At 38.9% G+C, this 72089-nt stretch overlaps 1 protein-coding gene across 1 annotated transcript; it reads right to left on the bottom strand.

Annotated features, from left to right (window-relative positions):
- Positions 1-45552: 45552 nt before the first annotated feature.
- Positions 45553-46482, bottom strand: LOC127087526 (uncharacterized). Its single transcript, XM_051028420.1, has 2 exons — positions 46258-46482; positions 45553-46215 (listed from the first exon to the last, which is right to left on the bottom strand). Exons 1-2 carry the CDS (start codon positions 46480-46482, stop codon positions 45553-45555), a joined length of 888 nt encoding a protein of 295 aa, XP_050884377.1.
- Between the last annotated feature and the right edge of the window lie 25607 nt (positions 46483-72089).

The following is a 72089-nucleotide window of genomic DNA, read 5'->3' as shown; positions in this document are numbered from 1 at the left end:
GGTCCAAACTAGTCAATGTGCAAAAGTTATAATGGTCTGGAGGTTAAAACAACATTTTTATATTTGAAAGAAGTTTTAGAAAACTTGCCTTTATGACATGATTCACAAAGAGCATCTGAAGCAAACTTTAAATTTGGCAGGCCTCTTACTAAATTAAGCTTGTTTAACTAAGAAATCCTCCTCATACTAACATGGCCCAATCGTCTATGCCACATCCATTTCTCTTCATTTATAGACATAAGACATTTTACATTTTTATTTTTCAAATCATAATTTTTTTATAAATGTTGTTCTTCCTCTTTCCATTGAAAAGAACTGAGCCATCCTTTTGACTGGCAGCTTTACAGTACTTTTGATTGAAAATAATGTCATAACCATTGTAACTTAATTGACTTATGGACAAAAGGTTATGCGTTAATCCTTCAACTAAAAGAACATTAATAATGGAAGGGAGAGAACTGTTACCTACTATTTCGGAGCCAATGATCTTCCCTTTTTGATCACTTTTGAAACAGACAACTCCTATAAGCTTAAGTTCCAGGATTTAGGACATATACCTTCTTCCCTTCATGTTCCGCAAGCATTCAGAGTCCAGGTACCATGACTGTTGTCTCAACTCCTCTTCTAAGGATATCGACAACATATATTATCTTATCCTTAGGTACCCACAACTTTCTAAGTCCTTTTGGGTTAGTCTTCCTAGAGTTTTAAACAAACTTGGGTTTCTGTGCAAGATATTTGTACATGAATACATGGTTGGAACGAGAATGAGTTTTTGCTTTAGCCTTAGGTTTTGTATAAGTTCTACCTTTAGGCAAAACACCATTTTGTTTACCAGAAGGGACAAAATAGGACTGAAGAGTATTTGGTTTATCATCTTTTTCAGAATCAGATTCTTCATCAGAATCATAACCAATACCCCTTATTCCATTTCTGCTTACGCCATAAATCATTGAAGTCATTAAGCTTCTATTCAGGCTTCTAGAAAGAAATTTCTGTAAAGACTTATCATATTTCTTTATGATATCACCAGAACATATAGACGCTTTTGAAATAATTTTCTTCTCAGGTTTGAGACTCTTGCTTTGAGGTACAAAGTTGTTGTTTTTCAAAATAAAATTTTCTTCACTCAAACTTGAGAAATCTTTATGAAGCTTACAGTATGCTTCTGATTCAGATACATGAATCTTCTTCAGATCTTTGTATTTGTCCATAAGCTACTGATACTTGTCTAGAACTTTTGATAAACTAGATTCAAGTTCATAACAAGAGAGTTCAACAAATACCTCTTCAGAATCTGACTCAGATTTTGTATCTGATTGAATCGTGTCAGCAGGACCTTCAGTGTATTCCATCAATGCCACATTAGCTTTCTCTTCCTCAGAGTCATCTTCTAAGGAATCTGAATCATCTCATGTAGCCATCAGACCCTTCTTCTTTCCTCTGAAGTTCTTCTTAGGTATGTATTTCTTTAACTTGGGACATTCATTCTTAAAATGGCTTGGCTCCTTTCACTCAAAGCACGTGAGTTCTTTGCCAGATCCAACTATTGATGAATCCAGAAGTAGACTCAGAACGACCACCTGTCTTTCTTTGTCCTCTGAATTTGCCTTGTCTTTTCTTCAAGAGTTGATTGACACGTCTTGACAGAAGAGACAATTCATCTTCTTCTTCTGATTCCTCTTCAGTATCTTAATCAGTTTCTGCATGGAGAGCTTTTGTCTTCTCAGATCTTCCTAAAGACTTCAGAGCAATAAATTTTCTCTTTCTCTTGGGATCATCCTCCTAAAGCTTTATTTCATGACTTCTTAAAGAACTAACCAATTCTTCCAGAGAAGTGTTGTTCAGATCCTTTGATAACTTCAGAGTAGTTACCATAGGTCTCCAACGCTTAGGTAGACTTATGATGATCTTCTTAATATGATCAACAGTAGAATACCCTTTGTCAAGAACCTTAAGTCCTCAACAAGAGTTTGAAACCTTGAGAACATGTTCTCAACTGTTTCCTTGTCCTTCATCTTGAACGCTTCATATTTTTGAATTAAGGCAAGAGCCTTAGTTTCTTTGACTTGTGTGTTCCTTTCATGAGTCATCCTCAGAGAATCAATATTGACTTTGCAGTATCTCTTTTAGTGATCTTTTCATACCCAATGTATGAAATGTCGTTCAACAAGATAGTTCTTGCTTTGTGATGATTCTTATAATCTTTCTTCTATTTTTCTGCCATCTCTCTTCTTTCAACTTTATTACCACTTGTATCTACCGAGTGTATGTAGTCATCAACTACCATATCCCATAGATCAACACCGTGACCTAGGAAAATCTATTTATTTATCATTCCAATAATCAAATCTATCTCCATCAAAAACAAGAGATTTATCATTATAGTGATCTCTATCATTTGTATGAGTAATTGGTGCTGGAAGGGTAGCCATTGTGTTTCACACTAGATCTTTATCTGACACTATTAAGTGTTTGATAATCTTATCAAGACCAGAACCAGAGCTCTGATACCAATTGAAGGTGCCAAGAAACAAAAGAAAAGGGGGTTTAAATTGGGTTTCTAAAAATGATTTTTTTTTTAAAACCAACACAATTAAACAATAACACGAACAAGAAAAATAACATGGTTATTTTTATCCTGGTTCGCTGTTAACAAAGTTACCTCCAACCCACAAGCCAAGGTGATTTTGCATTCTCAATAAGGACTTAATCCACTATAACTGAAATTGATTACAGACACCATAAAGATAACCCGCCTTTGTCTTCTTGAGTCTATATGACTAAAACCTAGTCACTCAAGGAATACACTCAAACAAATGAGATTTACAAGAATATGTTTACAAGATTGCTTCTAAGAAAACAAATTAACACAAGTTTAATAAGATGAAGTTCTCACACAATAACGAACAAAAGCTCTATCTGTATTTACAAAAACTATACACAAATAATATCCACTTCAGGAATAGCATAGTGTATGTTCACGTGAATTAGCGACTCGTCCAATCTTCTAAGTATGCTTTATATATGTAGTTAAAAGATCCTTTGGAGGGTGGAATTGGAATAGAAAAATGCAGTTCTATCTTCGTATAATGGTTTGCATATTGGGAGATAAAATGGTACAATAGTACTATCCTTAGCCCACAAAATCAGCGTAGTGGAGGGAATGGTGATCTTTGTACTGTGTACTATTTTCCTGACGTAAAACATTTTGATCTTATCTTCCAATCTTCAGAGGCTTCTAAATAAATGATGTTGAAGCATGTTTAGAAGTATCAAGAGACTAGTTGAGAGAATATCCAGAACCTCGGTCTTCAGAGTCTTGACACAGTTCCTTAAAACCCGGTCTTCAGAGTCTTCATATCATGTTCTTCAGATTGTTCAGAACTTGAGAGCGCAGAATCTTGAAGGCTTGACAATCCTTTAGAGGCTCTTCAATTAGAGTCACAGTCAGCCACTTTAGCACAAACATTCATCAGAATCATTGTCTAAGAGCATTTTAGAACTTGGCAACATCTTGTAAAGCACTTTGTATCTCTTCAGAGTCAGAGTGTGTTAAGTCTAGAATCTGAGGACGTCACACGTCAATTCTTCAGAGTCAAAATTTGTTAGCAAAAGCTACACACTAGACAAAAACCACTAGGATACAAAATTATTCTCTAAGAAATAATGCATTGTTATCATCAAAACTAAAAGTCAGATGTAGAGCCAAATCTTGTTCTTACATTGTCTGGCTTCATGAGAAAAAGAGATCATATGCCCCACGTCCCAACTCTCCCTTTCTTCTCTTGCTTATTTCATTCTCTTTTTTTAGAGAGGAACGAACTGGTTAGGTGATATGCAAGTAACTTGCTTGGATAGAGAGTATGAATTAACTTATATCGAGTCTCTACCGTGAAAAAGAATGGAGAAGACTATCATGTGAAGGATTTGGTTGAAAATGAAGGGCGTTGTTTGACTGCTCTTGGTTTGCTGAGTTTCTCCTCTTTTTTTCATGTTGGCCAATAGATGACTATATGGTATAAAGCTAGGGTTTTTCTCTTTAAATACCAAAACACCCTCTAGATATTTTTTGTGATCAAATTGAATTTAAAATGAATGAAATAAAGAAAAAACACCAATATTTTAAAAAAGACAAATAAAATCAAAATGAATATTTTCTTAATTCTATTTATTTTTTTGTTTATATATTGATAAACAAAAATAAAAATCAAATGCAAAGATGCGCGAATAAATAAAATGAACACATTAAAATGATCTACGCGAAATAAAGTTCCGAAAAACAGACAATTACAAATCAAATTTTGCAATAAAAAGTACTCGGTTGAAAAAGCCCAGGTTGATCAAAATATGATCGTAAATGGAATCGAAAAAAATAAACAAGCACGCCGGATTAAACCATGTGAACCGTAGATCAATAAAACAAACAACTGTGATCTCGAAATTTTTCGCCCATTAATTTTACGCGCAATTCAGAACCTATTCAACCGATCTATCTATAAAATCAAAAATAATTATGGTCGAATTTTTAGGCGTTATGCTAAAAGAAATGCATGTTATGATATGCAAATGATGCAAAATATCTTGATGAATGTATTAATTTTATTGATTAAGGGACAAAATTGGGGTATGACACGCATTCGTATGTATTACTCCGCCTATCAAACTTCGCCAGAGAGTGAGGTTTAAACATTTTAGAGACATGTGCTTCCTATATTTTGTCCAAAAGTGGTTGGGGATAAAGCATCTATGTATCCTCTAGGGGATTGGTCTCTTCTTGCCGCTGTCGGATGTTGAGAACATTGTCCCCCGTGACACAAAAGTCCCGCCTGGGGCGATGCCTCGTCGGGCGAGGACCTAGAGGTCACCCTTATATGAGGCTCTCACAAATATATCACTGCACAAAACTTCATATTTTTTAAAAAAAAAAATTTCGGAAAAAATCACTTATGGCTTCTAATTAATCGATTAGAAAGCATCATAACCAATTAGGAAAGCGATATCTCGCTCTCTAATGGATTAGAACTTGTAAAACCTCAAAGTTATTAGTGGAAATATCAAGAGAAAATTCTCGGAATATGGATTAGGCTGTGTGGATTAAAGTCAACACATTATAAATCTTGATGTATTCTATCTATCTATTGTCTTTTATATTTGTGCAATTTATCTTCTGCTCGTAATTCTCTAATTCATCTTATTTCCTAAACTAACAAACCTTAAAATCACTCTTTTTGCCAAAAATTATCTACTTTTAGAAGAAAAAAAACTCCTTCCCACTTAAAGTCTTCCCCTGTACAATTTTTCGAGAGATTTATTGGTATCAAGCTCTTTCAATTTCTCCCTTCTTGTAACATACAATTGATCAAGCTCTAACATATTTCATATCACAAAACTTTGTCCTCAGAAATGGTTGTTGAGTGATCATCCAATGAATTTTTTTTAGTGTGGACTTTGCTTTTAGAAATAAAAACATATTGAAGGAACCCCATTGAAAACAAGTAAGGGTTCCAATCCAACAAAATAAAAATAAACATAGAGATCAAATCAATAGAGAGTAGCAATAGAGTACAAAGTAGTCCAACAACAAATCATCATCTAGTCGAGAATGATACAAAAGAAACCAATAATTTCTCTTGGAGTTCCATAAAACATAGAGAATAAATCAAAGACATATATATTCTCTTACAAATTGATATATCTTTGCCAAACAAATATACAAATTCTCCGAAAATAACAAGATGAAACAAATGGAATGAAAATCACACCTAAAAATAACAATTGAAAAATAGCCAAATATATGTTGAATCAATAAGCAACAAATTGTACATAGACGAAATAATTAACATTGTCGCTCTTCTGAATACTAGGATCACAATGAGAATAGATAACCCTAATAGACTTCTTGTACAATGGAGTAAAATCCAGCACACCTAATGTCATAATATTATGTTAGTTTGATAATTTCCAAAATAATATTTTATCTATAGTAGCTGAGATCTACAATTATTATTGAGATGTATTATGTTCTCTTGTTAGCAATGTGATTCATCTTTGTTTTTTTTTTTTTGGTGTTGGATTATGATATGTCGTAAAAGAAGATGAAATGGTTTTTTTTAGTTTTCTTTTTCAATGTTAAACTAATTTATAAATTCATATTATTTATTATTGAAAAAAATAGATGAAATGATATGTATCATAGAAAAAAATATTACTACTAATAAAATTGATTGATTGCTTTAATATATGTAAAAAGATTTTTAAAAAATGATAACTAAAAAAAATGATGGAGTATATTTTTCCAAAAAAAAGAAAATAGAAAAAGAAGCTTCCATCTTAATAATTATTTACTATCTTTAAATTATGAGATATTTTTTAGTTTGACTCTAGAATAATATATTCGAACCATTCAAACAAGAACATTTTCAGTCAAGATTCAAAGTACAAGAAAATCAAAGTTATGAAACTTTTTTCATGATTAAATAAATGAATCAGCCTCAGACTATTAAAATATGAAAAGGAATTTATTACAATTAAAAGAAAAATATAGATTTTTAATTAATGTAATTGGAATTCTAATGAATGGCAAGTGGCAACAGTGTGAATTAGTTACGACATGCTGACGACGTAGCGCGTGCAGAAACAGGCATGACATGCGCGTGGAATAAATAGTGGGACCAAGGTATAGGTGCGAGGTAGTTGTCAGTAGTTTCGTAATGCCGTACGTCCGTACAAAAGGACAAGCCACCGACCCACTTGCTTGTTTTAATGAGTCACGGCAAAAACAGCATCCACACTTTCTGACAAGGATTTCCATGAATTTTTTCATGACCCCACTCATTATCTTTTCTCAATGTTTCTCTCAACATGTTACTGTTACTATTAGGGATTTATTTATACCAGTACGTACATCGATCAAGTTGCATATGGGAGTAGGGACTTTCTATATGAGATTTTTAAAAAAATTAATTCGACTAGTATTATTATAAAAGAAAATTTATTTTTTAAGTTAATGAATTATTAATATATTTAGTATATTATAAAAACTAAATATATAAATTATTTAATGAATATAAAAATAATTTTTTTTTATATATAAATAAAATTGAAAGGAATATATTATTAAATTTTACTATATATAATATTTGTGTAATTGTTTCAAAATTAATCTAATAAAGTTAATATTATAATCAATTACACTTTTAACACATCATCACTCATGTTTATTACTAGTGGAAATCGGTCCGGGCGACTAAACATACTGGAGGTGGCTTGTTCCACATGTCTAACATTGATGTCAAGCATGAGACCTTAAAAATGATGGAGTGATTTAATCCAGACATAAAGGTGGTATATTTATAGGCGAGACTTAAATAGTTGAGTTCCTTAATCTAGACTCAGATTTTAGATCATTCTCTCAGATTTCATATCCTTCTTTCAACATGATTCAAGATCAAGCTAGTCGGAGCAAACTTATCCAAGAGATTAAGGCTTCAAAGGAGGTTATTGATATGCTGGACTTATGGTTGAACAAAGTCAAAGAAGATGAAGTTGTTAAGGACACTACGCCAAAAACTGGAATAGACAGCGCACCTTAGAGGCGCTTTATTACAAAAGCGCTCTCTAAAGTGAAGCAAAAAATAAGGAGCAATAGACAGCGCACTTTAGAGGGCGCTTTTGTAATAAAGCGCCCTCTAAGGTGAAGCGAAAAAATAAGGAGGAGATAAAGGGACAACAATACATGGCGCTTTTTATAAAGCGCCCTCTAAGGTTATCCTTAGAGGGCGCTTTTACTAAAGCGCTGTTATAAGTCCATGTGCATTTCCAGCTTATAAAGCGCTTCTGGAAAGCCTTAGAGAGCGCTTCCATAAGCGCCCTCTTAGGCCCCCTTAACGAAAAAATAAGGAGGAGATAGAGGGACAACAATACATGGCGCTTTTTAGAAAGCGCCCTCTAAGGTTACCCTTAGAGGGCGCTTTTAATAAAGCGCTGTTATAAGTCCATGTGCATTTCCAGCTTATAAAGCGCTTCTGGAAAGCCTTAGAGAGCGCTTCCATAAGCGCCCTCTTAGGCCCCCTTTAGAGGGCGCTTTTTTTCCACAAGCGCCCTCTAATGTCCATTTTAGTAAACATTAAAATTATAACATACTGCGCATTTTGTTATTTCACTATCTGTTATTTTCGTTCTTTTTCACGTTAGGGTTCTAAGGCGTTTTCCTTCCACCTCTGTTAGATCTACATTATTATTGCGCGTTTCCTCCTTCTACCAATCAAAGGTACACGCTTTGCCCAATTTTTGTTTTATGTTATTGCTTTGTTTTAGCTTTGCCCAATTTCTGTTTTATGTTATTGTTGTCTATGCTACGTTTGTTTCGACCTGTAAAGTTTCAATATTCATAGTCATTTAAATAGTTTGGGTTTATTAGGAAATTGACGGTTGGTTTTTAGTGACCATGATAGCGCATGCAATGGGACTACATTACCCAGTAGTTAGGGTTATACGACCTATGAACATATGATTTTGTGTCAACACCAGTATCATTAGAAACCTGGGTCCGAATGTGTTTGAACTCTTCTGAAATTGTTTTTTGTTTATTCTAATTAGTAATGGATAATACATGGATGTCTTCCAATCGATTGTCGAGAGAGTACGAGAATGGGGTATCAGAATTCGTTAAGTTTGTCGTTGCGCACGCCGAAGACCCCAGTAGAATGATATGTCCTTGCTTGGGTTGTTGTTATGGGAAACGGGTTGACGCAGTTCAGTTGACATCGCATCTAATGAGGCATGGAATTGATCGAAGTTATACATGTTGGAATTTGCATGGTGAGAAAAGTAACGAGAATGTTGAACCGGGGGATAGTACGACCTATGCCTCAAACTATAGTGGCGAAGATACATACGATTGTGATCGAGTTGAAGAGATTGCAGAAGCACTTGAAGGAGATCTTAAGGATTATCCCGAAATGTTTGAGAGGTTGGTAAGTGATGCAGAGAAACCTTTGTATGATGGTTGCACTAAATTCACAAGATTGTCTGCGGTATTAAAGTTGTACAACTTAAAGGCGGGCAATGGATGGTCGGATAAAAGTTTCATAGAGTTATTAGCCCTTTTGAAAGATATGCTTCCTGAGGATAATGTTCTTCCCAATCGAACATATGAGACCAAAAAGATGTTGTGCTCTATTGGCATGAGCTATGATAAGATACATGCATGTCCAAACGATTGCGTTTTGTTTCGAAATGAGTATGCATCGTTAAATGAGTGTCCTAAATGCGGTGTCTCGCGATATAAGAACAAGTTGTCTCCAGCAAAAGTCTTGTGGTATTTTCCTGTTATTCCGAGATTTAGACGCATGTTTCGTAGTGAAACCGATTCAAGACACTTGACCTGGCATGCAGATGAAAGAATTATAGATGGAAAGTATCGACATCCGGCAGATTCACCACAGTGGTTGAAAATTGATAATGATTATCCTGAATTTGGAGAAGAATCAAGAAACCTTCGCTTGGCATTATCTACTGATGGAATGAACCCACACGGTATCCAAAGTATCTCACACAGTACATGGCCTGTGATTATTATGATTTATAACCTACCTCCATGGCTATGTATGAAGCGTAAGTACATGATGTTGTCTATGTTGATTTCTGGACCTAAATAACCAGGGAATGACATAGACGTGTACTTGAAGCCCTTAATCGAAGATTTAAAGATTTTGTGGGAGACCGGTGTGGAGGTTTATGATGGATATAGGAAAGAAAGTTTCAACTTGAGGGCGATGTTGTTTGGCACAATTAATGATTTTCCAGCATACGGAAATCTATCAGGGTATAGCATAAAAGGTCAATGTGCGTGTCCTATTTGTGAAGATAAAACAAATTGGAAGCGCTTGGAGTTTGGTCAGAAGAATGTCTTTCTCGGTCATCGGAGATTCTTAAATTCAAATCATCACTACCGTGGATGGAGAAAGGCGTTCAATGGAGAGACAGAACAAGGCAGAGCTCCACCTATATTGACGGGTGATCAAATTTTTGAAAAGGTGAAAGATTTGGATACTCAGTTTGGCAAGCCTTTTGCCCACACACTTGTCAAAAGTGGGTGGAAGAAGAGGTCAGTTTTTTTTGAATTGTCGTATTGGAAGTCCTTGTATGTGAGACATTTTCTTGATGTTATGCATATTGAAAAAAATGTATTTGAAAGTGTTATTGGCACGTTACTCAATATACAAGGAAAGTCTAAGGATGGCCTTAAGGCAAGAAAGGACTTGATAGCGATGGGAATAAGAACTGAATTAGGACCGAAGAAAGGAAAACGAACATATCTACCTCCTGCTGCTTATACTCTATCTAGAAAGGAGAAAAAAACATTGTGTAAGTTTCTAAGTGAAGTTAAAGTTCCAGAAGGGTACTCTTCAGATATTAGAAGACTTGTGTCTATGAAAGACCTCAAGTTAAAGAGTTTAAAGACCCATGATTGTCATGTTATAATGGAACATTTTCTCCTAATAGGTATACGTTCTATTCTTCCAGAAAAAGTAAGAAGCTCTATAACTAAGTTGTGTTCTTTCTTCAAGTCAATTTGCAGTAAGGTGATCAATCCTGCGATCTTACCAATGTTGCAAAAAGAAATCGTTATTACTTTGTGTGAGCTTGAAATGTTTTTTCCTCCATCATTTTTTGACATAATGGTACATCTAGTTGTTCATCTTGTGAAAGAGACACAATTGTGTGGACCAGCTTATATGAGATGGATGTACCCTGTTGAACGTTATATGAAAATATTAAAAGGGTACGTGAAGAACCGAAGTCGACCAGAAGGTTGTATGGTTGAAAGATACGTTGTTGAAGAAGCGATTGAGTTTTGTACTGAATATTTGTCTAATGTTCAGTCAATCGGACTCCCCAAGTCTCAGCTTGTCGAAAAGAAAGAAGGAAAAGATCTAATTGGAAATAAAATCGTGGCAGTATCAAGGGTCGAACGGGATCAAGTGCATTTGTATGTTCTGCACAATGAGAATGAGGTTGAGCCGTATGTTGAAATTCACAAGGATGTTCTCCGAGGTTTAAATCCCAATAGAAATGAAAATTGGATAGTACGAGAGCACAATCGATGTTTTATACCTTGGTTTAAGGATCATATTTATTCAAAGTATTATTCAGATCCCGCTTCAATAACAGAAAGGTTGAGATGCTTAGCATATGGTCCAAGTTTCCATGTTTTTTCTTATAGCGCATACGCGATTAATGGATACACATTTTATACCAAAGAACAAGATGATAAAAGTACTATGCAGAATAGTGGTGTCACCGTGGTAGCTGAAGCAATGCACATATCAAGTGTGAAGGACTTAAACCCCAAATTTGCAAATCTGTCGTATTTTGGTGTTATCGAGCGCATTTGGGTGTTTGATTATGAGAAGTTTCAGATTCCTATATTTGGTTGCAAGTGGGTTGAAAATAATAACGGCATTCGAATGGATAAGTCAGGATTTTTGCAAGTGGATCTTAATAGGGTGGGATACAAAGATGAGTCTTTTATTCTAGCCTCTCAAGCTAGACAAGTGTTCTATGTCAATGATCCGAAAAGTACGAAATGGTCTATAGTTCTTTTTTCCAACAAAGTAATTGATGAAAACACTGGAGATCAAGGTGATATTGATGTTGAGATTGAATCGTTTACCAGAAATGATCAAGATGAGAATATTATATCAAATGATTCATATATTAGAAATGATCATAATGAGGGTATTTGGATCAATCCAACCGTCCGTGTTGTTAAGAGACATGTAGAACATATTCCAACCAAGAAAAGAAAGAGAACTTAGTGAAAAAGGTACAGGTCAAATGATTTTAATTGTTTTCTTTATTACAGGTAAAATGACTTTTATGATTTTAATTGTTTTTACATTTGTCATCTGATTTTAATTGTTTTCTTTATTACAGGTAAAATGGCTATTATGAAGTCAATCATTCGTGCAAGGGGCAAGGGATACTCGAAAGTATCAATTGATATTTGTTTAGATGGAGATGTTCCATTGTCGTCAAGCCTCATTCGAGTAGATGATGATGCTGGATATTTGAAAGTATCCCTCTACGACAATGGAACATGTCCATCTAAACAAATTTCAATTCTATCTTCAAAAGATAAGAGACCAAAAATATAAGGGGATTACGCAGCAAATCGAGTCAGTTGCATAAAAAAAAAAAGGTATAAACACAATTATATGATATTTATGCATAGAAAATGTTAATTCTTGATCTTATACATCACCTAACTAATTTTATGATATTTTAGGTTCATGCTATTGATATTGAACAAAAAGAGGTTGTTGCTAAGAAGACTGCTGCTAGCAAAAAAAACATACATCTCAGAGATGCTTTTGCTACTTAGTTTTATTTCTTTTTAAGTTATGAATTGGTTGTATATTTAGAATCTTTAGAAGTTAAACAATTATATATCAGTGGATTGTTGTATATGTATGGATTGTTGTATATAAGGCTTGTTGAATGCAATGTGTGAAAAAGGGCTTCAAATTATACAGTTTTGGGTGTACTGCTTCAATATACAGGTTGTCTAAAATAAATAAAAAAATATAGCGCTTTTTAAAAAAAAAAAATTTAAATAACCACCCACTTTAGAGGGCGCTTCCCAAAATAAGCGCCCTCTAAACCCTTTAAATTTCCACTTTAGAGGGCGCTTTCCAGTAAAAGCGCTCTCTAAACCCTTAAAAGTTTCCACTTTAGAGGGCGCTTTCCAGTAAAAGCGCCCTCTAAACCCTTAAATGTTTCCACTTTAGAGGGCGCTTTCTTTAAAAAGCGCCCTCTAAAGTGGCCCTTAAAGGGCTTAAAGAGCCACTTTAGACAGCGCTTTCACCAGGAAAAAAAGCGTTGTCTTTACCTATGCCAGCGCCAGATTAGAGGGCGCTTTAAAGCGCTGTTATAGGCCAAAAAAACGCCCTCTTTTCCCTCTTTTGGCGTAGTGGGATCACATTACTGTTGTTGAACCGTCTAGTGGAATAGGCTATAAGAAGATTCTTATCAAGAATCTTAACCCTGAAAAGATAAGGAAGGTAGAGACTATTGTGAAAGACCTAATGAATCTCGATGCAACTGATTATGAATCATATGAAGATCTTGAGAACTGCATGAATTCAACTAGGCATCAAGATTGAAGACCGCCCTTCATGTATCCAATATATTGTAATGTGTCAAACTATAATTAAAGGTCATTGTGTTTAGTTAGCTAGATGATATGATGTATATGTTAATCATGAATTAATCATTGCCTTTAATGTAATACAATTTTTGGTATGATATGATTCGCAAATGCGAGTTGATGCTTCTAGTCTGATATGATTCACAAAAGTACAAGTTAAAAAATGAAAAAATGTATAAAAGCATAAATATATATAAAAAAGCAAGTGATTTTCACTACGGTTGTTTAATATAATATTTGTGATAGGTAGCATGCTACCTAGCTTATAACCACGGTCGCACGCCCGTTGCAAAAACCAACATACATACAGTCACAGGCTACCTAACGACGGACATGCAATGGTCATCATATGTGTTTTGCAATCGTTATTATGTGTGTTTTTTGTAGTAGTGTGAACAAACTAATGAATTGTATTGAATTTGTATCAAAACTACACAATATGTATATTTGTACAATATTAATACGATGTGGATTATGTGATCACATTTTTCAGTTTTACTCAACCACAAGTCGATTCTAACAAAACTATACTTAATCAATAAATCTCTACCAAGGCAAAACCTAACTTCATACAATTCTATGAAAGCAATAAAACAACCAAATATGCAATTTCTACGAAATTGAAATAAAGAAAGAGAGAACAGAGTAGGTCAGATGTTTAATGGTTTTGTTATCGTCCTTGTTAACCCTATTCCATTCTCCAATGGTTTCCCATATAAAGTTGTTTGGTCTTCCACTGTGGTTTGTGACAAATTCAGACAAGTTTTAGTATAAACATAATATCCAAATAACGCTGAAACTATAAAAATTGTCTATTTGGATCTCTTAACTTGTACAAAATATCTGAATTGAATTCTTGCAAAATCTTTATGCAAAATTATCTTGAATCTTCCATCATTAACAATAATGCTCCAAAGTCTTAGTTATGCATCAATCTTTCCTCAATCCTACCAGTATCTTGAGCGTTGGTTTGTTTGAAGATTGAGAAGAACTTTCACCTTATCCATATGCTTCCACACAATACTGCCAAAGTGAATATGAAGAGAAGAACCTCTTTCTTTTCCTGTTGGACTTGTCAAAATTAGGCACAACACCACACACCTTTGAAACATCTAAAATCTTAAGAAAAATCTTCAAAGAAACGTTAAACACAATAATCGAATCTCCCCAACAATCACAAATTTCTAAAGATGAGATTTATATCCATACAAAGATGGAACTAGAATAAAGTAGAAGATGAAAGAAATTATTTGCAAGCACTCAAGAAAAATTCAAAAATCCTTTTGAAAATGAGAGAACCTGTGAGTTGTGAATTTTCAAATAACTTGTGAAAGGTTTTGAGAGAAAATTGTATTTATATGTGTTGGAGATCTACCACAAAAATGAGTAAAAAATTGTGTATGATTCGATTCATAAACAAAAGGTATGATTTTAGTTAGAGAACCAAGTATTTTGAATTAAGAAGTAAGAAAATATGAGAGTCATTTGTATGATTTTAGTCACACACTATGTGATTCGAGTCATGCATATTTGTGATTCGAATCAGAGTTCCAAAAGCAAAATAGAAATCTTTCAATTTTTTATCATTCGAGTCAAGTAGTCTTGTGATTCGAGTCACATAGTCAGTGATACAAGTCATGAAGTATGTGACCCGAGTCATGAAAACATGAAATGAATCCTTAGCTCCCTAGAGGTTTGAGTCAAGTCAGATAAATAGTGTGATTCGAGTCACACTAGAAGAACCTCAAATTTTCATGTTTCAAAAGATTTGTGAGATTTTACTATAGTCATGATTTGAACCATTTTCACACATAGTTCTTCATCCCCAAAACTCAATAGATTTGACTCAAAGCATATTACTTAAACTTAGACCATACACTTTGATTTATACATGCTTAAACACGAATTTAAAAATCCCAGAAATGTGAAATAACGAGGAGACTCAATAACAAAAATAAACAAAACCAAAAGCTTAAACGACAAGTAATCAAAATAGTGACCATTGAGGTATAAGAGACATGTAATAAATCTTTACTCTCCCTCTTTTAGATGCTTGGAAAGCTTGCAATTGGAATTGAGTCGACTTTAAGCAGAAGCAAAGTGTTATAAATGCTTTCCTCCATTTTCTTGTGCCCCCCCTGAAACATTACACCAACGCATGAACAACATAAAACACATAAGTCAAATATAGACTCACATTATAACCTCCCTCATTTGACAAGATCAAAAATAGAAAGATGCTAATGAGCCTAAACATAAAATAATCAGCAACACGAATGATAATCCATAGAAACAAGCGAGCTAAGAAAAATTTACAAAATCTGAGGATATATAATAGATATACGAAGATAGACATGCCAAATATAACAATATTAGAAAATAGACACGGGATTACACAACAACACAACTACATGATCAAAACATATATAATTGGAAGATTAAATAATACATGAGCAAACAAAATAATGCTCAAATGACATAATTAACTAGATGCTTTTAAAAAGGTTTTAAATGCATAAATGAACAGTCATACAACAACTTGAGAATAAATGAATGAAATAAAGAATGTAAGATGTAAAAAATAGACATATAGAACAAACTATAAAAAGTTATATTACAAGAGATAAAAGTTGTAGAATCATACCAATATGGTTGGTTAAAGTATAACTTGATACAAGGAAAAGGTTGTTTACGATATAGTACAAACAGAAAATGAAATTATGTAAGAGTCTAAATCTATTTAAAACACAAAGAATCCAAGATCCCAAATTCCCTACATATCTCGTGAAAAAGTTTCGTGGATAACAATTTCGTAAAAATGTCAGTCAATTGATTTTTCGTATCCACATATTCAAAAACAAAACCATACATTTTAACATGACCCCTAAGGAAATAGTGTTAGGTTGATATATGTTCAGTACGTGAATAAAGTACACGATTCTTAGTAATGATTATTGTGATAGTTTTATCACACTTGATTGATTACAATCGAGTTTTAAATTGTAATCTAATAATTTTTGTTTTAGCCATATGACTTGTGCACAATAATTACTGGAATATATATATGCAACCTCAGCGGTAGAATAAGAAACACTATGATGCTTCTTATTGTGCCAAAAAACTAAAAAATTTCCAAACAAAGGATAATTACCACTAGTGTTTTTCCTATCCGACTTATAACAAAAAAAAAAAATAGAATCGGAAAAACCTACTAAGATAAATTTTCTACCTTTGGGAAACCAAAGACCGTGACGTGAGGTTCTGTTAAGATACCAAAAAATTCTTTTTACGGTCTTAAAATGGGATTCCATATGAGACACCTGAAATCTAGCACACAGATACACACACTAAACATAATATACGGCCTTCTCGCAGTTAAATATAGTAAAGATCCTATTATACCTTTATATTTGGTAATTTGGTCTCTACACCATTTTCAACTTTATCTATCAACACATTTGAAGCCATGAGGGTTGAGATGCTTCTCGAATTTTACATATCAAACTTCTTTTAAACCTCCAAGCAATAATTTGTCTAGATCATGAAATTGCAAGCTTCAGTTTGCTTTATTTGCAATCCTAAGAAATCGGTAAGATCTCCCATAAGAGACATTTCAAAGTCCCCCCACATAAAAATCGCAAAATTCTTGCAAAGGGATCCATTAGAAGAACCAAATATAATATCAACAATTTAAACTTGAACTAAATGAATATGCTTTAATTTACGTCTAATTAACAAAGCAGTGTCTACTTTACCACGATTAAATCCTTATTTGATTAAAAATCCACTAAGGTGCTCATACAAAGCTCTAGGAGCTTGTTTGAGACCATAGATTGCTTGTTTAAGTTTAAAAGTATAGTCAGGATTTTCATGATCCTCAAAACCAGGAGGTTGAAACCCATAAATTTCTTCGTTTTCAAAGTTGTTAAGAAAAGCCAATTTAACATCCATCAGATACAACTTAAAATCCAGGCAACAAGAAAATACCAAAAGGACTCGTATTATATTAAGATGTGTTATAGGAGTATAAGTTTCATCATAATCAATTCCTTCAGCTTGATTGTACCCTTTTTCCACTAACCTAGATTTATTTCTTGTAATTATGCCATTCTCATCCAATTTTTTTACTAAACACCCATCTAGTTCCAATGACAGTTTTGTCTTTTGGACGTGGAACAATGTCTTAAACATCATTTCATTTAAATTGAATGAACTCTTCTTGCATATCAAGGAGTCATTACTTGTCAAGTAATGCATCAGATATAATTTTAGATTCAATTTGAGAGATGAAAGCAGAATACTTACAAAAATTGTTAACCTGATATCTCGTGCTTATACATTTCCTAATATCTCCAAGTATCTGATCCAACAGATGGTCTTTTGTAACAATTCAATGTGAAGGTAGATGAGACGAGGTCTATTTTTTATCTTCCTCTTGTTTTCTTTCCTTTTTTCTTTAATAATGTCATTTGGGTTGTTTTTGGAGGAAGATCCTCATTCAGAATGTTATTGTTGATCAAGTTTTCCGTTATCACACCTGAAACATCAACATAACTATTTTTCTCCATCTTTTGGGGTGAGGACTCATCAAAAGCTACATGAACATACTCTTCTATATATGATGTTATATTATTGTAAACTCTATATGATTTACTTCAATATGAGTACCTTAGAAATATACCATCTTCATACTTTGCATCAAATTTACCAAGATCATCCTTTACGTTATTTAAAATAAAGCATTTTCATCAGAAAATGCGAAAATAGGAAATATTAGGTTTCCTTCCTTTAACTAACTCATAGGGTGTCTTCTCTAGGATGGGTCGAATGACCATCATATTTAAGACATGGCATGCGTTATTAACCGCATCACCTCAAAAGTACTTAGGAAAACTCATTTTTCTTATCATTGTCCAAACCAATTCTTCTAAAACACAGTTTTTGCACTCAACAACACCATTTTGTTGTAAAGTTCTCGGATATGAGAATTTACGAGTAATCCCAATTTCATTACAAAAGTGTTCATATTGATGGTTCACAAACTCACCACAGTGATCACTACAAAGTGTGATAAATTTTAAATTATAAAGATTTTGGACAAGCTTAGAAAACTTAACAAAAGCTTTAAATTTCTTCCTTGTGGGATAAGAAAAGAGTCCAATTGAACCTAGAATAGTCGTCCATAATCACAAACCCATAATAGCTACTGCCTAAACTTCTTATCCCCAAAAGGTCAAATAAGTCTAGTGGAGAAGCTCAGAAGGTTTTGAAGTTGAAACAATATTTTGCAATTTAAAAGACACTCTCATTTGCTTTCCCATTTGGCAAACATCACAAAGTTTATCTTTAGAAAACTTCATTTAACTACTAGATTTTTAGAAGTTATGTTATTTATTATGTCAAAATATACATGTCACAAATGTCTATGCCATAGTAAATAATCTTAATTATTAGCGACTAAACATTTAGTAACATACATTGACACATCATCCAAGTCAAGAAAATAGATGTTATCAACCATAGAAATATTAAACACAAGAGTTCTACTTTCCTTATATTCAATTAAGCAACTCAAGGTATCAAAAAAAATAGAATATCCCTTATCATACAATTGACTAACCCTAAGTAATTTTTTGAAGTCCTTTAACCAATAAAATACCTTATATGTTAATTATGGAAGGATTACCCACAACACCTTCTCCTAGTATTTTACCTTTTATATTGTCTCCATAAGTTATGTGACTTCTTTATTTATGATCAAACTTGATAAACATCAAAGTGTCTCTCGTCATGTGTCTTGAGCACCTGCTATCTAGGAACCACAACCTTTTTGTGGAGGCAAGATGTTCCTATAGAGAATCAAACAAACAATTTAGGTACCTGTAGTGGTAAATTCATGACCATTAAGCTATGGATAAACTTAACATCAATAAAACCAGATTCGCCACCGCGCTTTATTGTTTCCAAAGGAAAATGGAAAAGTACGAACAAAACCCAAAGATAAGAAGTTTTCAAATCAAAACTAATAAAATTCCAGAGATTACAGGTAAGGGGGTTGGTTACACAAAGGGAAGGTGTTAGCGTCCAAAGTATCATAAGTTCTCCTAGGGAGCCCTTTTTTATGTGTGTATGTGTTTTGGTATAAATAATGTTTGAAACAAATAGAGTGTGGGGGTGAGAAAAGAATTCATTAATTATATTTTTGTGTTTGACAAGACCTTAAGACTTGTGCCTACGTACCAACATAAGAATGAGGGATCAAAACCTCGTAGTTCGTGGTATCAATTTCAAAATGAGTGGATTGCTTTTAATCAAAATTTGAGTTTAAAAAAGGCACAAAGGGCCCAAAAGTTTGAATGAGTGTTAGCTCTTTTTGTCTTTTGAAATTTTAAGTCAGTATTGTTAAGTTCATTTACAAGTTTAATTTAATAAAAGAGTTTAAAAAATTCAATGGCATACATTCATACCTATGCATCCAATCACTTGATCAGGAGATGACTTACATACATTCATAATTCACCCACATGCATCAATTATCATGGATTTAGAAGAAACTTGGGCTCATAAAGCTAGGGTTTGTATAAATATCAAAGTTCAAGGGCATGGTCTAATCAAATCATCAGCATGGGGGATGTGAAACCCTAATGATGATGGTGAAGGCTTGAATTCAACAAAGTTGTGATCAGCCAATCCAGGGCCTTCAAAACCCTAATTCCTCAAGGCATGACTTCATGGAGCTTCCCCAGGCCTTATCTTGGTCTCCAAAGCCCTAATCAGAAGATGGGGAATCAGATGAACTTGGTGGATACATTGTGCATTCATGACCCTTCAATCTTCACCCTTTGTCATTTTTGCTTGGCCTAACCCTTCTTGGAGCATTGGTCTTTGTCCCAAGTCAATGATTCTATCCATATGGTTGTGGATATGCCTTTGGTCCTGATCATCTAAACATCCAAATTCCTTGTGTTTCAAGCCATTTGTTGGTCATGCCATTGGTGCATTATCAGTCAAGTCATTTGATGGCCTTGTTCATGTACATTATCAGTCAAGTTATTTTTCAAAAGTCCAAGTCATAAACAATTTGGAAACCAATTTCAAACCATTTGTTGATCCATTTCAATATATTCCATGTCATTTTAAACCATTACATTTGATTCTACATAAGAAAATACCAAAATTTGACATTTTTGACCAATTGTTGACTTTGGTCAACAGTTGACTTTTTGGTCAACTTTGACCAAAGTCAACCCAAGACCCTAATACCCTAAAATTTCACCATGATCATCAATCCATTTCCCATTTACAAAGAAAATACCAAAAAAAATGAAGTTTTGACCTATTATTGACTTTGGTCAACAATTGACTTTTTGGTCAATTTTGACCAAAGTCAACCTCCCTATTTTTTGACCATCAAAAACCTAATCTAACCCATTTGGCCTTGATGCTTCATCCAAAGGTTTTGATTTGATATACTTCTGTTTGGTTTCTTCATTTTTAAGTAATTTGGCTCATGTTCAATTTCATGTCCACCATGTCATATGTGTTGATGCACTTCCAACCCTAACTCCATCTGGCCAAACATGTCCTGCAACCACATAAACATGGCCTGAGATACCTTGAAGTGCATAATGAAGTCTGACTGAATCCAAAACTCAGCAAGATGGAAAAGCTCACCATGGCTGCAGGCACATGAACCTTGTCATGCCTTGCTTGTTGTTGTTGCCAATGCAAAATCCACACATCATATTTATGCCCACAAACCAATGCCTAGCCTCATGTGCATAATCACAACACCCTGCAACCTATACATCAGACCATAACCCTGTAGTGAATATGCACCAACACACAACATTCTTGTCATCATTATTTCTGCAATGAATACTGTGGTTTAAAGCAGGGACCAATTGTAGAATCCTCCTGCAGCAGTTGGAAAACCACAACATTGCATCATCAAGTAATGACCTTTTAATCATAAGCATAGTAGTCCAACTCAGCTAACATTTTTAACAGCCAGCCAATGCTAATTGACCAACCACAACCTAGTAACATACCTGTTGGAACACTGCTGTGCAAAACCAGACCAAGGTTGAACTTATGCGAATGGAAATACATGGATAAGGTGTGCTGCAGAATTGAGCAACATTAAACCTGTAATGATCAGCACCATTCCCCATTGGAAGCATATGCTGCTAACTCAAGCCATCAACCCAACTTACCTTGCCATACTATGATTGTACCCACCTGCATCAAGCCAAATTACCATGACCATAGCTTGCTGCAGTAATCCAGGTGAAACCATGTCAAACAAGTGAATTTGAAAAGAAGAACCTGCTACCAGCTACAATCATACAGTCGTCTTAGCTTACATAACCATTTAGACATGCTAGCACCTGCATTTGGCCTTAAAATTGTAATGATGAAGGGCTCATGAAAGCTGCAGCAAAAGAATCATCTTTGTATAAACCTGACCAGCCAGAAGCCTCAATGCATAATCCATGAATATGTGTGTCAATGACCAACTTATTCTAAGCCTACAAACCAGTTCAGACCTACTACAAAAGATGACAACCATGGGCATTAATACCTACTGCATGTCCACAAACTGAACTCATGCCAACTATAGCCAAACTGTAACAATCATAGCAGACATACATCCTGACCTGCTCACATGTTACCAAATGGCCATCAAAGTCTTGGTCCTATGCAGCATCACATCATGCTGCAACAATCCAAATGAGACTACACCAAGGCAGTGGATTTGCAAGACTTGTCACCATGTTGAACATCCATTGCATTGGCCATAAAATATGCAGACAACCAAGTCAAAACCTTATAGGGTAGTAAGACCTTGATGCATGAATTTGGAAGTGAGTTGCATTGGTCCTGCATCCTGCAATAGGCAAGGCAGTAACATCACCAACCACCAAACCAACATGGGTTTTACACAACAAGCCAAGCTTCCAACCAGCTTAGTGCATTAGTCATGTGACCAAAGCCAATACCAGCATGCTGCAATGGTCCTGCTTAACCTGTACCAATCCACAATACCTAAACCTACTACCATCTGAGTCCTGCTAGCAAAACCACTAGCCATGATAGTGGAAACAGAAAGATAACCAATCAATGCCAAGATAACCTATTTCCAACTCAAGCACATGGTTGTTATCTTGCAGTTCAATAAAAAACCAGATTTGGCAAATTACCACATGCTGAACTGGAAGAAGGATTTAACATAATATGCATTGCAAGGCCAAGTGTGTAGCAGTAGTGCATCTTCACAGCTATGACACACCTCAAAGCCAAACCTGTTCCAAGCCTGCATTAAGATGCTTCCCCCGTCAGTTATGGATAAACCTTGATTTGAACATGATTTGCCAATGCAAAGCCCATTCAAGTATGCTGCAGCAAAACCAATGAGGGCAAGGGAATGAATACAAGCAGTGGGAATAAACATGTATGGCATCATAAGCAAAGGTAACATTCACCTATTCAGCTAGTCAAGGATCCAAGTGCAAGACCAAAGCCACTTAAAAGCAACCTGCAACAAGTTCAACAGGTCACTAAACCATTTCCACATAACTTCAATCTAACCATAACCTGCAGTAGCCAGTCAAATTTCAGATTCACTCATTTCTAACCAACATAAACTAACATAACTAATTGAGTTTCAGCTTCACTAACCAACTGAGTTTTTAGTTAACTCAGTGAGTCAACACTAACTAATTCCAAGCCTTCTCTAACTAACTCCAGACCTCATTCCTAGCCTAACCTAATTCCAAACCTCAGCTCTATTTAAGAGATTCATAACTCTCATTTTACCCTTGTAACTTTGGAACCTTGTGCAAATTCCTCAGCAATCTCTTCCCTCACCCTCACCAAAGCTCTCTCACTCTCTCACAAAAAGCCATTGAAGCTTCACATTAAAGCTTCAATTTAGCTTGATCTAAACCACCTCACTCTCACTCTAAATTGATCCAGTTCAGAAGAAGAAGAAAGAGACGAAAAGAAGAAGAAGAAGAAAGAATCAAGGTCAGAAAGCTCACCGGTGGATTCTCCGATCATCTTCTCCAGTATGTCATTTATCATTCAGTATCGTTTTCTTATTCTGAGTTCACCAAGATGTAGCACCGAGGTTAGGGAGTGGAACCCCCATAGTATTAGGGATTGATCTTCACCGAACGCCATTTAATTTTACTTGTAGACCGTTAGGGTTCTTCTGTTCAGCGGTTCGATTCAACCGGTACAAGACCTATTTCGTAATTCCATTGTCACATTCATGCTCAACTTGATATCGCGCATCCAATGGTGGTGGTGTTTAGGTGTAAGCCACTACCGGCGTCGGCAACGAACGCCGGCGCAGTGAACCACAGGGAACAGAGAGGCGAGTCTGCGCGCGCTTTAGAATCTATTTGAACTCTGTTGACTTGGACAAGTCAACAGAGGTGTGAGGTTTGGGCTTAGGCCCACTAATTCCCCTTTCACACCACACACATTACCAATGCACCCCTGATGCGTGCTTTTCGTAAGTATACGAACGCGTCAGAGTAATATAAAAGATTGTCGAATCCACAGAGACCAAGTGTCAATCTATCGTTATCTATTGTTATGGTGTTTATCAAAGGCAATCAAAATAAGTGTTTTTGGAGTGTGCAATGATAAAGTAAAGTGTTTAAATAGATTTAATTAATAAAGACAGGGTCGAATGTAATTCACGTAATCAATTAATAATCCAAGTACTTGCTAGTAGAGCTACTTATGGGCAGTGTTTCCTACTTTGAAAAGAACTAATTTAACAGGAACTGTCGCTTTCGCGTATTCAAAACTGAGTTATACTCCCTAATCAAACCCTCTTATTGTCACTTATAAAAAGGTGCGCATTGCGTTAGAGTAGTAAACCTATTTTTAAGAAATATAGTATCTTGACTAAGTTGAAAAGTATTATAACCTGGATTTCTTAACCAAAAGAGGTTCTTACGAACCAGACTCTAAACTTATAAACGCGTCCGAAAATAGTTTTAAAATCTCTTTTCTTCTTAATGTTAAAATCTCCTAATGAACTAAACAAAGCGCTTTCGCTGTTTTTGAAATATTTAAAAACAATTAAGTTTAAATAGACGTTGGACGGATTTCGATCTTACCCAACGGAATTGAAGTGCGGGAAAACTTAATTTGAAAGTTAAAATAGCCCTTAAGTGCTTCTACGAACAATTGTACGGATTATCGGTTCAATTACGATTCTTACATTCTAACCTTATAAATTTAGTTAGACATGGTAAAGTAAAAGTGAATTAATTTAAATAAAAGTAGTGCGAGTGCGGAAAGTAAATAAAAGTAAAGCGAGTGCGAGAAATAAATAAAGTAAAACGAGTGCGAGGAAATAAATAAAGTAAAGCGAGTGCGAGAAATAAATAAAGTAAAGCGAGTGCGGAAATAAATAAAAGTAAAGCGAGTGCGAGAAATAAATAAAGTAAAGCGAGTGCGGAAATAAATAATTTAAAGCGAGTGCGGAAAATAAATAAAGTAAAGACAAGTAATAAAAACCTGCTCCAATCGGAGGGTTGAATAAATTGCAAAGCGGAAATGAAAATGGCAGCAGGATTAACTTCCTTCCAAAGTGCTCCAAACTCGATTACAGACTCTATCACAGACTCGATTACACAATTGTGGTAACACTCCATTGCGAAGCGATTACCACTTTATAATACTGAATATATGCCTAAGTGAAACAAAGTTGCTCTGAGTTTGCCTCTGCTCTAAGTTTGGATGATTGTAAAAGTGATTTCGAGTTTCTATTTATAAGCAAGTAAAAAGATGGAAATGACAAGGATGCCCTTCAAGTTGAAAATGGGAGGGAAAAACTTTCCTCTTGTGGCGCCCGCCACAAGGCCATGGCGCCCGCCACAAGGCCAATCTGAGGCGCCTTAGTGGAGGTAGTGGGGAATGTGGGAGTTGAGGGAAGTTGAGCTTGGACACGTCATGGCAGGGTCTATGGCGCCAGCCATGGGGTAGGCCACGAGTGTAAAATGCTGAATTTTAGGGTTTTTGGCTCTTTTTCACTCCTTTTCTCGATCAGGGCTCCGATTAAAGTAAAAACCTGAAAACAAAGGAAAACATAGCAATAACACAACAAAATAATAATAAAACAACTAGAATGCATGTGAAATCAGAGTCGAAAATACGGTAAATTTTAGTGTTATCAAACTCTCCCACACTTAAACCTTTGCTTGTCCTCAAGCAAAACATTAAAAAGCTCATAAAAGAAAATTCATGTAAACGAGTGTTTCAGGTAAAAATTCTAAGTTCAAGTCGGGATGCAGTGATAGGTACTAACTGAGTGAACTAAGGGTATCATGATGACACTAATCCGCAAATACGGACATAAACTTCATTCCTATATTAACCAACCCATATTATCCCACAATACCTAGGCCTGCCTCTTCATATCTTTTTGTGTCCTTTTCATTCAGGCGCAATCACATTAATCCCGTTATCCATACATGCTTCATAGTAGAGTGGCCTGTTAGTGATTATGATCTGAGCATGGGGTTTCTGGAACATAAATATGTGTAAACCCTTTTATTGGACCCAACTGTAGTTGTGGGGGATCGAATCGTAATCCGCCCTACCGAGTTCAGTGCCAGATACCTCTGAACCAACTAACAGTGGGTAAGCTTTTCTTTTTCTTTTTCTTTTTCTTTTTCTTTTTGTAGCAATTTTTTACAATTCTTTGGTTTAAATGACTTTGTGAGGGTCACCTATACCAGAGTTTCCTTTTTGCTTTCTTTTATTTTTTTTTGTTTTTCTGGATCATTCACTTATTTGCACCGGTCCCTTACGTAGAGGATGCGTAGGCCGGAGCTGACTGCTGAGATAAACTACTGAGGACTTATACGGAAATGATGATTAAGGCCATGGTATATGGGGTTTCGGGAATGGTTCCTATATTTACGAAGTTTATGGTGCTAAAACAGATACTGATGTTTCGCAAAGTTCTCCCAAGTCACCGCATCCTTACTCAAAACATGTCTTTAAAACCTGAAAACTTTCGGAATAACACTATTTTCTTTTGAATTTTTTTTTCGGTGGGGCTAAAGGTATGGGGAGGTAGGATTGTACTAAAGATATACTATATTTGGTGACTCGTCAGACTCATGCATTATACTAAAAAAATAAACAACTAAAAGGAAATAACAGTAAATAAACTATCTAAAAACATCAAAGAAAAATGATAAAGGAAAAACGAGAAAAGCAATAAAGAAAAGATGATAGAGTCTCCTCTCACACTTAAATCGAACATTGTCCCCAATGTTTCGAAATAAGATAAGGGAAGAGTTACCTGACAACCTATTGCTGACCACTAGTGCCCTCTCCATCCTGAGGTGGACGACGAGATCGGGTACGATGATGGTCTCTCTGATCCATCCTCGCCTGCAGGGCATCCTGAGCGGTCCTCACCTCTCGAAGGTTACCTAAAATGGTACCCTGAGTGTTTTCTATGAGAGCAATATGCTGACGGTGGTGGTGTTGCTGACGGGCTTGTGTATCTGTGATCGTTTGCACGGACTGTAGAATAGTGTCGTATGACCTGTCTGTCCTCCGCTGTGACTCTTGCATGAAGCACATGTTATCCGTCATTTGTTGCTGGATGGTAGAGAGTAGGTCGTAACGCCTTTGCTCTCTAGCCATGTGGTCATGCCACATCTCCTCTGTAATATAGAAGCCAGGAGTGGTACCTGAAGAAGAAGAAGATGGTGCGGTGTGTGGTGGTGAAGGATGATGGGGGGACACATGGGGTACGGGAGATCTCTCTCTCCGATCATATTCATCATCAGTGTCATGTCCCACCTCATTAGGCATGTTAGGAGGAAGAGGACCTAAAACTGGTGGAGCATCTAAAGCGTAGGTCCAATTCTTTTCATCTCGTACATCTGTACGTCTAGAGCACGGTAAAACAACAGATGGGATTGTCGCAACCTGAAAAATGGAATGCGAAAAAAAACAACCGGCGAAGAAAGACAGGAGAGTCGCCACCGTGCGTTATTTATCCCAAAGGAGGGAAAGGAAACGCTCGAAATAAACCTGGAAAAAGGAAAGGACAAGACAGGGTCTCGCAACCAAATCTTAGGTTCGGGAGTCGATTATGCGAAGGGAAGGTATTAGCACCCCTACGCATCCGTAGTACTCTACGGGATCCACTTTTGTAGTTCTTGTCTAAAGGATGTGGGTTTATCTAATGTGTTATTTACTAAAAAAAGGGGTCAAAAGAAAATGACTCACACGGATGTCGCATCCACTGCATACGTATCTCATCTAAATATGAGAATCAGAGTCTTCGTAGCTCGGCTACCTAGGGGTTAAGGGTAATTGTGCTCGCCAAGACATCGCGTCTTATGCCTACGTATCTCATCTGACTTGAGAATCAGAGCAAAACGTAGTTCGGCTAACTACGGGGTTATGGAATGGGTTTTGGACGAACGACGTTACTACGCAATCTACCGGATGCTCGACCTTTGGAGACTTACTCGCCTGTAGTAGAAGGAGTAAACGTATTCTTAGGAGAAGAAAAATTAATGAGTTGGTAGGGTTAGGGATGCTCAGGCAAAAAGGCAGTCCTTGACGAAGGAACCTGCATAAAGTAAACACAAAACATTGCCTCCTATCGAGGTCTTCCAGCTAGGAAAGCAGTAAAATGCAGGAAAAATGTAAAAGTACCACACGGATAAAGAACCGAAGTAACAGTAATTAACGGAACAAGGAAACCCTGAGATCCTTCCAAGCTAACACCATCAAAGAAAGTGAGTCAGTACAGGTAATCAGAATGAAACCTCCAGGTGGTATCCCATAAATAAAGTGGAACACCAGGCAAACCATCTCTGCAAGAGTCATATGAGCCCTCACAAAACAAAACTCAACAAACAGGTTAGAGAAACAAGATAGGGTAACCAAGAGTTGCCCCCAAATCAAAATGTAACCACATGAATCATGCCCTTTCAATTCACAAAAAGCTCACAAAAAGCAACCAAGGGTAGGAGGCCTAAACCTCTTGTCAAACACATGCATCAAAAGGGTATCAAATTCACCAATAATACCTCATACATTTAGAGCATTCAAATTAAAGGCATAAAGATGATGGATATAGGGAAAACCTGATTGGAGAGATCGGTTGAAATCAAATGGCACGGCTGGATTTGCAAACCAATGTTAGGGTTTGCTTGAGCTGAAAGTGTGTGAGTCAGAATGAACCTTTCAGAGTTGCTTGGAGGTTGCTGCAGATTAATTCTCACTCTCTCTGTCTAGGTTTCTCTTCAGGTTTTGTCCAGGGTTTTGTTCAAAGGAAACCTCAGAGTGTTTTGCTTCTCTCACTATCTTTTTCCCAGACAGGGTAATAGGAATAGAATGAAATTTTGTTTCACTGAAACTCTGAATTTATAGCCTAATATTGGTAGCTTAGTGGGCTTTTGAGAGAGGTCCAAGTCTGAGATTTTTTCTTTTATTTATTTATTTATTTATATTTTTATTTATTTAATTTAATTTTTTTTGTTTCGTTTTTTTTTTCTTCGTTTTTTTTAAAATAAAGTTTCTTGGATCTGATTCTGATTGACATGATGAAATGCAATATGAAATGTTAAATGACCTAAAAATGAATGCATGAATGAGGAGGGCAAATTTTGGGGTGCTACAGCTGCCCCTATTCAGTCATCAGCTAACCCGAGCAGGATGAAAGCGAATAATTTATCAGACAAACAGGGTGAGCTGTGATTGAATACCAAAGACAGACCGAAAATTTGCACTCCGAGAACACCAAAAAAATGCTGAAATACACCGCGCTGTTTATTTCTCTTCCGATCATCTGGCTGAATCTGAATCAGTCTTCTGACTTAATCTGGAGTTTCGATCCTCTGGCTGAATCTATACTCAATTTAGTCCTCTGGTTGGATGTTAATTTTGATCCTCGGGCTGGATACGGTTTCAATCTTCTGGCTAGATCTTCTTCGATCTTCTGGCTAGATCTCCTTTGTTTCGATTCTCTGGCTGAATCTATTTTTTTTATTCTCTGGCTGAATCTACTTCAATCTTCTGGCTAGATCTGAATTGTTTCGATTCTCTGGCTGAATCTATTTCTGGTCTTCGGGCTAGACCTGACTTCGATCTTCTGGCTAGATCTTCTTCGATATTCTGGCTAGATCTCCTTTGTTTCGATTCTCTGTCTGAATCTATTTTCGGTCTTCGAGCTAGACCTGACTTCGATCTTCTGGCTAGATCTGGATTGTTTTAATGATAAATTCCCATCATCAGGATCTCACATCTGGGGCATGCGCTGGTTGACCCTCTTTCGAAATCTACAGTCTTCATGTTAGATATGCAGCTTCGAGAATATCCCACTTTTTGGCTTCATACATATTCTTCAGGCTAGAACATGTTATAACGACTCTTCGATTAGACTTTGTTTTTTAAATGCGATCCGCGGGCTGGATCCTCTTGTAGGTTGATTTTCTGTTGAGCTATCAATCTATTCCTCCAGCTGGCTTGCTGGGGAAATAACGCTCGTAGTCGATTCTCTGGCTGAATCTTTGAAATGAACCTTAGGCTGACTCTTGGGAAAATGATTCTCAGGCTGAATCTTCAAAAATGACCCTTAGGCTAGATCACTGGAAAACGATTCTCAGGCTGAATCTTCAAAATGACCCTCAGGCTGGATCACTCACACTTGATCCTCTGGCTGGATCTCATGACTCTGGTTGTAAAGCAATTCTTCAGTCTGCTTTGAAGAACCTGTTTATCAGCTTATGTGTATGTTTGATATGCATGCAAATGCAAATGCAAATGTTATGCATGGTGCAAAAGAAAAAAGAAATCTGTTTGGGGAAGCAACTCTGGTAGGGAGCGGATCGCTGTATCAATCCTTGAATTCTCTATGGGGAACGATCCGTCTGCCGAGACCGGGGAGCCACCAAAAATAAATCGGCCTTTTTTGAAAAGTTGACCTTGCTGGGGAAGTATCAACTATGGAAACTTTGCTTGTCGAGGCTCTGCGAGGAGAGTCTGTGAGGAAAGCACTTCCTGGGGAAATGTCGTATGAATCGACCTTTGCTGGGGATATGAACTTGCTAATCATCCTCAGGCTGGGGATTAGAACAAATCTGTTAGAAATAATCTGCTGGGGGAAGAGATGAATACTGGGAACACCACCCTCTTGTCTGTTGGGTATGCGACTACTCCGCTGTTGCTGGGAAGATACAGTCTGGCACTGTCAACCGCTGGGGATATATAGTCTGGATACTGTCAACTCTACTGGGGAACCTGCTCTACTGAGGAGAGACTTTGTCAACCGCTTGGGGATGAGGATTCATGACTTGGCATCCGGTTCCTGTGACCTGTAACCAAAAAATACACGTATGCCCCGGGGAATTACTTGGTTTGAATTCACCGTCCGGGATTAAGCACATTCAAAGCAATTTTAACTGTTTTCCTGCACAAGTCATCTGCAAAAGCCACCATTATATTCAGATGCAATATGTTTCCTCAAGAATTCAGACATCTTTTGCAAACAAACTGATAAATGAAAAGTAAAAAGGCTTTTTAACTGAATTATTCGACTTTTGTTGGTTGAAAAATTTGAGCCAGGAATAGGCGAGTACATCAGGAAGCTGATCCCTGGAAAGAGGCGATCGCTATAAATTGAACAAGAGAAACTATCCTAATGGCAATGTGGAAACGGGGTCCCACTGAGTTTCGACTCTGCTATGGCTCGTATGTCCTCAAGACGCTTTGCTCATCTTGCTTTCTGAAGTGGATGATTAGTCGATATTTAACCTTCGAAGATTGCCGGATTGAATGAAACGGTGATATAACACGGATGAACTCAGATGCAGTTATTCGCTTATTCCCTAACTTTTGCTTGGACCGCCCTTTTGGGTTTTCAATCCACCGGGATACCCTTTTTTTGCCTGAGCCGCCCTTTCGGGTTTTCGACTCACCGGGTGTACATGGTTTATTTTATATCCCTAATTTTTGCCCGAACCTCTTCATTCCTTTTTTTTGGTTCGCCGAGATGCCCTTTTTTTGCCTGGACTATTCTTTTTACTATCTAGCGGGTCTATTATGCGAAGTATTTTTTAACTGCGCCTAGGTTGACAGGGGATGGGAAGTCTTAGCCATCCATGGTTGTTAGCATCAGAGCTCTGCCAGAGAAACCCTTTTAACCATGTCTGGACCCTTATAGTTCGGTGTCCATTTGCCCCTGTGATCTATGTTGGGAGGAAGAATTCTTTTGAGTACCAATTCACCGACTTGATACTCCCGAGGGTGCACTTTCTGATCAAATGCTCTCTTCATCCGTCTCCGATATAGTTGGCCATGGCATATAGCTGCTAGTCTCTTTTCCTCAACTAGGCTCAGCTAATTGTATCAAGAACGGACCCATTCTGCTTTGTCCGGCTTCATTGTTGGTGTAGGGAAAACTTATTCTGGCACAAAATGGCATATGAACCCCCTCCGGCATGATCAACACTACACCAACTCCGCGACCATTGACGTTGACCGCCCCATCAAACATCATAATCCATTTGGATTCAGGGTCAGGCCCCTCCTACGGGAGTGGTTCCTCGCAATCTTTCGATTTGAGAAACATGATGTCCTCATCAGGAAAGTCGAACCTCATAGGTTGGTAATCATCAATCGGTTGCTCTGCAAGATAGTCTGACAGGACACTTCCTTTGATGGCCTTCTGCAAAGTGTATTGGATGTCATACTCTGTCAGTATCATTTTCCACCTAGCAACCCTTCCGGTAAGCGCTGGCTTTTCAAAAATATACTTGACTGGATCCATTTTTGATATCAATAGAGTCGTGTGAGTCAACATATACTGTCTTAGTCGGCGAGCAGCCCATGCCAAAGCGCAGCAAGTTTTCTCGAGCAGTGAGTATCCTTGTTCACAGTCGGTAAACTTTTTGCTAAGGTAGTATATTGCATGCTCTTTTCGACCTGACTCGTCATGCTGACCGAGCACACAACCCATTGACCTTTCTAACACAGTTAAGTACATGATCAACGCTCTTCCCTCTACTGGAGGCATTAGAATCGAGGCTCCTGCAAATACTCTTTTATTCTTTTAAAGGCTTTCTGACAATCATCATTCCAACTGACCTCTTGCTCTTTTCTCAGCATTTTGAACAATGGCTCGCATGTGGCTGTAAGATTAGATATGAACCTTGAAATGTAGTTCAATCTGTCCAGGAGGCCACGAACCTCTCTTTCTGTTTTAGGTGCAGGCATTTCTTGAAACCTGGCATATCTTGATAGGACTGATCAATCGTTCTTTCACCTCGGCCTGTAGACTGGCCCCGATCTTGATCTCTTTCTTGTCGTCCTCGGTACCAATGTTGACGATCTCAATCACTTCCTGATAAGGCATAATAGCTCGGTCCTCCTGTTTCAACAACCTGGCTAACTCCTCAGGCAATTCACAATCTTCCTCAGCCCCTTCTTCGGCTTGATAGATAGGATTGTCGAAGTCATACTCGGCCATAGCAGTGTCGTTAGCAGTGAGATCAGGGTGATCAGTTTTACGAGGTGTTTTTTGGAAAGAAAAACGAAAAAGAAACATTGCCGTTTTTGTAAAAGTAAAAATAATTGAAAGAAAGAGAACACAAAATTGTTTGCAAAAGCTGTCCTTTATTGATGATGAAAATAATTGCGAAATGTAACTAAATGGATGGCCCTACAGATGAGTCATTACACCTTGGTCAAAGTGTAAGACTTTATTATGCATGTGATAAAAGGAAAACAATAAAAATTACTCCTTCAGTAGAGTAAACCAGACGACTTTTTCAGACGACCAATTGTCGAGCTTTTCTCCTGGGACACACGGGCGAATCCAGCTATCTAAGTCACAGTCGCTGTCAGCCTTGTCTTCATCTGCAGCATTGACGGTGTGGGGAGAAACCAAACCCCCGCTGGAGAATGTACCGACTTCATTCTTCTGAGACCCCGGAGTATACCCCAATCCAAACTTGTCTTCTTTTATGATTGGCTCCACAAATTTTCCCCAGCCTTGGGCATTACCAGCCTTAACCACTTCAACAGCTTGCTTGTATGAAGAGATAGAAGTCTCGACCTTCTCAGACTCAGGTGAAAAGACAGTTTCGGGCACGACCTCACTGATGTTTATAGTTTCGAAGCCCTGACACAGCATCTCATGTATCTCGCCATCCATCTCCACATACTTAAACGTAGACATGTGGCTAACAAAAATATCCTCTTCACCACAGACAGTGACGATTTGACCTTCTAGTCCATATTTGAGCTTCTGGTGGAGAGTAGAAGTAACAGCACCGGCAGCATGAATCCAAGGCCAACCTAGCAGACAACTATAAGCAGGCTGGATATCCATCACATAAAAGGTACTTTTGAATACCTGCGGTCCAATCTTAATTGGCAACTCAACTTCACCACAGGCAGCTTGCTTAGAGCCATAAAAAGCCCTCACAACCAAATTACTCGGCCTCAGGGTGGCGTCTTTGCAATCCAACTTCGTTAAGGCTTTCTTTGAGAGAACATTCAGAGAAGAACCTGTATCAACCAAATCATGGGAAAGCACCGTCCCTTTGCATTCCATTGCGATATGCAAGGCTTTGTTGTGATTCCTGCCCTCAGATGTTAGGTCATAATCGGTGAAACCTAGCGCATGGCTAGCGTTTACATTTGAAACTACCGACTCCAGCTGGTTAACAGTTATCTCTGGTGGAACTTAGGCGATATTCAGTACTTTCAACAAGGTTGCTCTATGTGCCTCAGAGCACATCAATAGTGAGAGAATGGAGATCTTTGAGGGTGTCTGATTTAGCTGGTCGACTACCTTGTAGTCACTTTTCTTGATAATCCTCATAAACTCACCCACTTCCTTCTCGAATGCGGTCTTAGGAGGAGCTTCCTCGGTAGTAACCTCTTCAGTGGATACCTGTTTTCCTTTAGCCTTGGCAGCTGCCTCAGCTTCATCATTCGTGCGCAATATTGTTAGTGCAAATAGGCATCCACTGCGAGTGAAGCCACCAATTCCTCCAACATGGTCTACAGCGGAGCTACCAATGTCAATGTCTTCTTCGTTAACTTTCTGCCCCTGGCAGTAGATATCAGCCTCGTAGTGCCACGGGATAGCACTGTCTTTCTCATATGGAACAGGTCCTGGTACCGTGATGGTGACCAGACCAATCAAAGTTGGTTGAGGGTTGTCAGAGTAAATTGGTGCTGGACTTTCTGGGAAATATATTATCATCGGAGCGGGTCATTCGGGAACATATATTTCTTCAGGAGTGAAATAAAATGTTACTATCGACACATCATTCTTCACTGGACGGGTCTGATCGAACTGAAGACAACCTTCATCTATCAGTTGCTGAATACCCTTTCTCAACCTGTCACATCCGTTCTCGGCAGCTTGACAATTTCCGCACTCTTCCCCACAGCCCGGGAAAATCTGTCCTTTCAAAAGTCGGTCTTTAACTACCGATAGCGAAGTCTTCACTTTAGCCACATCAGAAATCAAATTCAAAGTTTCCCCACTATGAACAACATTAATCCTCTGCCCGCCGTGAGCTGGCATCGGGTTTTGGATAACATTAGGCACCGGAGAAAAATTGATGGTCTGGGCATCTCTCAAATCTTGTACCTTTAGCTGGAGAGCTTTGCAATTATCTGTAGTATGGCCAGGTGCGTTGGAGTGAAAAGCACATCTGGCGTTGACATCATAACCTATAGGCAGATTGTTGGGATCGACCGGTGGGGCCAAAGTTCTCAACTTAACTAGATTCATGTCAATCAGCTTGGGAAGTAATACAAAATAAGGCATTGGGATTGGCTCAATGACCCGGTCCGCCTGCCTTGGACGTTGTTGATAGTGTCTTTGCTGACCCGGATTACCTTCTTGTTGTTGATTGTTGTACCTGGGTTGCTGTTGCGGATGATACTGCGGTTGAGGAACATATGTTGGAATAGTGATTGCGGCCACTTGATCTTGATAATAATTAGGGCGTCCTCTTCCCCTGCCTCTGCCGGCATACACAGCGCTTGTCTCACCTTCTCTTCTTCGCTGACCGTTACCAGCAAACGGTTTCTTGGGAACTGATGAGTTGGAAGCACTGTTGTCTTGAATTCGGCCCATCTTCAACAGACTCTCGATCCTTTCTCCAGCAATCACTATCTCCGCAAAGCTGATTGACGGGCAAGCAGCCAATATCTCGATATAATTGCCTTGAAGAGTGTTCATGAACATGTCCGCCATCTCCCTTTCAGACATAGGGGGTTGGACGGATGCAGCAATCTGTCTCCAACACTGAGCATATTCTCTAAAGGTTTCCTTGGCAGTTTGAGACATTCCTTACAACAAGGTCCGATTTGGAGCCATGTCCAAGTTGTATTGATATTGCTTGATAAAAGCCTCTACCAAGTCTTTCCAGCTCTTGATGGTAGTGCGAGACAAATGAGAATACCATTCACGAGAAGCTCCAGTTAAACTGTCTTCAAAATAGTACATCCACAGTTTTTCATCTTCAGTGTGAGCTCCCAACCTTCCCAAATAAGATTGGAGATGAGTGCGTGGGCAAGAAGCCCCATTGTATTTCTCAAAAGTAGGAGGTTTGAACTTGTGAGGGATCCTTACTCCCTGAACCACATCAAGATTGGTGACATCAAAACCTAAGGAATTTTGAGACTCCAAAGATTTGAGCTTCTCAGCAAGCTCATCCATATGGCGAGTGGTCTCGAGGGCCTCGTCGTGCAAAGAAAATTGATCATACTGACAATCTTCAGTAACGGGGCGCCCGTTAATCCGAATTCCTTGATTCACATTGTATCTTCCGCCAATACCATTTCCTATATTACCCGGATTTCCATCAGCATTTGCGTTACCAGTGTTTCCAGTGTTCACAGGGTTATCAGCGTTCCCCTCAGCACTTGGTATTTCCACCTCAGGACCGGGCCTCGGTTGCTCAACCAATTCCCTCAACTTTTCTTGGCTTTCTGCCATACCAGTCATCAATGTCATGAACTGATCCATCCTTTCACGCATATCAACCAGTTCTTTCTGTATCTGGTCCATTGCTAGTCATGGACGGTTTTCCTTTGTCGGGTACCTGTGAATTTGCTTGGGACCAATAACTGCCTGAAACAGGGAACAAACATTAGACACTGCGGTGACACCTTCAAAACAAACAAGGGTTAGTATGCATGGTATGCGATGCACTGCTTATTCGATTTTAAGCCCCCCCCTTAAAAAGGGAATACCCTGCAAATGAATAAGCATGAGATGTTGGATGCAAATATGCAGATGATGTTATGCAATGCAATGGCATGTCAATCAGAATTGTTGGATCCGCTTGAACATCTGTCAGGTTGCACTGCCTGGAGAGAAATTAAGAGGATCAAGCAAAGCACACCAAACAAAGGTCATGGGATGGATCATGTTATCCTTAATATCAACCATCCATTTTTGGTGGATTATGGTTTACACCTTATCAACACCCAAGGTTTATTGATATTAAGGATACCTGAACGGATCAACCATGAATCAAGGGTTTGTTGCAAGTCACGAGCATGGAGTTTAGGTTAAGAACCACCCAAAGGGAGTGTACTAAGGTTTAAACCTGCCAAACATGTTCTACAAAAAGGTTCCCATAGTCATAATCCCATCTTTCGGATATTATCGGAGGAACGACTACTCGTATTCCAAAAATATTCTCAAGAGAGACTCTTATGAGTGTAGTATCGCGTAACAATCGTATCAAATCTTACACTTGAACGACTTTCGCACTACATCCTACGAATAAGCCAAGATGGGTTTGGTAAACTAAGGTCCTTGGCTTCTAAGGTATATCTTGGAAAAAGTAATGTCTAACCACAACTTACTTGTGTGACATTATTGATCTCAACATGACCTCCACCAAGTGAATGGGCTTGTAAGTCAACTTGCTAAGGAATAACTCCACACAAGTCAACAAGACTATGCCATTCTCCTATCTTAATTGCACTCGAGTCCGGATATAGAACTTATCTCACAAACAGAACCAGCAGATACGGCAGTCATATGTATACAATGCAATAAAGTAGGTAAATGCTGAAAGATAAATAACTGTACAAAAGAATAAACACCCAATAAACAAACAACCTACAAAAGCTAGGAGGGACTCGCTTAGGGAAACCGGATCCCCAGCAGAGTCGCCAGCTGTCGCAACCTGGAAAATGGAATGCGAAAAAAAACAACCGGCGAAGAAAGACAGGAGAGTCGCCACCGTGCGTTATTTATCCCAAAGGAGGGAAAGGAAACACTCGAAATAAACCTGGAAAAAGGAAAGGACAAGACAGGGTCTCGCAACCAAATCTTGGGTTCGGGAGTCGATTATGCGAAGGGAAGGTATTAGCACCCCTACGCATCTGTAGTACTCTACGGGATCCACTTTTGTAGTTCTTGTCTAAAGGATGTGGGTTTATCTAATGTGTTATTTACTAAAAAAAAGGGGTCAAAAGAAAATGACTCGCACGGATGTCGCATCCACTGCATACGTATCTCATCTGAATATGAGAATCAGAGTCTTCGTAGCTCGGCTACCTAGGGGTTAAGGGTAATTGTGCTCGCTAAGACATCGCGTCTTATGCCTACGTATCTCATCTGGCCTGAGAATCAGAGCAAAACGTAGTTCGGCTAACTACAGGGTTATGGATTGGGTTTTGGACGAAAGACGTTACTACACAATCTACCGGATGCTCGACCTTTGGAGACTTACTCTCCTGTAGTAGAAGGAGTAAACGTGTTCTTAGGAGAATAAAAATCAATGAGTTGGTAGGGTTAGGGAGGCTCAGGGAAAAAGGCAGTCCTTAACGAAGGAACCTGCATAAAGTAAACACAAAAACATTGCCTCCTATCGAGGTCTTCCAGCTAGGAAAGCAGTAAAATGCGGGGAAAATGTAAAAGTACCACACGGATAAAGATCCGAAGTAACAGTAATTAACGGAACAAGGAAACCCTGAGATCCTTCCAAGCTAACACCATCAAAGAAAGTGAGTCAGTACAGGTAGTCGGAATAAAACCTCCAGGTGGTATCCCATAAATAAAGTGGAACACCAGGAAAACCATCTCTGCAAGAGTCATATGAGCCCTCACAAAACAAAACTCAACAAACAGGTTAGAGAAACAAGATAGGGTAACCAAGAGTTGCCCCCAAATCAAAATGTAACCACATGAATCATGCCCTTTCAATTCACAAAAAGCTCACAAAAAGCAACCAAGGGTAGGAGGCCTAAACCTCTTGTCAAACACATGCATCAAAAGGGTATCAAATTCACCCATAATACCTCATACATTTAGAGCATTCAAATTAAAGGCATAAAGATGATGGATATAGGGCAAACCTGATTGGAGAGATCGGTTGAAATCAAATGGCACGGCTGGATTTGCAAACCAATGTTAGGGTTTGCTTGAGCTGAAAGTGTGTGAGTCAGAATGAACCTTTCAGAGTTGCCTGGAGGTTGTTGTAGATTAATTCTCACTCTCTCTGTCTAGGTTTCTCTTCAGGTTTTGTCCAGGGTTTTGTTCCAAGGAAACCTCAGAGTGTTTTGCTTCTCTCACTATCTTTTTCCCAGACAGGGTAATAGGAATAGAATGAAATTTTGTTTCACTGAAACTCTGAATTTATAGCCTAATATTGGTAGCTTAGTGGGCTTTTGAGAGAGGTCCAAGTCTGAGATTTTTTCTTTTGTTTATTTATTTATTTATATTTTTATTTATTTATTTATTTATTTAATTTTTTTTCTCGTTTTTTTTAAATAAAGTTTCTTGGATCTGATTCTGATTGACATGATGAAATGCAATATGAAATGTTAAATGACCTAAAAATGAATGCATGAATGAGGAGGGCAAATTTTGGGGTGTTACAGGGATGGCTACACCATGAACCATAAGCATATAGCCTCCTTCTCTCCTCGAGCGGCAAAATTTCATGTCTCTCAAAATTTTTAGGTGAATTGTGCGAGGAGGTAAGGGGTCTAGGGTAGCCATCTCACCGTTCAGGTTAAGCGCCCGAGTAATAGATGTGATCAATCCACCAAAAGAAATCGGTCCTGCTTTATTCAAAGTTAAGGTCATATGAGCAAGCATGAACGGGACCGAATTAATACGTCTATTTGTGAGGTTTCCTTGTAAAAATATAAGCTCTCTAGCATTAACCTTATTTGGATTCTCCCGGCCAAAAATAGTGCATGCCAACAGATATCTAAAAACTCTGATGGCCGGGTTGTGGATAGTTGAGGCAAGAACTCCTTCAAAAGAGTTTATGGAAGTGTTTGATAAATGCTCCCAGAAGGAAAATACCTCAACTGACCACTCCGAATCCAAAGGGGCCTCACAAATAGCACCTTCCCCATGAGGGATTCCTAACAAGCTGGCTAGTTCGTCGGTACTGAATTTGTATTCAACAGCAAACATTCTAAATCCGACAGTACAACCTGTGCTAGCTGTGTTAGGGTTGACAATATAAATTAAGGAACTCAAAAATTCAATTGTCAACCGCTCATAGGTGGGTTCTTTGTTGGAAAAGAAATTATGCAAACCTAAGTTATCTAATAAATGAAATATGCTATGATAGATACCTAAAGTGTAGAGACAGTTTTCGTCAACATACCTTGTCGGGAGGATTTCCCGATTTTGCAACCGTTCAATAATTTTTCTTTGTCTATCCCCCGGTTTCCCTCCTCGAAGAATGAATTCGTTAAACTCCATTTGAAAGCTTTTGAAAAGTGATGAAGAAGATGAAGTGGTTTGTGAAAAAGTTGGATTTTTACGAAATCCGACGGATGAAAATGAAAATGGAAATCGGAAAAGTGATTTGTACGGTGTGGTGGTTAGAAAAGTATGAGCTTTTTGTGGGTTCAAGGATGTTTTTCCAAGGTGAAAAAATGGGTTTGAAAGGTTGTAAGTTGTAAAAATGGTGAAAAAAGGGGTTCTGCCCCGACCTTTTACAGACGCTGTGGCGGGCGCAACAGGGTCTATGGCGGGCGCCACAAGGCAAAATCTGGCTGGGCCGGATTTTGGTCCTTTGGTTTGGGCTTCTCTTGTCTTTTGGATTTGAGGGGTCCGGATAGCATTTGTCTTGTGATTTTCCTAGTATCTTTGGCTTGCATAATTTTATAAAGGTAAAAACAAAAATAAAAATGAAACTGAAACAAAAATTAAATATTAGACTAATAAATACATAAATAACTGAAAAAATAAAATGCAAATAAAACAAACATAAGACATATATAGATAAAAGTAGAAATATTAATGTATAGATGTAGTTTATATAATATTCCAAATGCGATAATATAGGATGAGTTATGTAAATACGAGAAATATAAAAAAGAGATAAAATAAGATGAAATGGTGAGATCATATAGTGGGGATGTCATCTTCCTGAGAGGATCCACGGAGCCTGGCTACCTCCTGCTTGAGTTCTGTGATCTCTTGATATAGACAGTCGACTTCAGTAGCATGGGTGGTGATCTTGGTTCCTGAACGGTCTCTCCCTGGCCCTCCAGAGCATAACTCCAATTCGCTGGATCATGCACGCTGGTCATCATGGGATATGGCAGTGTGAAATAATGGATAGCCTCGCTGTCGACTAGCAGTCGGAACTGACATAGGTGGAAAGAGGCTCTCCTCATCAATCCTCTGGTCAAACAGAAGTCGATGTCCATGGTAGTGTACCTACAGTAGATCCGGAGATGTGACAGCTTACGAGACAGACCTAAAGCGACAGCGATCTACGTGATGATTCCGCCAACATGGATGACTCCTTCGGTAAATATGGAGATACCGCTGAGACTGTATAACAAGAAGTTCCCACATGCTACTTGGCGAGACTGGGATGCACAAAATAATAGGAAGATCTCCTCTTCACTTAGTAGTGTCTCTGTATCCGGCCTTCCCAGGAAGGAATGTGCTAATAGCATATGAAAATATCTGAAGGCGGGGTTATGTATAACATGAGACAGCTGCGTAGATGGATCCTGGCTTCCGCCACTCGATATATCACTCCAAAACTTCTCCACCTCCTTACCCAGGAAATATCCCATAGGTGTCTCGTGATAGCATCAGGAGTGGTCTGGAAACCCAAAAGGTCGCCGAACTCTTTCTGGCGGAAGGAGTACTCAACTCCGAAAAGCCTGAAAGCAGCATACTCATCTGGTCCTGAGTATGGGTCATAGTTGAATGAACTCAGGAACTCCAAAGTCAGGTTCCTGTAGGTGTTACTCAAGTCATCAGCAAACTGGTCCCAGTGAAGCTGGTGGCTAAGGAATCGGATACTCGGCTCGATACCCAGTGCCTCCATACAGTGATGATCGGGATAACGTGTGGGTGCCATAGGGCACTGATACAAAGCAATGTAGCGCTCCCTCTGAGCATTATCTCTATAGGCCACGTGCATGTCATCGAAATCCTGCATCCTGTAAAAGTTAAGAAAGTGATCCTGAAATTGCAAACCATTCAAATTTTAGTCTCAATGCAAAATATGATAAAATAAAATAAAATAAAAATTAAATTAAATAAATGCGAAAAAGTAAAATGAAAGAAAAACCATGGGTTGCCTTCCACGCAGCGCTTGTTTAACGTCATTAGCTTGACGATTAGAATTTATACACCTGTAGTAGTAGGGATTGGTGGATCAATCAGGGTGTGGCTCGAGTAGTATGCTGGAATATCTCCTCCTCCGTAGAGCTTCAGTCTTTGTCCATTTATAATGAATGGACTACAGGTATCGTTCTTGATTTTTACGGCTCCGGATCTCAGAATCTTGGATACTTCGAAAGGACCGGTCCATCTTGAACGTAGCTTTCCAGGGAAGAGTCGTAACCTAGAGTTAAAAAGGAGAGCAGGATCGCCTATATTGAAATTTTTCTTTACTATTCTTTTGTCGTGATAGGCTTTTGTCCTCTCTTTATATATTTTTGCGTTCTCGTAGGCAGATTGCCTAAGTTCTTCTAGTTTATGAATGTCTAGGGTACTCTTTTCTCCAGCGGCTAGGTAGTCTAAATTCAAAGTTTTAATGGCCCAATAGGCTTTATGCTCTAATTCGAAAGGTAAGTGATAGGATTTTCCATAAACTAGTTGATAAGGAGTAGTTCCTATAGGGGTTTTGAAAGCGGTTCTATAGGCCCATAATGCTTCTTGAAGCTTCTAAGACCAGTCTCTCCTAGAAATAGAAACAGTTTTCTCTAGGATTTGTTTTATCTCCCTATTAGACACTTCTACTTGGCCACTAGTTTGTGGATGGTATGGTGTTGCTACTCTATGCCTAACTCCATATTTTCTTAAAAGTTTGTCAAATATTCTCGATATAAAGTGTGATCCTCCATCGCTTATGACTAAACGTGGTGTTCCAAATCTAGGGAATATATAGTTTTTAAATAGTTTGATTACTACCCTAGTGTCGTTTGTGGGTGCAGCTATAACTTCAATCCACTTAGACACATAGTCTACGACTACTAAGATATACCTGTTTCCTAAGGATGGTGGAAAAGGTCCCATGAAATCTATACCCCATACGTCAAAGAGTTTTACTTCCTGAATGTTTCTTAGAGGCATTTCATCACGCCTTGAAATGTTTCCAGTGCGTTGGCATCTATCACATTTGACAATACAAGCATAGATATCACGCCACATGGTAGGCCAGAATAGGCCAACTTGAAGAATCTTGGCGTATGTCTTAGATGTGCTCGCATGTCCACCATAAGGTGCAGAATGACAATGCTCGATAATACTATTGACCTCTTCTTCTGGAACGCAACGGTGAAAAATGCCATCTTTACCCCTTTTGAAAAGGAGCGGTTCGTCCCAATAGAAGTTTCTCACATCGTGGAAGAATTTCTTCTTGCGGTGGTAGTCAAGATCTGGGGGTACTATATCAGCAGCTAGGTAATTAACGAAATCTGCATACCAGGGTACGTTACTTATTGCTAAGGAATTTTGAGGGTGCTCATAAGGATCTAGGTTATTATCTTCAATAGTTTCTACTCTAGCGATCAATCTATCATAGGCAAAATCATCATTTATGGGTACTAGTTCTAGTTTTAGATGTTCTAACCTAGAAAGGTGATCGGCTACTACATTTTCAGTGTCTTTTTTATCTCTTATGTCTAAATCAAACTCTTGTAGTAATAGAATCCATCAGAGTAACCTGGGCTTGGCATCTTTTTTACTTAATTGGTAACGAATGACAGCATGATCGGTGTAAACTATAATTTTTGCTCCTACTAGATAAGATCTAAATTTGTCTATAGCGAAAACTACAGCGAGTAATTCTTTTTCAGTTGTTGCGTAGTTAAGTTTGGCAGCATCTAGGGTTCTACTGGCATAATAAATGGCATGTAATTTTGTATCTTTCCTTTGTCCTAGAACGGCTCTAACTGCGTAATCACTAGCATCGCACATTATCTCAAACGGTTCTGACCAATCAGGTGGTTTCATAATGGGTGCCGATACTAACGCTTGTTTTAAAAGATTAAATGTGTCATTACATTTTTCATCGAAAATGAATTCAGCATCTTTCATTAAAAGTCCGGTTAAAGGTTTAGTTATTTTGGAGAAGTCTTTAATGAAACGCCGGCAGAATCCAGCGTGTCCAAGGAAGCTTCAGACTTCTCTGATGGTTTTTGGTGGTTTTAGGTTTTCTATAACTTCTATTTTAGCTTTATCTACCTCTATACCTTTTTCAGAAACTATATGTCCTAAAATTATTCCTTCGGTTACCATGAAATGGCATTTTTCCCAGTTTAGCACGAGGTTCACCTCCACGCATCTCTCCAGGATTTTCTCAAGGTTAGCAAGACAATTGTGGAAATCAAATCCGCAAACCGAGAAATCATCCATAAACACTTCCATGATACCATCTAGGTAATCGGCAAAGATTGACATCATGCAGCGTTGGAAAGTAGCTGGGGCATTACAGAGGCCGAACGACATTCGTCTGTAGGCAAAAGTTCCATAAGGGCATGTAAAGGTAGTTTTTTCTTGATCTTCGGGGTGGATAGGTATTTGGAAGAATCTAGAGTATCCATCTAGATAGCAGAAGTAAGAGTGTATGGCTAGACGTTCCAACATTTGGTCTATAAATGGTAAAGGGAAATGATCCTTCCTAGTTGCTTTATTTAATTTTCTATAATCTATACACATCCACCATCCTCCTTCTAAACGTTTTGCCACATGTTCGACTTTATCGTTTTGCACGACTATGATGCCTCCCTTTTTAGGTACTACATGCACAGAGCTCACCCACTTACTATCCGAGATCTGATAGATTATACCTGCCTCAAGTAACTTAAGAACTTCCTTTTTAACATCACTCATTATAGGGTTTATTCTTCTCTGATGTTCCCTAGAGGGTTTTGAATCTTCTTCTAGAGAAATCTGATGCATGCATACGGATGGACTTATACCTTTTAGGTCAGAGATATTATATCCTAAGGCTGAGGGATATCTTCGTAAAACATCTAAAAGTTGGTTCGTTTCCTCTTGGCTCAAGGTAGCACTGACTATAACTGGACGGTTCATCTTTTCATCGAGGAACTCATATCTCAGGTTCTTAGGCAGTTCCTTAAGTTCTAAGGTTGGTTTCTTATGGCATGGCATAGGATCTGGGGTAAGGGATAAACATTCGTAAAGGTTATCATCGATGTAGGGTTTCTTAAAGTCATCATCTTCCCTTATGAGAGTTGATGGTAACTTAATTGTTTTTATAATTTCTTTTTGTTCTAATTCTCTAACACATTCATCAATGATATCTAAGGCATAACACGAGTCTTCCATCACAGGTGCCAGTTTTTGATTCGATAAAACTTTTAGGTTTTTGTTCGCTTTCTAACCATTCCTTTGGATAAATAGAAGTGTGGTGGCGACTCGACTTGTATGATTTACCTTGGATTTAGTCAATATCTCTAATGGTAACGAATACCCCGCTACAACAGCCAATCAAAAACATCTACAAACTCCCCCTTTGGCAAATTTTTGGCTAAAACAACTTGGCATCACAACAGCAGAAAGCACACATCCAAGCAGAGAATCAAATTAGCTAATACACTTAGCAAACATAGAAGTTAAACTTCAAACAGTAGCAACACAAGAGAAGATCAAGCAGAGAGCAAACAACAACATAACCTCTTGTTTAGAGGACCTTCAACTTCAAAGAAATCTGTTGTCCTGGGGTACAAGTGTTACTCCCCCTTTTTGTCAAAAATGTTGCCAAAGCAACACTTAATATTACAGACCAAAAAAAATAACAATACAAGCAATTATCAAAAACACAAGATATGTTCTAGTCATCTGACTCAGAGTCAGCATCATCATTTGTGCCATCATCAGGACTGGTATCTGCTTCTCCCTCTTCACCTTGTCTTTCAGCTTCTTCTGCAACAGCAGCAACTTCACCAAATTCTCCACCATCAGCTAGCACATCACCTTCAGTCATCTCCAAAGAGCTAATCAATTTTTCCAAGTTCAGCTTCCTTGCCTCTAATTCCTTGCAGGTTTCTTTGAGCATTGCAATGATAGTAGCTTTACCTGGCTGATTGCTTACACGTGATGTCTCACCTGATGTCATGACAATGTCAGGGACATGGGTACCTAGGAACAACTTATGATTGAAAGACATAGGGCTGTCTCTTTTCTTCACAGAATCATTCTCAGTTAAGATGTTTGGAAACTGATTCAAAACAATACCATAGATGAGAGAAGGAAAGGCTATAGGACCCTTCACACTGAAGCTTCCTGCATGCTTCAAAGTTTGATCAAAAATATATGAGCCATAGTCAAATTTGGCTTTGGTTCCAACAACATATATAAACTTTCCAAGCATTACAGCAATTGTAGATTTATGATTGGTGGGCACCCAGTAAGCAGCTCCAATCTTGTGCAGCATTGCATACTTGACACTCAGTTTACTTGCCACCAATTTTCCTTTGAGAGGCCACTTCCTTACCTGATTAGCAGTGATGACTTGACAGATTTTGTTGTCAATCACCTCAAGCTCAGGTTGAGCTTCATCAGGCCTTCCCAAATACTTGTTGATCACTAAAGGAGAGAAATGTACACACTTGCCTCTGACATACACTTTCTTGAATTCCTTAGACTTGCCATCAGCACATTCTTCAGACAAATTAACAATAAATTCCTTTACCAACTTCTCATAGCACTTTGAAAACTTAGTCACAGTCTTCATTAAACCAGCCTCTTGAGTAAGATCCATAATACCTTACAGTCTAGGACATTCTGAGCTAATTCTCTTTCCAGAGCCAGCCTCTTCTGATAAACATATTTCCACCTGTTTACACTTGAAGCAAAATGAAAAGATATGTTGTCAATTGGTACCTCAGGGACACCAACTGCAAGCTTGCTAGTGGTTGGCTTCTTCTTTGACAGAATGTCAGAGACATTACAAGGAACATCTGAGTCAGACTCAACAACAACAAACTTGGTCTTCTTTTTCTTGGGCACCACTTTGCTCCAAGATTTGGTTGGACCATGAACTTTCCTCTTGAGGGAACTCTCGACTGCCACCGTTGTCTTTGAAGAGGTTGGAACATCAATCTTCTTTCTGGGGGACATTTGAGCCACAGTTTTCTTTTCTTTCCTAGTCCTAACCCTTTTGGCTATGCTAGGGAGGACAGAGGACAACAACTCATTATCAGAAAATTCCTCCAGGTCTACTGTTTCAGCCTCACAGTTAGGGTTGTTACTGACATCATGAGTGACATGAACTTCCTCACCAGCCACATTATCTAAGGGTTTGTCAACATTTGACTCCTTATGAGCATCAGTTTGCTCAACATCATCAGAGATATTCTTTCCTAAAGACTCAGTATTTTCTTGATAGCAACACTATCAGGTTCAATAGTGTTTAAGGGAATGGAAACCCCAGGGACCTCATGATTTCCAGACAGTATTCCAGTCACTATAGTGGCAATGGAATTGTGAACATACTTGGAACCTTTTTTGGTTCGTTCCTCAAGAACGATGGATGAGGAGAAGCCTGATACAGTTTCTTTAGGTCTTGTTGCATGTGGGGTATTCACAGAGTCAGCAATAGGATCTTCTCTGTTAGGGTTGCTTGGTTCAGCGCTAGGAGAACAAGGCATGTTCTTGGAAGGAGAAAAGTTGGATTATTGAGACATGATGAGTATCTTAGAGACGAAATGAAAAATTTCTCTGAGAGGATGCTTGCGTGAATGGAAGTTGAAAGAGTGGAACAAGTAACGCTTGTTGCAAGTGAAATAACTATTATCTGTTGACCAATCAGAGCACACTTTCAATTGTTTAATAATTTGAAATATTAAACAGTAAATTCCTAACATCCTTAGTTGCTATAATTCCTCAGAAAGACATATTCCCAACTTGCCCCTTAAATTTTCAAACTGAGTAGCATCCAAAACCTTTGTAAATATGTCAGCAAGTTGTAGTTCAGTTGCCACATGTTCCAAGGTAATCACTTTGTCTTCTACCAGATCTCTTATGAAGTGATGTCTAATGTCAATATGTTTGGTCCTGCTGTGTTGGATATGATTCTTTGAAATGTTGATGGCACTGAGATTGTCACAGAACAATGTCATGACATTCTGAGTGACATTGTACTCAGTCAGCATCTGTTTCATCCATACCAGTTGGGAACAACTGCTTCCAGCTGCTATGTACCTAGCTTCTGCAGTGGATAATGATACATAGTTCTATTTCTTGATGAACCAAGATATGAGATTGTTACCCAAGAAGAAACATCTTCCTGATGTGTTTTTTCTGTCATCAACACTCCCAGCCCAATCAACATCACAATACCCATATAAGATAGGCTCAAAGCCATGAGAGTAGAGCATCCCATAATCACAAGTCCCATTAATATACTTGAGAATCCTCTTGACTTGATTTAAGTGACTCACTTTGGGTTATGCTTGGTATCTAGCACACACACCACATGCATAGGCAATATCATGTCTACTAGCAGTTAGATATAGTAGACTACCTATCATGCTTCTATACAAGCATTGATCAATACTAGAACCTCCTTCATCTTTAGTTAACTTTAAATGAGTAGGTGCAGGAGTTCTTTTGTGACTAGCATTATCCATATCAAATTTCTTAACTATGTTCTTGGCATATTTGCTTTGGGAGAGAAACATAGAATCTTCCATCTGTTTAACTTGCAGTCCAAGAAAATAAGTCAATTCCCCAACCAAACTCATTTCAAATTCAGATTGCATCTGGTTAACAAAATGTTTCACCATTCTATCTGACATTCCACCAAAGACAATATCATCCACATATATTTGGGCAATCATGATTTTTCCATCTTCATCCTTCATAAATAAAGTCTTATATATCCCTCCTTTTCTGTAACCATTAGTAGTCAGAAATTCAGTCAGCCTCTCACGCCAAGCTCTAGGAGCTTGCTTCAATCCATACAGAGCTTTCCTCAACTTGTACACATGTTTTGGTAGATTAGGATCACTGAACCCTTTAGGTTGTTCCACATAGACTTCTTCATTCAAGTAGCCATTTAAAAAGGCACTCTTCACATCCATTTGGAACAATTTGAACTTCAGAATGCAGGCAACACCTAACAACAACCTTATTGACTCAAGTCTTGCAACAGGTGCAAAAGTCTCATCAAAATCAACCCCTTCAACTTGAGTATACCCTTGTGCCACTAGTCTTGCTTTATTCCTAGTGATTACTCCTTTCTCATCAGACTTGTTCTTGTAAATCCACTTGGTACTAATGATGTTAGTCCCTTCAGGTCTTGGAACTAACTCTCATACTTCATTCCTTTTAAACTGCTCCAGTTCATCTTGCATAGCATTGATCCAATAGTCATCAGTCAGAGCTTCTTTCACATTTTAAAGTTCAACCTTGGATACAAAGCATGAATTTGAGCTATTCTCCCTTGATCTGGTAATCACACCACTATTGGGATCTTCTATGATAAGATCCTTAGGGTGGTCTTTCTGAATCCTGATAGAAGGCACCTTGTTGGATGCTTCTAACTCAAGTCCAGGAGGAGTATCCTATACATTTTCTGTCGAAGTCTCAAGGAATGTTCCAACATCCTCTATGACATTGGATTCTTCGTCTTTATCATCAACAATAACATTTATGGATTCCATCAGGACATTAGTTATGGAGTTGAAAACTCTGTATGCTCTGCTGTTAGTAGAGTATCCCAGGAATATACCCTCATCACTTTTGGGGTCCATTTTTCTTCTCTGTTCACGATCTGTAAGAATGTAACATTTGCTTCCAAAGATATGAAAGTACTTCACAGTAGGTTTTCTGCCTTTCCATATTTCATACAGAGTGGAAGAGGTTCCCTTTCTCAAGGTAACTCTGTTGTGAACATAGCAAGCTGTATTCATAGCTTCAGCCCTGTAATACCCCAAAATTTACCCTTCATTTTTCCTGGAAGCATGGGATTATGTTTTACACTTCATTAGCATCATATTAGGTCATACTAATTGCATACTGCATTAGTGACATGGAGATCAGGTTTTGATCGATCACTCCTTAACAAAAGGAGCCCACACAAAGCAAGATTGAGAATTGGACTTCATTTTCTAACTATACAAGTCTCAAGGGTCTCAGGGGGTCCAAGTATCTTATTATGGTCCTCAGTTCATCAGTGAAGGATTCAAAGCTATCAGAGTGTTCATCTGGATTTAATCAGAAATTAGGGTTTCATGGCTACCTGCAACAGGAAATGTTTGGTTGGAAGTAGAGGAGCTCATCCATGTCATGATTATAGAGGCATCTTGGCCTAGGAAGATTCACAATTATCTTAGAAAGATCCATTGGCAATCAGTGCAATAAGTTCCTGATCATTTTGCCCTATAACTAGGGTTTGGTATAAAATCAGTTTATTTCTGATTCTTTGGGTGAAACTCTTTTCCATGACCCTCCATATTTCCACAAGGGTCTACATACAAAAAATCATCTCTTTATTTGAGCTAGAAGTGCTTCAATTGATCAATGGAATCGGGAATCAGACAGTTTGGGAAAAGTCAACTATGGGGCCAGAAAAGTCAACTCCTGACATTTTGAGAGTGGAATCTCAAAATCCATGCCTAGGGGATCCTAAATGTGAAATTTGATCAAGGTTGGATCATGGATTCATCATTTAATCAGGAATTGGAAAAGTTACTTAATTTGGAAATGGTTGACTTTCCATTTAGGGCAAGTTTTCATGATCGTCGCACTCACTTTAAGCCCATTTTTCATCAAGATAAAAGCTCCATTTGAAAATTTCTCAAACATGAAAGTTGTTCCTCTTGTTCCAATATTTCTAGAGATATAAAGTTTGCTCCATTTGGATTAGAATTGAGAAAGTTATGCTTAGTCAAATTGAGACATTTTTTTAGGACACTTAGAAAAATTTCTAAGTCCAAAATCTTCAAAATTTGTCAAGACTTCTTGGCCAGTTTTCTTGCACTTCAAGGCATTATTTGAAAATACTTTCTTCACAAAAAATTTACCTTGCCATGTCCTCTTTCACATCCTTTTGGAATCATCTCATTTGGGTCCAGGGTTTGAGAGATACATTCATTTAAAGTGGGCACCATGACTTGATTTTCTAGGCAGATTTTGGGCCTGGCTGGCCCAATCAGATTTTCTAAACATGCTGCACAAACCAATCACGTTTTTTACCTCTTTTAGCCATGCATTGGACATCCATTCACTTAAGTTTGGCCCAAAATAACAATATTTTACACCTCACTTCACACTTTTATTCTTATGGATAAATCACTTATTAAAAAGCCCATGAGAACACCTAATCCACCCTATTTAAGAAGCTGAAGCCCTAACCCTAAAGGAGCATTGGAATTTCGTGGCAAGGAGGCAAAGCTTCATCACATATCAAATCCCATTTCACTATTAATTCATGTATTAATTCACGTATCAATTTTCATTATTTTTAAAATCTTTTTGGGGGATGGTGATGTCCTGACCCCACCTTATTTAGTTTAATTTTCAATAATTTTCTTGATTAATTTACTATTTATTCTTGATTTATTTCTAACCTAGTCTTATTAATTGACTTTTGGTTTGACTTCTGTTTTATTTTAATTAATTCACGTACCAATTTTCATTATTTTAAAAATCTTTTTGGGGGATGATGATATCCTGACCGCACCTTATTTAGTTTAATTTTTCATAATTTTCTTGATTAATTTTCTATTTATTTGTTATTTTTTAAGTTGACTTGAATTTTTAGTTGACTTCTTTATGATCGATGTTTGACTTAGGGATTGCTTATGGAAATTGAAGAGATATTTTGATCCTCCCTTGTTCATCTCATGTGACATGTATTAAAGGCCTTTTACCTTGATTTTATTTGGTCCTTACCTCATTTCCTGATTAAATTATTCACTGCACCCTTCGTGTGCATATTTTCATCTGTTTGATTCATCTGTTATCTTTTATACTTGTTTCTCTCATTTATGCTTTCTATTGCTTGATTATTTAACATGTTCATACTCCCATGCATTGTTTAAATGCTCCATTATTTGATTCTTTGGTTTGATTATATATTGTTTATTTATCCGATATGATTGATAATTGTTGCCTACATGTATGATGTATGAGGCATATATTCTTATTGTTTGTTTGCCATGAACAATCCCCATTCATAACAAATGTACTCCTCTCCCATAAAGTGTATAATATTTGTTTATTTATTTCTTTAGTCACCTGTTAATACAAGAATTAAAACGAACATCCGATAACCATTTCAAAATAAGATAAAAAGCTCGATCCAACGTCGAGTAATCATTTTCAAAACTTAACAAAACCAACACGCATTCATCCATCCTCTTGTAAGTCGATTGCCTTAGGCATCACCATCTACCTGTAAGTCGATTGCCTTCGGTATTGCCATCTACCCTTATTCGTAACTCCTCTCCGCGCTCCATCCGTCGACTCTTGTCCCGTTTAAGTAGCACCCATTAGGTAGAACCCTTTGTATGATAACATAGGTAGAATTCCCTTATTCTTTGCATGCTAACATTAGGTAAATGTTCCCCTCTGTAAATCCTAACACATAGGTCCATATTTCATGACAACTCTAGAGCAGAGCTTCCCCACTTTTAGACCTTTCTTGCGTCTCCGCTCTTGTGGCATGTTAGTTCGTTCTATTGCAAAGAGGTAACTGCCTAAGACTCGATTCAGCAAGTTGCGACACCTACTGCTAGGACGTTGAACACACTGCCCACCCTCCTTTGACACAGCTGGTGTCCTCTTTTGTAAGTCCATGTTCAGATGGCAATCCTTAACCCCATAGTTAGCCGAACTACGTTTTGCTCTGATTCTCATTCCAGATGAGATACGTAGGCATAAGACGCGACGTCTTACCGAGCACACTTCTCTTTAACCCATAGGTAGACGAGCTACGAAGACTCTGATTCTCATACTCATATGAGATATGTAGGCAGTGGATGCGACATCCTTGCGAGTCATTTTCTTTTAACCTTCCTTTTAGTAAATAGTACTTTAGATATACCTACACCCTTTAGACTAGAATAACACTTATGAAAAGGGCTCCCTAGGAGTACCTAGAATGTTTTGGGTGCTTAAAACCTTCCTATTGCATAACCAACCCCCTTACCCAGATCTCTGACATTTTTACTAGTTTTTGATTCGATAAAACTTTTAGGTTTTTGTTCGCTTTCTAACCATTCCTTTGGATAAATAGAAGTGCGGTGGCGACTCGACTTGTATGGTTTACCTTGGATTTAGTCAATATCTCTAATGGTAACGAATACCCCGCTACAGAAAAGTGGCGACTCTGCTGGGGACTATCATTTGCCTAGTGGGTTTTGCCTATTTTTCATATTTGTTGTATTGTATGGTATATTGCTTTGTGACATATTTTTGTGCAATTTGGGATTACTGTATTGTATGTAATGATTGAATTGTTTGAATATTAATTCCTTGTATGCTTGGTGATCTATGTGAGATGAGTTCTATACCCGAACTCGAGTGCACTTAGGATAGGAGAATGGCATAGTCTTGTTGACTTGTGTGGAGTTATTCCTTAGCAAGTTGACTTGCAAGCCCATTCACTTGGTGGAGGTTATATTGGGATCAATAATGTCACACGAGTAGTCGTGGTTAGGCATTACTCTTTCCAATATATGCCTTAGAAGCCAAAGACCCTAGTTTACCACGCCCATCTTGGCCTATTTTTAGGACGTAGTGCGAAGATCGTTCAAGTGTAAGATTTGATACGATTGTTACGCGATACTACACTCATAAGAGTCTCTCTTGAGAATATTTTTGGAATACGAGTAGTCATTTATCCGATAATATCAGAAAGATGGGATGATGACTATGGGAACCTCTTATAGAACATGATTGTCAGGTTTAACCATAGTACACTTCCTTTGGGTGGTTCTTAACCAAGACTCCATGCTCGCGACTCGCAACAAACCCTTGATTCGTGGTTGATCCGTTCTTGTGTATCCTTAATATCAATGGAACTTGGGTGTTGATAAGGTGTAAACCATAATCCACCAAAATGGATGATTGATATTAAGGATGACTTGATCCATCCCATGACCTTTGTATGGTGTGATTTGCTTGATCCTTGAGTGTGATTGTTGCATCCATGCATTCATGCATTCATACACATCCATATCATCAACAATGAGAAAAATTTCAAGGAACTTAAGAGGTTTATTTGCAAATTTTCAGACATGGATAAGCAAAGAAGGAATACGAAGAAGTACAGTTTCAGACAACCCGACTTGAAAGAGTTAAGGAGTTTGACATCCTATGTATTAGATCCCTTGGAATTCAAGGCTCGTCATGGGAAGCTTCTGTCTATTTTGGCTACTCAAGTGGATGAAGGTCTAATGAGTGTGTTGGTGCAGTTCTATGATCCCTTGTACCGTTGCTTCACTTTTCGGGATTTCTAGCTTTTGCCCACGCTTGAGGAGTATGCCTATCTTGTGGGCATACCTATCCTAGACCAGTTGTCGTTCAGTGGCTTGGAGAGAGTTCCTTCTTCTCAAGAGATTGCTGATCTGTTGCATATAGATGAATCTATTATTGGTGCTCATATGACTACCAAAGGTGGAATTCAAGGTCTCCCGTCTGATTTCCTCATTGATCAAGCTACTATGTTTGGGAAGGCCATGAGTGAAGACGCCTTTGATGCCATATTTGTACTACTCATCTATGGGCTAGTGTTATTTCCCAACATCGACAAGTTTGTGGATGTGAACGCCATTAGGATTTTCTCTACTCTTAATCCCGTTCCTACTCTGTTGGGTGACACTTATTTCTCTTTGCATATGAGGAATGCAAAGGGCGGTGGTACCATTGTGTGTTGTTTGCCTCTATTGTACAAGTGGTTTATTTCGCACTTGCCTCAGACGCTCGCCTTCAAGGAGAACAAAGGATGTCTACGGTGGTCCACGAGACTTATGTCTCTTACTAATGATGATATCTTTTGGTACAACTGTGTATATGATGGTGTGCAGATTATCGACTCTTGTGGTGAATTCTCCAATGTACTTCTTCTTGGTACATGCGGTGGAATTAACTACAACCCTATTTTGGCCCGTCGTCAGCTTGGGTTCCCCCTAAAGGATAAACCCAATAACATTCTGTTATAGGGTGTGTTCTTTCAGGAGGGTAAAGATCCCCAAGGCTTGAAGGGCAGGATGGTCCGCGCTTGGCGCAAGATCCATAAGAAAGGAAGGAGATAGGTCCGAAGAACTGTATCGCTTTGGAACCCTATACCTCTTGGGTTAGGAGGAGAGCTTCCGATTACCTCATGCCTTATGAGTATCCAAGACCCACACCTTTGGTTGTGGCTGGGCCTTCAACCCTCCCTAGCCAAGGAGTAGAGGAGTTGAGAGACGAAGACTGTTCGCGTGCTTGGATCCGTGAACGAGAGGAGTTGCTTCAGTAAATCAGAGAGAAGGATGCTTTGATAGAGTTCCTTGAGCATCAGGTTATTGATGATCCTGATGACGCATTGACTTCTCTACTTCCTCAGTCTTCCATGTTTTGGAAGAGGAAGTATGATCGACTCGCCAAAGAGAAGGCAGATATGGAGGCAGCCTATGAGAGGGAGGTGAAGAGGCTTCGTGCAGCTTATCTTCCGGTCTCGAGGGCTTTGGACGATTGCTTCTAGGGATCCATAAGATGTTCATTTTCCTTCTCTCTTTTATTGTATTTGGTTACCAAGACTGTACTTCTTTGGCGTAAAAACATTTCCAAATATTAATTGACGTGATATTTCCGTATGTGATAAACATTTAGTATTTCCAAAATTTCCAAATAAGACTCTAAAGTTCCTCTGATATAAAAATTAAATCATAAGCATTGCACGCATCATGTTGATATATTCCTAGGGGTTTATATCTTCTTCTTCTTGATTCTAGTCGGGGTTTTCTTACACTGTTTATCTAATGTGAGACTGGAATCAAAGGGTAGAATACCCTTTGAAATTGATAAACATGTCATTGCATTTGCATATTCATTAGCATGTCTTGCATAACAGGTACCGTCGTAGTGTTTTCATCTTGGTTGGTATTCCATTATTAGGATAGCTGACTCAGGCATTCACCGATACAGTACCCGAAGGAATCAACAGAGAGCAATGGAAGGTTTACAAGCAGAGCTCGCTGAGAGGAGGATTCACCTGAATCAGTTCATGGAAGTGGTCCAAGGAGTGGCTCAGGGACAGCAGGAGATTAGATTGTTGGTACAGGGGAATCCCCCTACTACTCAACCGGAGGTTGTGGATGATCCTCCCGCTGGAGAGGCTAATGGACCCAATGGACCGGGGCCTATCCCAATCCCACATGGCAACCTTGGTCAACAACCCATCCCTGATGATCAGGAGGATCAATTCCCCCTGCTTCAGGAGGACTTTGGCATGGGCCATGGTATGGAGCCTATGTTTCGGAGACTAGAAGAGAGATTGAAAGCTGTGGAAGGGCAGAATGCTCTTAGTGTGGATGTTGCTGACTTGGGGTTGGTCCCAGGTGTGAGAGTTCCGCCAAAATTCAAAGTCCCTGTGTTTGATAAGTACAATGACAACTCTTGCCCGAAGACTCATGTACAAGCTTACTTCCGCAAGATGATCGCGTATTTTGATAATGAGAAGCTGCTCATGTACTTCTTCCAGGACAACCTAGCTGGGGCATCCTTGGAGTGGTATATGAGGCTAGACAGAGCCCATATTCGCTGCTGGAGAGACTTGGCTGAGGCCTTTGTGAAGCAATATCAATACAATGCGGATATGGCACCTGACAGGACTCAGCTCCAGAATCTGTCTCTCAAGAGCAACGAGTGCTTCAAAGAGTATGCCCAACGCTGGAGAGAGTTGGCTTCCCGTGTTCAGCCTCCGATGTTGGAAAAAGAGATGGCCAACATGTTTATGAACACACTGCCTGAACCTTATTTGGAGCGTCTGGTGGGTTGCAACGCCTCGAATTTTGCTGATGTGGTCTCTACCGGTGAGAGGGTGGAGAACTACTTGAAGACATGTAAGATCCAAAATGGGGTTGGATCATCTTCGGGGTCAAAGAAGCCGTTCTTAGGAGGACAGAAGAGGAGAGAAGGGGATGAAAATGCCATATCTTCTTATCAGAACAGGGGTAACCGGAGGAATAACTTTCAGAATTACCATCAATAACCTTATGTTGCAGCAGTGACCATTCCGGCTGCAGCACCAGTGCAACAACAACAACCTCAACGTCAACAAAATCAATACCAACAACAACTGGGTAATAGACCTGCTTATCAATAGAGACAGAGGATGATGGATAGGTGTTTCGACACTCTTCCGATGTCGTACACCCAGTTGCTTCCCAACCTTCAACAGTTTCAACTTGTGCAGTTACGCACTTTGGCTCCTCCCGTTGGCAGAATTCCAATGGGTTATGACGCCAATGCTAGGTGTAATTTCCACTTTGGGGCACTTGGCCAAACTATTGAGAACTGCAAAGCTTTTAAGCACGTAGTTCAGGACCTTATTGATTCAAAGGCCATTAACTTTGCACCGGCTCCTAATGTTGTCAACAATCCTATGCCGCAACATGGTAGAGCAAATGTTAACATGGTTGAAGGAGAAGCCAAACTAGTCAAGGAGGTGTTGAAGCTGAAGACTCCGCTGTTAGAAATCAAAGAATACTTGCTAAAGGCAGATGTTTTCCCCGGCTGTGGGAGCGGTTGTTTGGGTTGTGTGAAGCTGCAGCAGGCTATCTAGGCCTTGCTTGACGATGGTATCCTCCAAGCTGAAGACTTATCTGCCCAAAGGTATGTTGAAGGGGTTGTTGAGAATGCAGATGTTGATCCTCTCTTTCCTAAAGATGCTGAAGAATTTACAAATGTTGTTCCTGCTGATTTTGTAATTCCCAATGATGTAATTAATTTTTCTGATGTTGTTGCTGATATTCCAAACATGGTGTTTGATTCTGATGTACTTGCTGAACTTGATTCCGATGTTTCGGATGTTTGTACTTAAATAAATAAGATTTCTGAGTATGACTGTGATGTTGCCACTATCACAATTTTCTACCCGACCGCTCAGATCAGTGCGCCAGTAGCGCAACAAGTACCACCAGTGCGACCGCATCAATCCACTATGACCATCACGACCCCTGGTCCTTTACATTTCACCAGCGAAAGGGCTATTCCTTGGCATTACGGGGGGAGTGTGTACACGCATGATCATGGAGTGGAGCAGCCACTGAAAGTAGAAGAGGTGCATGATCAGAAGTCTGAACCTGGAATTGAGATAAAAGATCCCGCAGGGGACAATGTTGGTGGAATCGGGCGATTCACCAGAAGTGGTAGACTGTTCTCACCACCGGTTACCCAACCTGATAGTGCTGACGCCGCGGCGAAGGCCAAAGGCAAGCAAGTTGTGAATGAGGGTATCTCTGCACCACAGGCTGGCTCTGAGCCTGCTTTTGCGAAGGATGTGGACGAACTTTTGAGAATTATAAATAAAAGCGATTACAAGGTAGTCGATCAGTTGATTTAGACGCCATACAAGATATCTATTCTCCCACTCCTTAATGCTGCATATGTGCCTCAGGAGATCTCAGTGAACCAACTAGAAGGGATCGTTGCAAATGTTCATGCAAGCAACAGGTTGGGTTTTACTAATTCTGACTTGACGCCAGCTGGACACGATCATAACAAGGCTTTGCACATTTTGGTGGAGTGTAAAGGCACTGTGATATCCCATGTTCTGGTGGATACAGGTTCTTCTCTCAATGTGTTACCCAAGAGAGCCCTGTCAAAGTTAGATGTAGAAGGTTTGATCTTGAAGCCTTCCGATCTTGTTGTGAGAGCCTTCGATGGGTCTAAGAGGTCAGTGTTTGGAGAGGTAGAATTACCAATTCAGATTGGATCACAAACCTTTAACACCGTATTCTATGTGATGGATATCAGTCCTTCGTATAACTGCTTGCTGGGTCGTCCTTGGATCCACAATGCTGGGGCAGTCTCCCCGACCTTGCATCGGAAGATCAAGTTCCCGGTCAACAGAAGAATTATCATTGTCTGTGGTGAGGAGGATATCCTGGTCAGTAACCTGTCTACATTCAAGTATGTAGAGGTAGAAAGTGAGATTCATGCGACCCTGTGTCAGGCCTTTGAGGCAGTTCAAGTCAAGGATGCAACTTCAGTGGAAGAGGTTGAAGCAGGTGCATCTTTGTTGTCCTTCAAGCAGGCACAGGCCTTGGTAAATTCAGGTGTTGCTCCCGGTTGGGGACGTCTGGTGGATTTACCTGTAAAGGAAGACAAGTTTGGGATTGGGTATCAGCCGACATTGACTTCTACAACTTCAACGCCTTAGACTCGTCAGGGGCCGATTACTTTCTCCAGTGCTGGCATCATTCAGTACGGCCAGGTCTCTGCAATCAACAAAGAAGATGGGGATAGTGATTGCGACATTGACAACTGGGTGCGTCCAAGGGTCCCGGGTGAAGTTCTCCGCAACTGGTCTTCTGAAGAGATTATCCAAGTCACTCTTCTTAAAGAGTAATTTTCTTTGTTTATTCATGCATATCCAAGTCTTACGTTCCGCCCAAGGCGTGATGACTCATTGTAGGGCTCATCTATGTGGATACCTGCATTTTTTATCATAAATAAAGGACGTCTTTTTGCATTCAAATATTTTGTTCACTGTCTTTCTATTTTTGCAATTTTCAAAAAAAAAAAAAATACATTTGGCAATGTTTTGTTTAGTTTCCACTTCTTATTAACACTCATAAGCACATACCATCACTCATGCAGATGCACGTCACTGGATCCTATTGATAACAGTTCTGCTATGGCTCGCTTTGACTTTGAAAATCCAATCTTTCAAGCTGAAGAAGAGAGGGATGAAGACTGTGAACTCCCTGAAGAACTTGCCAGGTTGTTAAAACAGGAGGAAAGGGTCATTCAACCGTATCAAGAGTCTATTGAAGTGATTAATCTCGGCATCGAGGACGCCAGGAGAGAAATCAAGATAGGGGTTGCTTTGGAAGATAATATGAAGAAGGGGCTGATTAAATTGCTGCAAGAGTATGTTGACATCTCCGCTTGGTCTTATCAGGACATGCCAGGGCTTGACACAGACATTGTGGTACACCATTTGCCTCTCAAAGAGGATTGTCCTCCGGTTAAGCAGAAGCTCAGAAGAACAAGACCAGAGATGGCTGTCAAGATAAAGGAAGAAGTGCAAAAACAGTTGGATGCAGGGTTTCTAGCGGTTACAAATTATCCGCCATGGGTTGCAAATATCGTTCCAGTACCTAAAAAGGATGGAAAGGTACGGATGTGTGTTGACTACCGGGATCTGAACAGAGCTAGTCCTAAAGATGATTTCCCATTACCTCACATCGATGTTTTGGTGGATAACACGGCTCAGTTCTCGGTATTCTCCTTCATGGATGGCTTTTCTGGCTATAATCAAATTAAGATGGTACCAGAAGACATGGAGAAGACAACTTTCATAACCCCATGGGGCACCTTCTACTACAAGGTGATGCCGTTTGGTCTGAAAAATGCTGGGGCAACATATCAACGAGCTATGGTAACTCTTTTCCATGATATGATTCATCATGAAATCGAGGTTTATGTTGATGATATGATTGCCAAATCTCAGACGGAAGAAGAACATTTGGTGAACTTGTAAAAACTGTTTGAGCGTTTGAGGAAATTCAAGCTGAGGCTTAATCCGAACAAGTGTACTTTCGGGGTGAGATCTGGAAAACTTTTGGGTTTTATTGTTAGTGAGAAAGGGATTGAGGTGGATCCGACCAAAGTGAAAGCGATACAAGAAATGCCTGAGCCAAGAACAGAAAAACAAGTCTGTGGTTTCTTAGGAAGGTTGAACTACATTGCAAGGTTCATCTCTCACCTAACAGCTACGTGTGAGCCAATATTCAAATTATTGAGAAAAGATCAGGCTATCAGGTGGAATGATGATTGCCAAAGGGCTTTCGAAAAAATAAAAGAGTATTTGCAGAATCCTCCAATCCTTATGCCTCCAGTCCCAGGGAGACCGCTGATTATGTACTTGACAGTACTTGATAATTCCATGGGTTGTGTTCTCGGTCAACATGACGAGACAGGTAGGAAAGAGCATGACATCTACTACATGAGTAAAAAATTCACAAATTACGAGTCGAGATACTCAATGCTTGAAAAGACATGTCGTGCACTTGCATGGGCTGCTAAGAGATTGAGACAATACATGCTGACTCACACAACCTTACTGATCTCCAAAATGGATCCAGTCAAGTATATATTTGAGAAGCCAGCTCTCACCGGAAGGGTTGCTCGTTGGCAAATGGTACTGACAGAGTACGACATCCAGTATACATCCCAGAAAGCCATCAAAGGGAGTATTCTGTCAGACTATCTTGCTCAGCAGCCGATTGATGATTATGAGCCGATGAAGTTTGATTTTCCGGATAAGACATCATGTTCCTCAAGATGAAAGACTGTGAAGAGCTAGTTGTTGAGGAGGGACTTGATCCAGATGAAAAGTGGACTTTAATGTTTGACGGGGCCGTCAATGCCAAAGGAAGTGGAATTGGTGCTGTCATTACCACTCCGAAAGGTGCCCATATGCCTTTCACCACTTGTCTGACTTTTGAGTGCACCAGTAATGAAGCTGAGTATGAAGCCTGTATCTTGGGTATCGAGCAAGCCATTGATTTGAGAATCAAGACTCTGGACATCTTCGGAGATTCAGCTCTAGTGATCAATCAAGTGAATGGTGATTGGAATACTCTCCAGCCTAATCTGGTCCCCTACAGAGACTACACGAGAAGACTGTTGACTTTCTTCACAAAAGTAAGGCTGTATCATATACCTCGTGATGAGAACCACATGGCAGATGCTCTTGCTACTCTGTCCTCCATGATCAAGGTGATTCGGTGGAACTATGCTCCCAGGATCGATGTTATGCGCCTTGATAGGGCCGCGTATGTGTTTGCTGCTGAACTGGTAGTTGATGACAAGCCCTGGTACCACGACATCAAGTGCTTTCTGAAGAATCAAGAGTACCCTGTAGGGGCATCCAACAATGATAGAAAGACTTTGAGAATATTGGCAGGCAGTTTCTTCTTGAACAAAGACGATGTGCAGTATAAGAGGAACTTCGACATGGTTTTGCTCAGATGCATGGATAGACACGAAGCAGACATGTTAATGCAGGAAGTTCATGAAGGCTCCTTCGGTACTCATGCCGGCGGACATGCAATGGCTAAGAGATTGTTGAGAGCGGGTTATTACTAGATGACCATGGAATCTGATTGTTTCAAATATGCTCGGAAGTGTCATAAATGCCAGATTTATGCTGATAAGGTGCATGTGCCGCCAAATCCTCTGAAGGTGATGTCTTCGCCGTGGCCGTTTGCTATGTGGGGCATTGATATGATTGGAAAGATTGAGCCGACTGATTCCAATGGGCATCGTTTCATCCTTGTTGCCATTGACTATTTCACCAAGTGGGTCGAAGCAACGTCATTTGCGAAGGTCACCAAACATGTGGTTGCCCGATTCATTAGGAAAGAAATCATCTGTCGTTACGGGATTCCCGAAAGAATCATTACTGATAATGGTTCTAATCTCAATAACAAAATGATGAAGGAGTTGTGCAAGAACTTCAACATTCAACATCACAACTCTTCCCCTTATCGTCCTAAGATGAACGGTGTTGTTGAGGCAGCAAATAAGAACATAAAGAAGATTGTGCAGAAGATGGTCGTTATGTACAGAGATTGGCATGAGATGCTACCCTTCGCCTTGCATGGGTACCGTACTTCAGTACGTACATCGACCGGGGCAACCCCTTACTCCCTTGTGTATGGTATGGAAGAAGTCCTACCTGTTGAAGTGGAGATTCCTTCTCTAAGAGTCCTGTTGGATGTCAAGTTAGACAAAGTTGAATGGATTCAGACAAGGTTCAATGAGTTGAGTCTTATCAAAGAGAAGAGAATGGCAGCCATTTGTCATGGGCAGTTGTATCAAAGTCGGATGAAGAGAGCCTTTGATCAGAAAGTGCGTCCTTGATGCTTCCAAGTCGGAGATTTGGTGTTGAAAAGGATCCTTCCTCCTCAGACAGATCACAGGGGCAAGTGGACTCTGTAAGACCCCAATTTTGACCCTAAGATCCCTCACGACATCATAACATTTCATTTGCATAGCCTCAAGGATCATAAGCATCTTGGTTCCTTTTGCCTTCAGATGGGACTTCTTGTGAGTGACTTGAGATCACTAAGCACACTTGAATTGTATATCATTTCTTTTCTCATTTTTCATTTGCCAACCAAAAGCACAAAAATATGTCACTAACATCTTTTGTTTGTAGCTTGAGCAATCACAAGGTCCAAAGCTTCTAGGAGATCATGGCTGCAAAGATATGGCCAAGAGAAGATGAAGGCAAGCATGGCAATGGTTCCCAAAGCTATCATCCATCAAATATGCCTCCCTAGCATCTCAATTCATCATTTTGATCAAAGCAATTCAAAGGGTTTGAGGTTTGTTCCTCAAAGAAACCCTAATTCATCTGATCACCCATAATGCCTTCCTAATGAAGCAACCTCAGCCCATGGTCAAATACAATCAAGGGGAGTTCTCTAATTCATCATTTCATGCATATTTGAGCTTATTTGAGTATCCTCAATCATCAATTCATCAAGATATGAGTTGTGGACTTGAGAAGTTGATCAGTCAATTCATCTAACTATTTTGAAATGCACTGAGACCTAACGTTTTGTGAGTTGGTCAAATGGAGATGACCCCAAGATCACAAATGTTCTCAAGGACAATATGAACAACTTTCATGTTCATCAAAAATTTATTTGAAGCTTGGAAGATCATCTCCCATTCCAAGACATTATAGGTCATTTTGACTGAAACCCTAATTTTGGGTCAACTTCCCAAGAACATAATTCATTCATTATTTGTGATTTTGAGGTGGGATCAAATGCATTGGAAATATTAATATGTCTACTTAAAATGTTATGTTGAACAAAATTTCAAAATCTCAAAAGAAATACATGTGATAATGCAAAACATTATAGGTCACTTTGGACCAAATGCATTGAAAGGCAAAAAAGTCCAACTTCAAGTGCCCATAACTTCTTCATCAAAAATCCAAATGATGCAAAATGTAAGTTCATTTTGATTGTCTTAAAAATATCTACAACTTTTATGTTTAAGGGTTTTTCATTTTAGGATTACATCATCAAGACAGAAGGGCTTGAAGTTGTTTCAATTTGACTAAATTCTCAAAGGCATGTTTTGCACTAAGAACTTCATGGCCTGTTTTCATAAATCTCCACACTTCAAATGAGTTTTTTCTCAACATAAAATTTGTTCCTTAGGTCAAGACCTTTCCAACCATTACCCATATGCTTATGTTTGGATTTTCTAATTGGCATTTTCGAAGAGTTGAAGTTTTAGGCACAATTATGGAATTCATGTTGAAACTTCATGCACAAGCCATTGCCTTGCAAACTACACGTCCATTTCAAGTTGTTTGGTCATCAGCATGCAAATACAATTGAGTTTGGGCCTTCTACATGATCACACAACCCCATGCAAGGAAAATCCATTTGCCATGCACACGAGCAAACTCACTTGTTCAGCCAATTCCAGCTATAAATACATGTGCTATGCTTCATTATGAACTAACCTAAAGGCGCCTAAAGCTCTGTAGAAATCAATTCCCAACCATACCAAAGGAACTAAGTTCATATTTCTTCAAAATTTCAGATTTGAAATTCAATTGAATTTGGTTGAATCTTCAGATCTAAAGTTCCTAAACCTTCATCATCTAGTGCATTGAAGTTCTGTTTGGCAAAGGAAGCAAGGAAAGTGACTCAAAACTTCACAATTCAAAGGTGTTCATCAACTGGTTTTTTTCTTCGAAACTCCTTATTCTTTGATCTGTTGGCCTTGATATTGTGTTGTCTGAAGTCCTCTCCATAGAGGCATCATTGCTATATGCTCAATTTTCAAAATCAAGCAAGTTCATGATGAACACCATCAAGCTTCCATCTCTGATTTCTCTCTTAGTAGGAATCTAGAGTGGAAGTGAGTGGTATAGGAGTGATGTACATCACTCCCTCTTTCGATTGATGCCTAGATCGTCCATTTTGGTGAGCATTTGGAACCTCTGTGTTTTTTACCCTCGCCGGAGCTCACCGGAGAAGACGGTGGCGCTGGCCACCATCTCTTTGCCAGATCAAATCTAGACCATTGGATGCGCTTCCCACGATCTAATCCTGGCCCTTGTTATGTTTGACTCCATTTAATGCATGGTACCACGCGCTTGACTCATGTACATGGTAAGCGCGCACTTGTGGAGCGTTTGATCAGCCACGTCAATTAATGAGGCTTGATCAGACGCCTCTCCTTTTTCTGATTTTTCTTAATTTCCATTTTATTTCTTTTATTTCATTTAACGTCAAAAATTCATAACTCTTTCATTTTTTATCCAAAAAATATTGGACCTATTGCATTATTTCTCTTTTTAATTCTAGTTTCTAAAAATGATTTTTAATATTTTTTATTTCATCATTTGATATTTTTTTGTGAATTTTCTTTTTTCTGGTCATTTTTAATTCATTTTAAATAGTTTTTGATATTCAAAAAATACAAAAATATTTTTCTTAACCTATTTGAATGATGATGGATCTATGAAAAATATTCTCATCAATTTTTTAACTGATTTGAGATTTATTTGAGATTTTAGTTCAATTAGGTTATTTTTATTCATTTTTAATTGATTAAAAATAGTTTCTGACTTTTAAAAATGCTAAAAAAAATTGTCAAACTTTGTTTGACCTTGTTGAACTTTGGATAAATCACTTGGACTTTTCAAAGTTGATTTGAAGTGATTTTGAAGTTTGACCTTTCTTTATTATTTTAATTCAAGTTTATTTTGAATATTAAAAAATGCCAAAAATATTTTGTTCATGTTTTGACTTCCAATCTTCGTCTCACTTCTGGTTTTGCTTGTTTGACCATGATCCTCAATGTCATTGGCCAACACTTATTGATTGGTACATTCCATTTTTATTTAATGCACTTTATTCTTTCCATTTTCATTATCCATTATTCACCTCCTTCTTCTTCTTCTTTCTTTTTGATCAATGAGTTAAAGGTTGATAAGTTACCATTGATTAGGGAGGCTTAATCTTCTTTGATTCAAATCTAATTCATCTTGATCAATTGATCAAATGAATGGCTTTGCATTAGGGATAGGTTGCTTCCTAAATCATGCAAAGGACTTAAACCAATACAAGATCAATTCTATTCTTCTTTTTGGCATGGCAAGTTGTTAGAACTTGGTTCACTAATCAAGACTTCTAACTTGTATTGTTGCCTACATTATTATTGACCGGCCTCAGATAGTTGTGACTTCTACATAAGTCCAATTACGATTGCTTAACATAGCGCTAAATTTGCCTTATGGCACACTAACTACTAACACTAATCATTAACCATTAACATTTACTTTTTGCACTTTACATTTATGCAATTTACTATTCTTGTACATATTATTCATTTTCTTTTCCCTTTGCTCATTGGAGCACATGTTTATGTTAATGCAATTTGCCTTTTTCTCACTTGAGCACATAATTTTGTATATACTCTTGTGCTTGTGTTTTGTTTGTTTGTTGTGGACCAAATGCAAAAGACTTGGACAAAATGGACCTAGACTTTAGGACTTTCCCTATGCAAATTTGGAGTCAAAGAGCAACTAGGCATTGGGCCTTTAGAGTGCTATAAAAGTCAAAGAGCAACTAGGCATTAGGCCGTTAGAATGCTTAATGTTGAAGATAACCTTGAAAGGACCAACTTCTAAATTCTTCTTGTCCATTACTTGTTTGCTTGCTAGAACCTTTTAATGTGTGTGTTCTTGTTGCTAGGGATTCCAACTTGATTCAAATTGAGGAACCATTACCATGAGCTTCTAAGAGAGAGGAACCCAAGATACATTGAGGAGCTTTCCAAGAGTTCATTTGATTGTTGATTGCTTGAGTTTATGCTTATGTGATTGCTTATTCCAAAGGATGGGAGCGACTTGGATCATCAATATGATCTCAAGAGAGGAACTCCATTTGTGGTTTTGTTCTCTTATTCCTTACCTCTTGTATGTTTAGGACTTTAGCCATTCTTCTTCTTCTGTCCACTCTAACCCAAGCGAAAACCTTTGTGCAAACATTGAACACTTGTTTTCAACACTAGAAACCTAAGCCTTATGCTTTTGATTTTCAAACTTTTCTTTTCATAACATTTATTTTGAATTGAACTTCTAAGTCAACTTTGACCATTTTGTACATACTTTTCATTGGTAAATATAACCCATTCAAGTGTCCTTTTTGTGGTTTCAATGACCACTTTCTTAATCAATTTTTTTTCACAACCTTAGCTATTAGGTTTGAGTTATCCTTGAGGTAGATGTAATGCTCACCTATATCCTTAGTGATGGACAATAAGTCTTCCATGCTTATTATAGGGTTAACCCCTCACTAGCATATTGAAGCTATCCTCACATGGTGGATTTATGGTTTTAGGTTGAGTTTTCTCCCTTGGATAACAAAAGACCTTAAGGCTTTTGGACCAATCAATTCACCAACTCACTTTTGAGGTTTTTACCCCGAACTACAAGGTTTTGATCCTAATCTTTTTTAAGATGCTACGTAGGCAATGGGTTTATCCATCCAAACACAAAATGTAAATAAACTTGTATATTTTCTTCTCATCTCTTCAATCATGTTTGCACAAATAAATTTTCACAAAAAATACCAACCTTACAACCAATGTGAAAAGGGCTCCCTAAGAGTACCTAGGATGTTTTGGGTGCTCAAAACCTTCCCATTGCATAACCAACCCCCTTACCCAGATCTCTGACATTTTTACTAGTTTTTGATTCGATAAAACTTTTAGGTTTTTGTTCGCTTTCTAACCATTCCCTTGGATAAATAGAAGTGCGGTGGCGACTCGACTTGTATGATTTGCCTTGGATTTAGTCAATATCTCTAATGGTAACGAATACCTCGCTACAGAAAAGTGGCGACTCTGCTGGGGATACATTTACCTAGTGGGTTTTGCCTACTTTTCATATTGTGTTGTTTTGTATTGTATATTGTTTTGTGACATATTTTTGTGCAATTTGGGATTACTGTATTGTATGTAATGATTGAATTGCTTGAATATTAATTCTTTGTATGCTTGGTGATCTTGGTGAGATGAGTTCTATACCCGAACTCGAGTGCACTTAGGATAGGAGAATGGCATAGTCTTGTTGACTTGTGTGGAGTTATTCCTTAGCAAGTTGACTTGCAAGTCCATTCACTTGGTGGAGGTCATGTTGGGATCAATAATGTCACACAAGTAGTTGTGGTTAGACATTACTCTTTCCAATATAGACCTTAGAAGCCAAGGACCTTAGTTTACCAAGCCCATCTTGGCCTTTTCTTAGGATGTAGTGCGAAAGTCGTTCAAGTGAAAGATTTGATACGATTGTTACGCGATACTACGCTCATAAGAGTCTCTCTTGAGAATATTTTTGGAATACGAGTAGTCGTTTCTCCGATAATATCCGAAAGATGGGATTATGATTATGGGAACCTCTTGTAGAACATGTTTGGCAGGTTAAACCCTAGTACACTCCCTTTGGGTGATTCTTAACCGAGACTCCATGCTCGTGACTTGCAACAAACCCTTGATTCATGGTTGATCCGTTCATATATCCTTAATATCAATGGAACTTGGGTGTTGATAAGGTGTAAACCATAATCCACCAAAATGGATGATTGATATTAAGGATAATATGATCCATCCCATAACCTTTGTTTGGTGTGCTTTGCTTGATCCTTGAGTGTGATTGTTGCATTCATGCATTCATGCACCCATTTGCATCCATATCATCAAAATAATAAGAAAACTTTCAAGGAACTTAAGAGGTCTATTTGCAAATTTTCAGACATGGAAAGACAAAGAAGAAATACAAAGAAGTACAGCTTCAGACAACCAGATTTGAAAGAACTAAGGAATTTGACATCCTATGTATTAGATCCCTTGGGTTTCAAGGCTCGTTTTGGGAAGCTTCTTCCTCTTCTGACTACTCAGGTGGAGGAAGGATTGATGAGTGTATTGGTGCAGTTTTATGATCCCTTGTACTGTTGCTTCACGTTTCTGGACTTTCAACTTTTGCCTACGCTTGAAGACTATGCCTACCTTGTGGGTATACCTATTCTAGACCAATTGTCGTTCAGTGGCTTAGAGAGTATTCCTACTTCTCGAGAGATAGCTGACATGTTGCATATAGATGAATCTCTGGTTGGTGCTCATATGACTGCCAAAGGTGGAATTCAAGGCCTCCCTTCTGAGTTCCACATCGCTCAAGCTACTATGTATGGGAAGGCCATGAGTGAGGATGCCTTTGAGGCCATATTTGTACTTCTCATCTATGGGTTAGTGTTGTTCCCCAACATCGACAAGTTTGTGGATGTGAACACTATTAGGATTTTCTCCACTCTTAATTCCGTTCCGACTCTGTTGGGTGACACTTATTTTTCTTTGCATATGAGGAATGCAAAGGGTGATGATGCCATTGTATGCTGTTTGCCTCTGTTGTATAAGTGGTTTATTTCTCACTTACCGCAGACGATCGCCTTCAAGGAGAACAAGGGATGTCTACGGTTGTCCACGAGACTTATATATCTCACCAATGATGATATCTCTTGGTACAATCGTGTGTATGATGGCGTGCAGATTATCGACTCTTGTGGTGAATTCTCCAATGTACCTCTTCTTTGTACATGTGGTGGGATTAACTATAACCCTGTTTTGGCACGTCGTCAGCTTGGGTTCCCCCTAAAGGATAAACCCAATAACATTCTGTCAGAGGGTGTGTTCTTTCAGGAGGGTAAAGATCCCCAAAACTTGAAGGGCAGGATGGTCCGCGCTTGGCGCAAGATTCATAGGAAAGGAAGGAATGAGTTGGGTCCTAAGAATTGTGTCGCTTTGGAGCCTTACACTGCTTGGGGTTAGGAAGAGAGCTTCTGAGTATCTCATGCCGTACGAGTATCCGAGACCTACACCCTTGGTTATGGTTGGGCCTTCAACCCTCCCTGACCAAGGAGTAGAGGAGTTGAGAGACAAAGATCGTTCATGTGCTTGGATCCGTGAACAAGAAGAGTTGCTTCAGCAGATCAAGGAGAAGGATGCTTTGATTGAGTTCCTCGAGCATCAGGTTATTAATGATCCTGATGATGCATGGGCTCCTCTACTTCCTCAGTCTTCTAGGTTCTGGAAGAGGAAGTATGATCGACTCGCGAAGGAGAAGGCAGATATGGAGGCAGCCTATGAGGAGGAGGTTAAGAGGCTTCGTGCATCTTATCTTCATGTATCCCGAGCTTTAGATGATTGTTTTTAGAGATCCATAGGATGATTATTTTCCTTTTTTCTTGTATTTGGTTACCAATGCTGTACTCCTTTGGTGTAAAAACATATTTTCCAGATATTATTGATGAGATGTTTCCACAAAAGAATGTAATATTTCCCAAATTTGCATATAGAACTCTAAAGTTCCTCTGAAATAAAACAAATCATATGCACAAGCATTGCATGCATCATGTGCATAACCAGGTTTTGCTCCAGGCTTCTTGTCCTATGGTCTAACTCTGTGTTCTTCCTTTATTTTGAAGACATGCTGACTCGCCGGTACTAAACCAGAGCCAACTCTTCAAGACTGATGGATCATTTGGAACAGGAGAACCGCGAGCTGAAGGAGGAAGTAGCCAGATTGACTGCCCTGATGGAGTCATTCTTAGCTGCCCAGAGCCAGTCTTCTCCAACACCCTCAACTCCTCCCCAGAGGACGGTCATTTCTGAGATCGTAACTTCTACTGTGCCTGCTGCAACAACCCACTTTGCGCCATCTATGCCAGCCGGGTTCCCTTGGGGAATGCCCGCCAACTTTGTACCAGAGGGTTTTGCCCCTACTCTTGCTTCCCTGCCGGCATCTAGCCCGGTCCTTTCAGTTCCACCTCCGGTCGTGCACACTTTACCAAGGGTTGAAGATACAATCTATCATTCTGAGCCATCTGAGGGCCCAGACGTTTATGAGAAGATGGACGACATGAAAGACCAATTCCTTGAACTTCGTAAGGAACTGAAGACTTTGAGGGGGAAGGACCTCTTTGGTAAGAGTGTTGTTGAGTTGTGCCTTGTGCCCAACGTGAAGATCCCTATTAAATTCAAAGTGTCAGACTTTGAGAAGTATAAGGGGAACACATGCCCACTCAGCCATCTTATGATGTATGCTCGCAAGATGTCGACGCAAACTGATAATGATCAACTGCTCATCCACTATTTCCAGGACAGTTTGTCCGGTGCCGCTCTCCGGTGGTACATGGGTTTGGAGAGTTCGAACATCCGCTCTTTCAACGATCTTGGCGAAGCTTTCGTCAAGCAATATAAATACAATGTGGATATGGCTCCTGATAGGGACCAATTAAGAGCAATGTCGCAGAAGGATAAGGAGACCTTCAAAGAATACGCCCAAAGGTGGCGCGAATTGGAAGCTCAGATAGTGCCACCCCTAGAAGAGAAAGAGATGACCAAGATCTTCTTGAAGACCTTGAGTTCGTTCTATTACGAGAGAATGATAGCCAGTGCTCCCTCAGACTTCACCGAGATGGTGAATATGGGGATGAGATTGGAAGAGGGGGTCCGTGAAGGATGCTTAACTCGAGATGAAGGCTCTTCAGCAAAGAGATATGGAAGCTTTGCAAAGAAGAAGGAGGGAGAGGCACACGTCGTGTCTTTCCATATCAAGAGAAGACCCTCTATGAAGAGGAAGATTGATCGCCCAGTCAATAACCAGCATCAGGTGGCTCATATAGCACCTGCTTTCAGGGAAGCTCAACATTATCAACAACCACAAACTCAGCAATATCAGCAACAACAACAGCGTCCACAACAGCAGGCCTACCAGCCTCGAAATAACAACAACAGTGCTAGCACCAGCTATGAGAGGAAAATGGTCACCTTTGATCCAATTCCGATGACTTATGCTGAACTCTATCCATCTCTGATCGATAGAAAGTTAATCACTCCACGAGACCCTCCCGCTGTACCTGCTAACCCCCAGTGGTGGTACAAGCCTGAGCTTCATTGTGTGTATTATTCCGGTGCTCCTAGACACGATGTGGAGAATTGTTATCCCTTGAAGACCAAGGTGCAAGACCTTGTGAGAAGTGGGATTCTATTTTTCGAGGACGTAGGTCCAAACGTGAAGAATAACCCATTACCCAAGCATGGGAAGTC

Source organism: Lathyrus oleraceus, chromosome 1 (assembly GCF_024323335.1).
Source record: "Lathyrus oleraceus cultivar Zhongwan6 chromosome 1, CAAS_Psat_ZW6_1.0, whole genome shotgun sequence".
Taxonomy (NCBI): Eukaryota; Viridiplantae; Streptophyta; class Magnoliopsida; order Fabales; family Fabaceae; genus Lathyrus; species Lathyrus oleraceus.
The sequence above is the reverse complement of the archived record's forward strand: the minus strand, read 5'-3'. Positions and strand labels throughout refer to the sequence as shown.

Bases quoted from the DNA above. Each gene is read 5' to 3' on its own strand.
- LOC127087526 (XM_051028420.1), bottom strand. From the start codon at position 46,482: ATGGATCTTACTCAAGAGGCTGGTTTAATGAAGACTGTGACTAAGTTT. The intron at 46,216-46,257 runs GTGATTGACAAC...ACTGCTAATCAG, and splicing joins AAGCTCAACCTGAGCTTGAG to GTAAGGAAGTGGCCTCTCAA.